This window comes from Vanellus vanellus, assembly GCF_965231255.1.
Source record: "Vanellus vanellus genome assembly, chromosome: 1".
In the NCBI taxonomy this organism is placed as follows: Eukaryota; Metazoa; Chordata; class Aves; order Charadriiformes; family Charadriidae; genus Vanellus; species Vanellus vanellus.
The window spans coordinates 202,614,597-202,671,119 of record NC_138905.1 but is presented as its reverse complement, the minus strand read 5'-3'; the positions used below and the strand labels follow the sequence as shown (position 1 = coordinate 202,671,119).

At 37.8% G+C, this 56,523-nt stretch overlaps 1 protein-coding gene across 6 annotated transcripts; it reads left to right on the top strand.

Moving 5' to 3' along the window:
• Positions 1 to 699: 699 nt before the first annotated feature.
• IFT88 (intraflagellar transport 88) lies at positions 700 to 55,431 on the top strand (the record flags this gene model as incomplete). Of its 6 annotated transcripts, XM_082486528.1 has the most annotated exons (26): positions 700 to 789; positions 1,819 to 1,881; positions 2,153 to 2,209; positions 3,896 to 3,949; positions 5,839 to 5,902; positions 5,979 to 6,048; positions 7,077 to 7,167; positions 11,147 to 11,251; positions 11,612 to 11,714; positions 12,373 to 12,487; positions 12,587 to 12,634; positions 12,737 to 12,818; positions 14,338 to 14,408; positions 14,824 to 14,910; positions 21,274 to 21,373; positions 24,485 to 24,571; positions 25,230 to 25,416; positions 25,985 to 26,093; positions 27,932 to 28,082; positions 29,229 to 29,344; positions 32,835 to 32,887; positions 37,354 to 37,419; positions 39,202 to 39,308; positions 44,669 to 44,729; positions 54,446 to 54,541; positions 55,207 to 55,431. In XM_082486528.1, 26 exons carry the CDS (start codon positions 700 to 702, stop codon positions 55,326 to 55,328), a joined length of 2,355 nt encoding a protein of 784 aa, XP_082342654.1. In that variant the 3' UTR covers positions 55,329 to 55,431. The 6 variants fall into 6 exon arrangements, with proteins under 6 accessions (XP_082342654.1, XP_082342655.1, XP_082342656.1 ...); XM_082486529.1 differs by lacking the exon at positions 2,153 to 2,209; XM_082486530.1 differs by lacking the exon at positions 54,446 to 54,541.
• Between the last annotated feature and the right edge of the window lie 1,092 nt (positions 55,432 to 56,523).

The following is a 56,523-nucleotide window of genomic DNA, read 5'->3' as shown; positions in this document are numbered from 1 at the left end:
TTGAGATTTTTATGGAAATAGGTAGCCAGGCAAAGAGAGCCCTCCGTAGTGCCCTCAGTGAGGGAAAGATCACAAGGTGAATGCAGCCATATTACTAAAGTATTTGTGAAGAAATACATTGGAACCCAGGCTCCTTTAATTCTGGGTTTTAAGACCAGCTTGAATTGAAATGGTGAAATTATATGAAGAATGATTTATATAAAGAAGAGCTGTGGCTGTGTTGATGTAAGGACACAAGTGAAGGAAGATTTGAAGCTAGAAGAGGTATCTTTCATTAGACTGACTATTATGGTTTGGCCTAATTAAAAAAAAAAAAGCGAACTTTAGAATATGAGAGAATTATCTTAAATCTCAATTATCTGAAAATGTAAAGATAGCATTCTAAAAGTAATACAGTTTCTTGTTGCAATCATTTAGTTTTAATGATAAATATCTTTTAAAACAATTTTCTGATGGTATAAATACCCAACAAAATCTAATTCTATGAAATGGTGCCATTTAATATTATTTATAGTTGTACCCTAGTTTTTATGACTAATCACACCTTATTTTTCATTTCAAAGCTAGCAATTAAAAACTAAAACTATATTTGAGCTCTTTTGAACTTGTAAACCTTATTGCTATTTGTATTTTACATTTTAAAAGATATGTATAAAACCACTGAGGTGATATTTGGCATGTTAAATGTTTCACAGAAAAATGATGCAAAATGTGCATCTGGCTCCTGAGGCTGATGAAGATGATCTTTATTCTGGCTACAATGATTATAATCCCACGTTTGACACAGAGGTAAAAATATTTGCTGTTTCTTATCTTCTCAGTACATAGGATTTTAACTTCTAAGTACAAGATAAGAACACGTGGGTACAGTAATGCACAAGTGTACTACTGCTTTGAAGATAAATTTTCTTTATTTAGCAAGAAATATATAAAGTTTTACCAGGATCTTTTTGAAAAGTTATTTTTTTGATAGTTTTCTATCCCAACAAAATGCCTGTGTGCATCTCATAGCAGATCTAATACACTTTAAAGGTTAGAATTTATGAAGTGTAAAATCCTAGTTGTTTGAAGGCCATATTCACATTCAGGTACATTCAATGTGGTGTTTCCCAGACAGTGTGCAGCAGCAAGTTTTCTGACGAAAGAGGCTACTTATTGGCCAATAGGTCACTGATCTCTTGCTGTGCTGCAGCTGAAGGAGGTAACAGTAGTGTGGAGTCCTGCAGTTTTCTGTACAATTGGTAGAGCTTCAGGGATGACTTACAATAACCCTGCAGATCACTTTTTGGTGACTGCTGCTGTAGTGGTATTGGAACAACAGGGTGGTCATTTGGTCCAAACCCACTGCCTTGTTCAAAGCAGGGCTAGTGTTGCAAGACTTGGCATCTTGTGTGAAATCCTAGTGCCAAATTCATGGGAGTTGCAGCATGACCACGGAGACATGAAATATCTTAATGTATTGGCATGACGGGCATTAATGTTAAAATTTAGAAATAGTGGTAGTAGTACGCTTTTGGACAGAAATAAAATTTCATGTTATGTTTTATGGCTAAAGCGCTGCTTCCTCACTGTGTTTTTATTTTTCAGAGAATAATGATTTTTTTTACATTTCCTAATCTAAAATACCAAAATAGATAGACCAAATAATATAATAATTTTTTATTGCCAGTAAAAGCTGTCACTCAGTTATCTTCGAGTATTTTTGGAAGAATAATTGGATTTTTACCTGTCTGCTTTCAGTAGTCCTAAGGTTCTGGAATTATGGCTTTGGGTGTTGTGGTTTCAAAAGGGTTGATATTTTTATTTTGTCTTTTCTAGGATTTAGAAAATGATGTAGCCTTTCAACAGGCAGCAAGAACAAGTCACAGTAGAAGACCCCCTGTAAGTACCTTTCAAAATACATTGCAATAGCGTAGACCTTCTCTAGAGACCTAGCTCTAATTTTTGCACTGATACAAGCTTATCTTGGGAATTTCTTACCTTGCTTTGTCTACTACTAACTAACATGAAGATACAGACTTTAGTTATCTATATGAAAAAATAAGTAAAAAATTCACCATAGAAACTATACAGAAAGACGAGTAATTAACACATATGGTTGTTAATAGGTGGGATTTTCTTTTTTGTTTTCTTTTGGTTTTTTCCTACCTAGGTGACAGCCAAAATTCCTGGTACATCAGCTTCAAGACCTTTAGCTACTGGATTTGGGGTAGGTTTTTGTTCTGTTGTATTCTTAATGAAAATAAGGTATTTACCAAAAAATGAATTTATCATTTAATCCCTTGCACAAAGTGAGCTCTCTTTATCCAAGTATTTCCTTCCAGTGAGCTACATGTATTTGTTAATGTTAATTCACAACTCCACGCTTGGTCAAGGCATGGTTACTGATTTTTTTTTTTTTTTTTTTTTCTCCCAAACCATACTGAAAATCAGCTTCTGTACTGCATAAGGCAGTAGATTCCAAGGTATTAACCTGATTTTCTTGCAGGAGGAAGTGGGTGGGTGGTTATTTGGGCTTGGGAAAGTTTTCTGAAAGTTAAGGTGAAATTAAGTCTTAAAAAATATAGGCTTTCAAACCACTTCGAGTTTAATCAGAAAAAGTTGGTTATATTCTTTGGTATACTTAGAATATAAAAGAGTTACAATAGGTTAACACTTTAACCTGGTTACCTGGTTTGCTATGGAAACAAGAGTTATGTATTAGTGGTTTATCCATTGTCCCGCTATCCCAATAAATTTTCAACCTGTTAGCCTGTCTCAGTCAAATTTGAAAAGACAGTGCTCTTAGATATAAAGTTCCTCTAAGTTTTATGACAAATAAAGAAGGGATGTCACATTGCTTTAGATCTCTTATGCAAGTTAGCTGGGTAACAATTTCAAGAACACCTAAATTCTATTATGTCATTGAAATGCAACCTTTACTCTGAACCTTCTGTTGCCTGCACTGGACTTTTGAGATTGCTTTTTCTTAGCATTTCTATTTCAGATGTTTGGTGTAGTACCACACTGTGATGGGAAAAGCTATCTTGTTAACGGAGTTCGCAAAAAGGCACTTCCTAAGGATAATAAAGACTGAGATGTTTATCTGCGATAGTAGAGCTAGAAGCCTCCAAAGCATTGTCCAGTCCACAGCACTACCTGTTTTAGTCTGCAGATTTGCTTCTCCTACGCTACAGTCCTTGTTAATACAGATTCAGTCTTACGAAAAATAATTATGCTGTGTGATAAATAGTGGCTAAAATAGTAGAACATAGGCCTCTGGGAATTAGGGGAATACTTTTTCATAGCCTGAAACGCTTTATTTTTGTCTGTTTGTATTGTATACTTGTAGAAACCTTTAGCACTTCAGTAGTAATTACTTCACATTTATTTACTTACATTTTTCACACTACTACAGAAGGATGATATGTGGCCTGTCAACTAATGAAAAAGATATCCATTGGCAGTTTCAAAGTATATCTGTATTTATTGTAAAATAAATCTTCATGGAAGTATGACTTAAAATCTGCCCTACATTAATCTCTTATCAGCTGTACTCAGAATCTTACGGAAATATTTAGTGTTACTTGTTCAGTTTAAAGGTAGTAATTTCAATAACTCAATAGTGGAAAGTACTGCTGCCTCAGATAAATTTCTATACATATTTTTTTTAAAGTCTGATACAGATATCCAAATACATAAAAAACAATACTGTGAATTTGCACTAACTGAAGTGTTCAACATCTTAAGTCTGCCAGGCACTATCAATATACTGTGTATGAATAACATAAATGGGAATTTTACTGTGAACTTAGATGAGAGATCAACCCTTAAAACTCAGTGTTGAGAAGACTGTACATAACCTTTACAGTTGCTTTGTGAATGCTAGTTTCAAACAATTTACTTATTTTTGTAGTCAAAGGCAACTTTAACTTCTTCTATGGGAAGACCAATGACAGGAGCTATACAGGTACAAGTTTCAATATTAACATATTTTATATTGATTTGGAACAATGAGGTTTTCTGATAAGTGTTTGGGTTTGATACAAGTATTTAAAAGTCCATTAAAATAATACAAATTTTTACACTGTTTTAATTTGTCCGTTTTTGAAAATACTACTGTCAGAAACCGTGAAGGTTGTGATGAGTATTTTATTTGAGAACAGGTTTGGAAGCAATACCAGTGTAGTGCTCTTTAACACTTATTAACATGCAATGAATAATTTTTCTTTGAAATGGAAGAGAGATAGATTCTGATTGTTGTGTTTTTCTTATGCACTTATACTCTAATAAGAATCTGCTGTAATTTACCAATGACTTTCCCACCGCTACCCTTAAGTATATCTATAGCCACTGTATTTTTTTATGTCAGCCCAGGTGGGAAACAAGAATTGTCAGGGAGCATTAAGACTAGTGCTACTCACTAAGGGAAGGTAAGACAGGAGCCTAGGGGGAAACCACATGGCCAGCAGTGCAGGGGCCTCACCAGCTAGGACGCAGTCCCTCAATACCTGAGCAAAGCAAGTAGGATCCACCTAGAACTGGTGGCCGTGTCCAACCAAAAGTCCAGGATGTAAGGCAATGTCATGGTGATATGGCAGGTCAAAGGTTAAGCCAAAAAGTCAATGCATAGGGTTCGGACCAGTGATCACTGGCCAGGTCTGCAGTGACAAGGCAAGGTGAAGATCAATCCAGGAGGTCAGTCCGCAGGTTGAAATCTGGATCAAGGGACTCTGTGGTCAGGCATATTTGTGGCTCATGTGGAAACCAGTAGTCCTCCAACAAAACTCAGGCAGGGGCTGAGGGGCCAGGGTTGAGCTTAAATAAAGCTCCTGGACCCATGGGTAGGGTGTGTGGCTGGAGGCCACAGGTGAGTCTCGTCAGGGCCATTAAGGTTTATTAGTGCACTCAGTGTCCTGATAGGGAAATTTAATAAGCTGGCATGGGATGGGGTCAGACATTCTTGTGTTGGGAGGTAATGTCTGGTAATAAGTAACAAATACAAAAAAATTGTAGTTTGTTTGTGCCTCTCTTGGTTTTGATAAAGGAAAGCATTCTGTTCCATAATCTCATAGGATTCTCTTTATTGTCAATAAAAAAGCAACTGAGTTCTGAAACAGTGTGACAGTAAGCTAGAATACATTACAGATCTCAAGACCAACAATTCTTAAGAATTTTCTAACAATAAAAGGTGTTTGGAAATTAAATATTCTGAACACTTAAATTTACATAAAGTAATAAGCGTTCCTTTGTGTCAGTTACAGTTTCCCAATAGTTTTTGGTTCTCTACTTTGTAGACAGTTATCACAGAATCATAGAATATTAGGTTGGAAAGGACCTCAAGGATCATCTGGTCCAACTTTTCTTGGAAAAATGCATGGTCCAGAGAAGATGGCCCAACACACTGTCCAGCTGAATCTTAAAAGTGTCCAATGTTGGGGAAACCGCCACTTCCTTGGGGTGATTATTCTAATGGCTGATTGTTTTCATTGTGAAAAATTTTTCTCCTGTGTCCAATCATAATCTCCCCAGGAGTAACTGGTATCCATTACCCCTTGTCTTTTCCATGTTACTCCTTGTAAAAGGACAGTGTCCATCTTCTTTGTAGCCACCCGTTAAATACTGGAACATGTTGATAAGGTCTCCCCTAAGCCTTCTTTTCTCATGGCTGAACAAGCCCATATTATATGGTGTATAATATTTGAGAAATAAAACCTTTTTTTAAAATACTCACTTTACTGAGGTGGTAACAACTGGGTTTTGTATTTAAAGATTTTGTAACATGTAACTGATGTCTGTACTGTCCCCAATCTGTTTTTTAGGAAGATTATCTTAATGTGTCTTTCTTTTTTATTTAAGGATGGTGTTGCTCGACCAATGACAGCGGTGCATGCTGCAGGTTACACTAAGGCAGCTATGAGAGGTACAGTTTGTAGAAATCACCAGTTGCCAGAGGGAGATATTATTTTACGCTTGTCAGTACTCTGTTAATTTTGCAGGTTCTTCATTTGATCCTCTTGGCCAAGCAAGAGGTCCTGCTCCACCTCTGGAAATGAAAAATTCAGACAGGTTTGTTCAGTTTTGTGTTAAATTATTTCAAAGTATTAACAGCAACCAAAGCAAAAAAACAACCATGGCTATAGTTTAAAAACATCCAGGCAGTTACAAAACCTTGAGGGGCCAAACTCTTAACTTTGTGGAATAATGCCACAAGCACTTACGTGTGTGGTTAGCTGACTCGACAGAGCAGTTGCACTGACTTTCAGGAATGTCTGATATCAGTGATTTCTGGTTCTGACTGTAGCTTAGCAGCCTGGACGTAGTTGTTGCTACACAAATGCAATGATACTTATATAGAATTGTGGAGGATTACGGAAGAGAGTGTGACAGGCAAGGAACGCCATGATTCATTCAGCGCTCTGGGAGTAACTTGGGGGAATTTTGGCTGCTGTTTCTCCCTGTCGACTCTGACCTTAGCATTTGAGCTACAAGTCAGGTTGTGAAAGTTTTGCAGGGTGGTATAAATGTTGGAGAGTCCACTGGGAACAAGTCTTTGAGCTTTTCAATACAAAAGTTGTATTCCTCAAATATAGTTATGTAGGAATAGGGAATCCTATGGAAATGGTTGGTTATTTAACTGAGGAAAAAAATCAAGATGAATAATAACTTTTTATTTAAATCTGCATTTGCAAGCTATACTTTGAAGGTATCTATGCAAATACAGGTTCAGTTAATTGCTCTTAATACAATATTTCATTTCACTAGGTGTTTGATTAGAAAGTTTTACCAGCCCATCTGTTTTTCTGTCATTACTTCTCCTGAACACATTGGGTCCATGAAATTTGCATGTCTGTCTTGTTCTCATAAGAAGGTTTATGTTTTCTTAGGTCTCTGTTCTCCCATTAAAAGTGTTGAATGTGGTATCTTGGGAGGATCTTCTCCTGGCATAGTTTCACGTTATATTTTCTTTGGTGGGAAAACCAGTTAGTTGTGACATGTGATACAACACTTGTTCTATTGAGAATATCCTGTGTAAAAGCTTAGTGTTTTCAGTTACATTACTAGTGTTAATCCTTTTATTGTTACTTTTATTTTAGTTCAGAAGAGAAGATTAGGCAGTTGGAAAAAAAAGTGAATGAACTGGTTGAAGAAAGCTGCATTGCCAACAGCTGTGGAGACTTGAAATTGGTAATTTTTCTGGATTTCACTTCACTTTTGCTATTACGTGAAGAACAATTTGTGTAGATAGGTGTTTCAAACTGACTTGGGTTCAAACATTTCAAATTATTAAAATCATCTTAATTCTAACTTTGCTATGACTCTTCTAATCCAGTGATACTTTGTATTGCCAAAAAAAAAAGGTAGGAGCTGTATTTCTTGTGTATATATTTAAGATTTCAATGTTGCAAAAAATGCCTTCCCCATATCTCCATTGGCCTCTTCAAATGCGTCTGATCATTAGTCATACTGGCACAGATTTGCCCAGTCTAACCTATGGACTCTAGGAGAGTGGATGACCCTTCTTCAATACCAGGCTTGTAATTGGCATCTTTCCAGCATTTGATCCTCAGATGTGTAAAGATCTTATCTGAGTGACATTCTGTTTCCTTGATGTTGCTTGGGCTTTTTTGATAATTTAATTTTCATCTAGGACTGGTGCTCAGCACCAGGGTCAGTCTCAAACCACCTCCGCAGTACCCTTCCGTGTCAGGATTGTTTGGTGCTATAGCATGTGGTAGACACTGTATTGCTTTTGTTGCACCATAAGGGGTCAGCATCAACATGAACTGTTTCATCTTCTTTCAGTCCTTCAGACAAGGGTACCTTCTAAGCTAAGCAAACCCTGAAGTGAGAACACCAGTATCCTTCATAGGACAGTGGTGATAAAACGCTATTGTGGGTTCCAGTGTGTCAAAATAGCCTCTAACTCTTCTTAGCACAAGGCTTACGTTTGATTCCATATGCTTTGGTGTGGCCAGCTCCAGCTCCTAAACTACAGGAGGCTGAGCAGGCTCAACTGTTAGAATTAATGAGATATGTTAGATTCTTAGGGATGTAGACTTCCTTTGTGCTCATCTGTTGCTCACTCAAGTTGGTGGCATTTGATCCATAAGGGGAAAAAGTTAACTAGAGCTATGAGAGTTGATGTTTCTTGCTCAGTCATCTGAGCTGCAACATTTTTTTAGTCTAGGAGTGTATTCTGAGGAGGTATTGTTTGAGTACAAGAATGGGTAAAGCATCTTTCCTGATCTGCTTAATACTGTCAAATACAGATCCTAGGCTAGATGGCTTTTGATTCAATCAAATTGTCATGTTTTGGGGACTTAAGATCTCCAAAATTCGTTACAAGGATTGCAAATGGTCTGTAATAGTTTGAGCCTTGCTACAAATTGGGAAAATGGCACTTTGTCCATTGTACAAAATGTCTATATTTGTGAATCAATCAATAGGTTTGTGAATTGTTAGCGTGGTTGCTTGGCACAGTTTTGGCCCAGGCTAGCACACATTTTTCTAAACAGTTCCTAAATATGGTTGAAAGTTACTATGGATAAGGAACTATTTTCAATAGGCAGTTTGAATGTGTTTGATCTGTTGTAGAGGGTACTATAGCAGTGTCATGCCAGTTAGTTGTAGCTAAATAACAGTCTCTAGCCCATTTGATTTACATCTAGTATAGATGTAACTAGTGAATTTAAGCTGTTTGGACAAGTTAGCACTTTTAATAAATGTTGTCTTTTTGTCTGACAGAAAGGAATATTTATCTATCCACACTGTGATTCAGACATATTCAAATATCTCTTTTGGTCTTAGGAGACATGGTGGGTACAGGATCATTTAATCTTACTTCAGCTGTCTTAATGTATGGGTAGTCTTAGCTGCAGTTTGGATCTGTTAAGAAGCACGCAGCCCATCTTTTGATAGATGATCTTTGTTCAGAAGTCTTGGTCTTTACATTGAGATCTAGTATTCATTCAGCTCTCTGGAGCTGCGCTGGACCTAGGGACCCTGAGGGCTTTCTTATCTTGAAGGGACTTTATATTTTCTGGTGCTCTCAACACACAGTGAAGGCCTCCTTAACTTTTGTGCAAGGTGATATTATGTGCTTATGTGATGCTTCTTATCAGACTACATAGGTAATCGTTAAAATTTTACAGACGTAATCCTTTATTTGCATGTTTCAGGCCTCCTGTAGGTAAGCTATTCCATGTCACAGTGTCAGGAGCTGCCCTTTGTTGAAAAATATCCAGCATTTCATTAAGAAGCATACTTGGTTTGAGGTTTTCTCCTCTCTTTAAGACAGCAGTCTACCTTTGGAACTAGTACAGAAAGAGTGTATTTTTCTTGTCAATGATTTATGTCTTGTGTGAATATTTTCAAATACAGAATAGGACATTTACCCTATTAGACTATGACTGGAAGATTTCAGTTGTCTTGAGCACTGTCTTTCAGGATGGGTAACATCCCATATTTTTTTGCCAACTGTAAAGAAACATTGTATTAATTGGTTTTGAGAAAAAAGCTGTCCCAGCTCTCTGATTGCATTCTTGTTTCTCTGGTTAAAAAGCCTGGTATATGCCTTTCTTCAGTGATTCTGATCAAACTAAGACAAGATTGAACGTTGGTCATCTTGATTGTGGTAGGTAGGTCAACCTAGACAGTTCTGATAACAGGATGATACTGTACTGTGTGAGGACTGCCTTTCTGCTTGTGCCTACTAGGACAATGATCTGGAATCCTGGTCTAGCTCAGTGATATTCCTTTCCAGTGATTTTGGGGTTATCTGTTGAGCTAATAGCCTGATAGCTCCTTTGGAGAGAGGGATTTCACTTAGCATATCTTTGCCTAGCAGCCCACGCTGTAGGGAGTTTACTTCCTTGGAGAATTAACAAGAAGGTTTCTAACAGTGAAACTCTTGAGTCCTAAAGCAGGGCTTAAATCTGGTGTTTAGACTGGATGGGTCCACCCTTCAAGCCAACGAGGATTCTCTTATGTCGCACTTCTGTAATAAAATATTTTTTTTTCTGCTGCTGATAGCTTCTTATCAGAGAGTATGAAAGAATTCTATCCATTTACTGTGTTCATTTAGGATAAGTATCCTTACAGACCTATCTTAATTTATTTATGATATAATGTCTGAATTTCTCCTTCACTACGAGATGAGCCAACCTGTTTTGCTAATTTTTCTTGAGCCTCTTGCACGTACGGCCAAGAATGTTCTGCCTTTCTTGATGTCAAAGGGTTGCTTCTTATGTAGATTATACCAGACCATTCTGAGGGTCCTCTAGGATGTTTGTGTTATTTTCTGGCAAGTCCAGCAGAATATGCATTCTCCTGCAGAAATCATCAAAGTTGCCAACTCATTATCTATAAAACAGCAAAGTTGGATTTGTCTTCTATCATAAAGACTAAGAATCAACCGATGTCATGAGGAGTACTTCCTTCACTGCTAGCTGCCAAATAGCTACCTTGAGTGCTAGCCATTACTTTTAACCATTGTGCCCTTGCAGAGGCATACAGGGCTGCAAATGGCACTTGTAGACCTGTAGCATTACTTGCATGAAGGGTCTGTGACACCAATCTGCAGACGGTTATCATTGGATAAAATAGTAATTTTGGAGTTACTCAAATTGTGAATGTACATATGAAATACCACTTGTAGATCGACAAAAAGGGAAGCAATTTACCAGCATACAGAATTAGTCAAGGTGTACGTACAGCATATATTTGTGTAACATGCATGTTTACTTCCTGCCTTTGCTTTCTTTCATTCCAACACTACCTTGCACTGGGATTCTGCAATAAGGAAACATGCCAAGCCTTAAATGCTCCGTCTTTTTTATTTATTTTTTTTTAAACATGTATGTGCACTTACTATGATTAGTACAAGTAGAATAATTTTCTAGGGTTGTAAGAGATCATGGCGCATATATGTGTGTGACTACTCTAAATTATACTGCTAAGCAGATTTAGACAACTGTATGTCTGCTTATTGCTAATTAACACCTTCCTGTGGGTTATATTGCTACTTTTCAGGCATGGGGTACAGTCTGTGCATTTGAAGAAAATGGACATGAATATATCCTTTTCATACTTGCTTTGAATGTATTTTTGCTGTCTTTGGTTAGTAAGATTCAAGGCATTGCTAAATTCTAGTATTTTATTTAAGGCTCTGGAGAAAGCAAAAGAGGCTGGGAGAAAGGAAAGAGTATTGGTGAGACAACGTGAACAAATTGCTACTCCAGAAAACATCAACTTAGACCTCACTTACTCAGTAAGTGCTTAGAAATCTTCAGTGAGTGAAAGGTGTTGGTAGCAAACCTCCTAAAGAGACATTTCAGTGTTTGCTGAGTGTGTGTGTGTTGTAATGCTCTAAAGCCCACTTAACATGACTTTTAATAGTAGTTATTTAAGTACAAAGATAAAAGAATTACCTAGAACAAGTAGATTTCAAACTTGTTTTCTCTATGTCAATGTACAAGAACAAAGGAACATTAAAGATGGGAAGCTTAAAACTGGTAAAAGTAATACTTCCAAGGTAAATTAATTTGAAGTTATCTATTATGAATTCAAGTTTATTACTGTTGAGAGAACAACACTATTTTCTTGTACCTATAACTCCATTTTTCTATAGGTTCTTTTCAATCTGGCCAGTCAGTATGCTGCTAATGAAATGTATGCTGAAGCACTGAATACCTATCAAGTTATAGTGAAGAATAAGATGTTCAGCAATGGAGGTAGGGTACATTCCAAAGTGGAATAAAACTGGTAGTCAGGCATTCAAAATAAGGGCTTCATCTGCATGGTGTTAACTCACAGAGATCTCAGCCCTCATGTCTGCCAGTCAGAGTGGATGATGGATACTAATAATCTCTGACTTAGTATAACTTAATGTGGTTTGGCTCTCCGACTCATAAAGTCTTTTCTGGCTAAGCTAAACATAAAGCCAAGTACATCATTTTCTCATGCAACACACACTATGTTGTCTGCTCTAATATTAATTTTTTTCTCTTTTGACTCAGCTTTCCCTTTCCAAAATCTTTTCATGTTTCACACCCCTTTGAGACTCCTACAGTGCGTTTTTTTCAGAGATGCTTATTTGCAGCTGTCTTCCTTGAGAGGACTATAAATAACCTCTACCTCATCCCTACATTCATAATCAACATCAGAATACATCCTACACCGATAGTTCCTTTCTAGGTTTCATTGCTACTTCATCTTCTGAGTGAAAATTCACTGCAGGCTGTTCTGTGCAGTGCTTCTTTAAAGGGCCACTAGTACGCTATAATGAAGAAAAATTTATTAAGAAGTTGTTCTACTCTGTCACTTTGAAACAATTTTAAAATGCTGTAAATATGCTTTAAAAGGCTGTAACTCATTGACTTCTTTTGATAGGTAGACTGAAGGTGAATATGGGAAATATATATTTAAAACAACGAAACTATTCCAAAGCTATCAAATTCTACCGTATGGCTCTAGACCAGATTCCTAGTGTCCACAAAGAGATGAGGTGAGTTCTTACTTGTAGGCATGGTTCTGAAATACAAGTTTTGGATACAGTATGATTTGATAGTTAAAAATATAACCTAATCCTAATTTCTTTCCTTAGGATTAAAATAATGCAAAATATCGGAGTTGCATTTATTAAAACTGGCCAGTACGTTGATGCCATTTCTTCATTTGAACATATAATGAGCACGTCCCCAAACCTGAAGGCAGGCTTCAACTTGATCCTGTGTTATTTTGCTATTGGAAACAGTGAGCAAATGAAAAAAGCCTTCCAAAAACTGATTGAAGTTCCCTTGGAAGTAGATTTTGATGACAAATACATTTCACCAAATGTAAGTTTGAACAAAATAAACTATGAACAAAATAAACTGTGTCTTTATATGATAAATCAGGAGAAAGGAGAAGCGACATTGAATGCCTGGACTGGATTATACTGAATATATAAATCAACATGTATTTATGTATCTAAAATAACTTTCTTTTAGCCAACATGAACTTAGTGTGGTAATACTGCTCAGAAGTGTAAAATAATGTTGAGAACATTCAAATCCTTTTTTGCTGAAAAGATAGGATGTACATAAAATCCACACCACGTGATTGTCTTCATATTGATTTTGTTGAAGTTCATCTGGGCTGACTTACATAGCTCACTTACTGCTTTGCCTCCTTTATATAAATTTTCATAAAACATTTATAAGCTGAAATAAAGGGAGTAAAGCAATGACTGAGTTAATGTAAGTTATCTCAAAGAGGTGCTAATAAAACTTGTAATACTGTAGTGTTATTTTGCAAAAGAAAATTTTAAAGTTTACACATACTTACTTTACTTTAGTAGACTTTGTTGGAAACTGGACTTCCTTTGTACCATGCAACCAGCATCTTATGATGTTAGAGACACGAAAAAGTAATTAATAGGTTTAGGGTCCCTCTTAGAAAGGTCCTCTATAGAAGGATCAAGGCAAGCCCTTTATATTCTCTCAGCAGTCTTTTTTCAGTGATGCAGAACTTCCATTTTCAGTCCAAAAAAATCAAAGATATAATTAGTCTTCAAACTGTTTGCAGCTTAAGAGTAGCTGTTGCTTCCTATTGTTCTAGCATAAGCAAATAAAATTTAATATATGAAGCATATATATTTATTTGTATTGATAAATATGTATATAATTTCTTATATATTTTTATATATAAATGATATAGATATTTCTCATATTAGAAATTATGTAACAGTAAGTGTCATTACACAGTCTTAAATTAATTCACATGTTTAAGGTCTTTAATTGGAAGAAAAGCTTTAGACTGTAGAAGTTCTTTCTAAGGATAGGCAAGCTATAGTTTTCACAGACATTCCAAGTTCTGTATTTTGTTATGAAGAGGTCAGAGAAAAGATCACAAAGTTTCCTTCTGGTCTTTATTTTGTATAAATCTGTGGTCTGTCCCCAGTAAATGAGGAAGGGGTGGCTACCCAGCGTAACAAGTCCTTGTCTGCTGAATACCACTGCAGTTCAGCAAATGCTTAAGCATGCTCTTACTTTTAAGCATGTGAGTATTCTCACTGTGATTTGCAGCCTTGCCAGTCTGATACATGTGACATTAATTATACCTATTAACCCTAATGTGAGCTATTACCACATACACGAGCAGAAAACCAGGATTGAAGTAGTTGTAATGCCCAATTTCAGATTTTGTGGTTAGACCGCTTTAAACTGAAGCTAGCTTTTTGAAATGTGAAAAGTAAATGACTGACATTATAGAGTATGCAATTTGTATCAATTTATGTTTACAGTCATATTGTCTATAAAATAATTAAAATGCACATATACTGTCATAATTTGCAGTTGTTTTGTCCCCCTGCAGGATGATCCACATACAAATCTACTAATTGAAGCTATTAAAAATGACAGCTTAAGACAAATAGAACGTGAGAGGTAATGGTGGAGTCTATTCTTTCTTGACTGTGGTGCAATGGATTTTAGCTCCTTGTAAAAGTGTCTTCATAATTCCTAGAAAAGAACATGCTTCGAAGAACCAGCTGGATCACTCAGTTTAGTGTGCAGCACTGAAGTAGAATATCTGCCCCAAATGCTATAGGTTACACTGCTTAAAACTTGCAGCATTGGGTTTTCCTAAAAATATGACTACAGTGTTCAGTGAAAGGAAGACAGAAAAAACTGAGAGCGTTATCAAGATACAGGGCAGTAGCAGGAGCAGGGGACTAGTTAAATTGACTTCTAAGATTGTCCAGAGTGTAGGAAGAAGTAAGAACAAAATTTGGTTATCTTTTTTCTATACATGTTTTTGAAAAGGTGACGTGTTTTGTGTTTGTTTTTTTTTTTTTCTTAGGAAATCCATGGCGGAGGACTACATCATGACAGCTGCAAAACTCATTGCACCAGTAATTGAGACGTCTTTTGCAGTGGGCTATGACTGGTAAGAGTCAAGCAGGACTTCTTTTAAGAATCATAGAATGGTTAGAGTTGGAAGGAACCTTAAAGATCATCTCGTTCCAACCCCCTTGCTATAAGGCTACTATAAGGCCTTTCAGTACCTAAAGGGCACTACAGGAAAGTTGGGAACGGACTCTGGAGTGTAGTGATACTCCAGTACCTGTCAATCTCTCATGCTGGTTATGAAAACAAATTCCCAAACAAACAGCCTGGAAAACATAGTTTGATGCTATTTTCAGTTTGCCTCCATAATGCTCTGGAGAAGAGCAAAACAGAGCATTAGTCTATTCAGTGTTAAAAACCAATTTCGTTGTATCATTGAAACTGAGCTGTTAATTATACATTTTGAACTGTTATTTATTAGCACAAAGAGCTTCTTAAAGTTCAATTGAATTTTCAAATTGAATTCAATTTGAAAATTGAAGAACTTTTAAAAGTCTCAATAGACAAATACTCTACAGAGGGCAATGATCACTACTCTGTACTGTACGTTTGAAGATAGCATAATGAAGATGTGGGCTGTCTAAGAAGTTTTCAATACTTCATAGAGTCATATAAAACACTGAAGTCTAAATATTATTAGAAAGGTTATTTGCATTTCCTTTATAAACTTAATATTTATCACAGAATCACAGAATCATCAGAGTTGGAAGGGACCTCTAGAGATCATCTAGTCCAACTCCCCTGCTAAAGCAGGAATTGCCTAGAGCACATTGCTCAGGACTGCATCCAGGCGGGTCTTGAAAATCTCCAGGGAAGGGGACTCCACAACCTCCCTGGGCAGCCTGTTCCAGTGCTCTGTCACCCTCACCGTAAAGAAGTGTTTCCGTCTATTTGAACGGAACTTCCTGTGTTCCAACTTGTGCCCATTGCCCCTCGTCCTGTCACTGGGAACCATTGAAAAGAGCCTGGCTCCATCCTCCTTCAACCCACCCTTTAGATACTTGTATGCCATAATAAGGTCTCCCCTCAGCCTTCTCTTCTCCAGGCTAAAGAGTCCCAGCTCTCTCAGCCTTTCCTCATAAGGCAGATGCTCCAAGCCCTTAATCATCTGAGTTGCTCTTCGCTGGACTCGCTCCAGCAGTTCCCTGTCCCTCTTGAACTGGGGAGCCCAAAACTGGACACAGTATTCCAGTTGTGGCCTCACCAGTGCAGAGTAGAGGGGGAGAATGACCTCCCTCGACCTACTGGCCACACTCTTCCCTATGTAGCCCAGGATTCCATTGGCCTTTTTGGCGACAAGGGCACATTGCTGGGCCATGGATAATTTACTGTCTACCACAACCCCCAGATCCTTCTCCTCCAAGCTGCTTCCCAGCAGGTCCACCCCTAACCTGTACTGGTGCCTAGCATTCTTCCTCCCCAGGTGCAGGACCTTGCACTTGGTTTTGTTGAAGCTCATTTGGTTCTTCTCTGCCCAGCTCTCCAGTCTGTCCAGGTCACGCTGGATGGCAGCACGGCCCTCTGGGGTGTCAGCCACCCCACCCAGTTTGGTATCATCAGCAAACTTGCTGAGGATACACTCTGTCCCCTCATCCAGGTCATTAATGAATATATTGAACAAAATTGGACCAAGTATTGACCCCTGGGGGACACCACTGGTTACAGGCCTCCAACTAGACTCTGTGCCGCTGATCACAACCCTCTGAGTTCTGTCCCGCAGCCAACTCTCAAGCCACCTCACTGTCACCTCATCTAGCCCATACTTCCTCAGCTTCCTAATGAGGATGTCATGGGAGACAGTGTCAAAAGCCTTGCTAAAGTCAAGGTAGATGACATCCACAACTTTCCCCTCATCCAGCCAACCAGTTATAACATCATAGAAAGCTATCAGATTGGTCAAGCATGATTTACCCTTGGTAAATCCATGTTGACCACTTCCAATAACTTCCTGTTCCTCGACGTGTTTGGAGATGACATCCAGAATGAGTCGCTCCAATACCTTCCCAGGGACAGAGGTTAGACTAACCGGTCTGTAGTTCCCTGGGTCCTCCTTCTTGCCTTTTTTGAAGATTGGAGTGATGTCGGCCTTCCTCCAGTCCTCAGGCACCTCTCCTGTTCTCCATGACCGTTCAAAGACGATGGAGAGTGGTCTAGCAATAACATCCGCCAGCTCTCTCAGCACTCGCGGATGCATGCCATCAGGGCCCATGGACTTGTGAATGTCCAGCTTGGCCAAGTGGTCTCTGACCCGGTCCTCCTCAACTGAGGGAAAATCTTCCACTCCCCAGACCTTCCCCTTTGCCTTCAGAGTGTGGGATTCATGAGGGACAGCTTTAGCAGTGAAGACCGAAGAAAAGAAGGCATTCAGTAACTCTGCCTTCTCTGCGTCCTCCACCACTAGGGCACCTGTCTCATTCACCAGTGGGCCTACATTTTCCCCAGTCTTCCTTTTTCTATTGATATATTCAAAGAACCTTTTCTTATTGTCTTTAACTGCCGTGGCCAAGCTGAGTTCTGACTGAGCTTTGGCCCTTCTCATTTTCCCCCTACATAGCTTTGTTATATCTTGGTAGTCCTCGTAAGTTGCCAACCCCCTTTTCCAGAGAATGTAAACTTTCCTTTTTTTTCTGAGGTCCAGCCAAAGTTCTCTATTTAGCCAGGCTGGTCGTCTTCCCCGTCTGCTCGTTTTTCGAGACAAGGGGATGGCCTTCTCCTGCGCTTTTAAGAGCACCTGCTTGAAGTAGGCCCAGCCTTCCTGGGCACCTTTGCTCTTCAAAACTGCCTCCCAAGGGACACTCTCAACCATGCTCCTAAACAGGCTAAAGTCTGCCCTTCGGAAATCCAAGGTGGCAGTTCTGCTGGCTCCCCGCCTTACGTGATCAAGAATTGAAAATTCTATCATTTCGTGATCACTCTGCCCAAGGCGACCTCCAACCTTTACATCCCCCACAAGACCTTCTCTGTTAACAAACAGTAGGTCCAGTAGTGCACTTCCCCTAGTTGGTTCCTTCACCAGCTGTGTTAGGAAGTTGTCTTCCACACACTCCAGGAACCTCCATGACTGTTCCCTCTCTGCTGCATTGTATTTCCAGCAGACGTCTGGGAAGTTGAAGTCCCCCACAAGAACAAGGGCAGATGATCGTGAGACCTCTGTCAGCTGCTTATAGAATACTTCATCGGCTTCTACATCCTGATTAGGAGGTCTATACCAAACTCCCATCACGATGTCTGCCTTATTGGCCTTCCCCTTAATTCTTATCCATACACACTCAGTGTTGTCATCCACACTGTTAAGTTCCAGACATTCAAAACTGGCCCTAACATAGAGGGCCACCCCACCACCTCTCCTTCCTCGCCTATCCTTTTTGAAGAGTTGGTAGCCATCAATTACAGCACTCCACTTGTGTATGTCCTCCCACCACGTTTCTGTGATGGCAACTATATCATAGTTTCCTTGCTGTACAATGGCCTCCAGCTCCTCCTGTTTATTTCCCATGCTGCGTGCATTAGTATAGATGCACTTCAGCTGGGCTAATTGCCCTGCCACTTTCTTGGGGGGACAAGCCCTAATTCTCACCTGATCGTACTCAGACACTACTGTAGCTACCAAATTATCACTACCCCTCATGTCTTGGCTGTCACACAATTCACCATCCCCCACCATCACTGGAACAGGCTGCAAGACCTTGCTAACACTTTTACCCAGAAGCACTGGTATGCTTCTCCCAGGCACCACTTTTGTAATCCTGGTCTCATCCCCATCCCCCTTCAAACCTAGTTTAAAGCCCTATAGATGAGCCCTGCTAGCTCTTGTCCCAGGATCTTTCTTCCCCTTCGGGTTAGGCTTCCCCCACCTGTTGCCAGCATGCCTGGTTTCCTGTAGATGAGCCCATGATCAAAAAAGCCAAAGTTCTGCCGGATACACCAGTCTCGGAGCCAGGAGTTAATTTCCTGACTCCTCCTATTTATCCCCTGGTCAACCCCTGCAAATGGTGGGATAGAGGAGAACACTATTTGTGCTCCCGATCCCTTAACCAGCCGTCCCAGGGCCCTAAAGTCATTCTTCATTGCCCTTAGACTTCTGGTACCTACCTCATCACCACCTACCTGAAATATCAGTAGTGGGTAGTAATCTGATGTCTTAACCAGGGAAGGGAGTTTTCTCCTTATGTCCTTAATTCTGGCCCCAGGGAGGCAGCTGACTTCCCTGTGGGATGGGTCCGGTCTACAGATAGGGCCCTCTGTTCTCCTCAGAAGGGAGTCACCTACCACAATTTATAAATGTTAACTTAATCTACTGTTTCTTAAACACTTATACAAGTTATACAGTGATAGACTGCTGATACAGTTTACCATTTTGACTTTTGTATCAACTTTATTTTTCAATTTACAGCTTGGCTTTTGTTTTCTATGGTATTTTCTACAGCAGAATACTCTTTTCTCTAAAACAAAATAAAATAGACACACTTCCTGTAAGGACAGTATAAAAATTATTAGTATAACATTTCAATATGTATTTTTAACTAGTATTTGGTTTTCTATTATAAGGACTTACTTTGATAATTTTAGTATTTTTAATAACGTTATTGGCAAATAATGTGTATGCATATGAATGTTGTGTATTTGCAGCCACAACATTACTAACAGATATGTTCAGTGTCTGGGAAGTAAAGGAAGTTTGGGAAAAGAGAACTCTCATTTACCTATTTGTTTGGGTTTGTTTGGTTTTTTTGGCCAGTTAGGATTATTTTCAAATTTTGCGGGTCCTATAATTATAATTTACTTATAAAGCTAATTATACTAACGTGAGATAATGTCTCACGCAGACATGTGTAGTGTGCTAGAGTCCACAAGGTGGTGTTTGATGGTTTAATAACCATTATAATCTTATCATTTTCCTACTTTTGCCATTCTAAGTTCTCAGAACTTAAACAGTATGTCTTGTGAAAATTAGCTTGCTGCTTTATAACTTGTTAGCATGAGTAGGTCACATTTGTTTGCTCTGTATCTTGGTTTTTGTTCAAGAAAACTGGAAAAGGTTGTCAGATATTCAGTTTCCTTAGTGCTCTCCACAAAATACTTGTCATGAAGTAAAACACTTTCATATCTTTTCTGACTAATTAAACAACTTCTGGTGAGATGTGTGGGATTGTTTTGTGTATATCAGGACAGATTTACCCTCTGTTCTTCTAGGCTGAGGTATTCAAGCCTAACGAAGAAGTTTAATTAGCAGTTTGAGCTTGGTTTTCCAAATACAACGCTTTGTTATGAGTCCTCTGAGTATTAAATGTGCTTTTAATCACGTTAATTTTATTTAAAGAAATAAAGTGGGCACAAATAATTAATAAAGTGGGCACTTCGTACTTAAGATGTGATATAATCTTGGGACTATTCTGTCATATTCCATAAGGAACAGTTGGATAGTTAGATCTCATTGCATTTTGTGATTAAAAGATAGTAACAGTTGAAAACTGTTTTTTGTCTTTCCTTTTATTACAGTTTTCTTTGCAGAAATTGCTATTTTTTCTATATAATTTTTTCTCCAACATCAAAAAGCAATTGTATACTTTGTGTAGAGACTGATGGTATGCTAACCCAACTATAATAGCCTGGCAGTTTGTTAAATTAAACTTTTGTTGGCAAATTAGCCAACTATTAGAAGAAAAGAAAAAGGCTTTCCACCACGTAAAAACCAAAAAAAGTGGAAGGGAATAAAGAAGCATCCCACAAAGTTGTTCATTTAGTGTGCTTAATTCCAGTTTGAGAGAATAGTATATGCATACAATAAATAAAAGTCTTGCTTCAAACGATTAGATAATTTTGAAATACACAGCATGAAACCCTAAAAGATAGTGTCTGTGAATGAACACCTGAACTGTCTGCTGTGTTCTGTTCTGACCTCATTTTGCAGAAGACCCTAAGCCGAAAGTAACTGGGGGATGATCAGAAAGAGGTTTATTATTATGACTCCATTATTATTGTTATATAGCTCAGGATTACAGCCTGCAGTCTCTGGCTTTGTGCACTAAGCTGGTTTGTGGGTTTGGTAATGTATGCAACAAGAGATCAGATTTGAAAAATTAGCTAATAAAATGTACCCACAGAAAACAGTTTGAAAAATGAACTTAGTCAATATCTGACATCAGTTATCACTCAGTGATGGGAAATAACATGATGTTTAGGCAGCTGACTAAAAAAAGTGAGCAGAGATAGTATTATTAAGTTAGGTTATGGGAATAAAATGTTTTTTGAAATATTTTTCATCACAGTGTTCTTTGCCTCTACAAAGAAAGAATAGCTAAGAACAACTCATTTTGGAAAGTGAATTAGCTGCAAAAATACATAACTTAAAGTGGCATTTGCACAGATTTTGTTCATTTTTATGGCTGGCTTTCTGTTGCAGGTGTGTTGAAGTAGTAAAAGCTTCCCACTATGTAGAGTTAGCCAATGACTTGGAGATAAATAAAGCAACTACTTACTTGAGACAGCAGGATTTTAACCAGGTAGAGTAACTTTTCACTTTACTACTTTTGAATACTGTATTGGCAAAGGTATCTTTCTTAGCCACAGAATATTTTTCAGCAAGGCAAAGAATGATTTATGCAAACATAATAATTATATTGATGCTGCTCAGTAAAATAACTTTATAAAAACACTGACAACCTGAATACCTCTGTCATCTTCTAAGGTCCTTCACCTTCCTATAGCTTGGGGGGATGCACACAGGGCCACATGCTTAACTTTACCCCACTTTTTCTTCTCATGTTTAAGCTCTTCTGGTTTCCTGAGCAGCTCTTGCTTCTCCTGTCTGTCCTGTCCTCTTCTCCTTCCCTGTAGAATACAGCAAGAGATTTATCCTTTATTATACTGCATGTCTGACTGATAGCTTTTCTGAGATTGGGGAGCAGTTTGAGAGTTTGAAAAATTTGGGGCTAATCTAGTAGCTTTATTCATGATAGGTTTTGAAGGGTGAGAATGTTACAGGTAGATAAACAGTCATTTGAACTCAATAATTTACGATTATGATGGTAATTTTTTGCAATTTCCAGTTAGTATTCTGTATAGGTTGGAAAAAAAAATCAATTCTCAGGGGTAAAATGAGATACAGAGATTGTTGGTTATGTTTCTGTGGAGTACTCCAATGGAGGGAGAGGGAAGGGTGTTGGAAGGTTGGAGTAAGTCAAGGAGATGCTCTTTTTGTTTTGATTATGTGATAGAAGACCTTTAACCTTCACTGGAACTACTTAACAGTAGAGTAGGACTGCAAGATGGTGATTGCAGGGAGTTGGGTTTTGGTTTGGTTTTTTTTTTTCTAATAAAACTGCAGCTGCCACTTATATTCATCCTGTCTGTTGTTCATATACTTACTAACTCACCACCTGCTCAACACACCTTTGGCTGAAGAACAAGAATGGAAACTTTTTGAAATATTCAGTTTCAAGGCTGAAAGTTTTATTGTGTTTCAAAAAAAGAACTAAAATAGATTTCTGCTGTAACTATAATGGGCTTAACTATGTGCTCTTCGTAACGAATATGTTATTTTAAAACAGTCCTAGCAAAAAAAGTAAAATAAATCCAGGGTGGAAATTACCATAATATGTCTAGACTGCATTTTATTTTGAAGGGGTTTTGTGTATTACATATTTTGAATGTTTTTCTAATTTCAAAGAATGACTTTGAATTTAAAAACAAAATTCTGCAGGTTAGCCATGCAACTCCTTAACATCTCTGGTAGACCCTGCTTGTGTCATGCAAGCTGCTTTGAAGTAAGCAATAATTTAGATACATTGGAAACATGTCACAAAGAATAATTTGGACAATCTGTGTTTTGATTGTTGAATCTAAGTAATCATTGTTGGGATTAAAAAGTTAAAAGTTATTTAGAAATATATAAATTCAGATGATGTTACAGTGGGAGCATTTCTACTTCGCAAGGACAAAAGGAGTATTGCTATGGATTCATGTCCTAGGGCTCATAATTGTTGAAATGATTCAAGAGACCTGCAACAAAATTTACCAGTAAAGTGAACAGAGTTCAGAGTCATGTGAACTTTTCGTTATACATGAAAAAGAGTACGTCCACTCTAATCTTTATTGTCAAAGGTGCCGTTTAGTGGTAAAAGCAGAGATAAGGAAATCAGCTAGAATGGAAAATGACTTTTCAGAAAGTGACTTTGAACTATATAGCTCTAAGTTCACTAAAAATCAATTCCATTGTAAGAAATGCACAGCTTTTACTTGAAGAAGCAAGTCTCTGCTTAAGAGTAGAGTACCTCAGATATAGTAGTGCTACATCTGAGACCATTCCCTTTTTGGAGAAAGTCACAAACATATAAGTTTAAAATTATCATAGTTGAAGTCTCACATTTCAGAGACCACAAAACCTAAATCCTAACTTTTGAAATGCTTTTCTTGATTGAAATTGTTGTATTTCTTTAGAGAATTTTCTGTTATTAGGAGAATATTATGATGTTTAGTAGTTCATAGTTCTTGGGTGGAATGTAATTGATTAAATCAATGAACTACATCTAGCTGTATATACTTGGTCATTTTACATATCATTAGTATAGTTGTGTCTTTTTTGTAAAGTAATTGTAAAAACAGTATGTATGACAGTAAATTAAAACTTGTGTCCTTTATGTTTGTTTTGGCATTCTGCATACACTCTCGTGCATTCACTTTGATGTGTAAAGAGCAGCTTATAGGTTTCAGGTAAAGGAAGAAGGAAACGTTTGAATTGCTGATGTTGATGTCTAAATTGAGGTTGCCACATCTGTGTTGTAACAGATGACAGAACTGGTCTCACTGTGATATTCTAACAGTTTGTGTAGTTAATATAAATATTTTGTGTAAACAAGCCAGATTTTCTTAATAATTTAGTCTGCAGTTACAAATGTTATCACATAGTCAATCAAACAAAAAAGCTACCTTTTATTTCAGTTTCCCTGATAGTTTATTAGCTATAAAATTGTTTACTTTTTGTCCATAAACTTATTTATTTTGAAGTTTATGAAATTTAGTTTTTATGTAAAAGCTTAAAAAAAAAAAAAGCTTCTGGCCTCAGTCTTCATGTTTGAGTACTTCCTAAACTTAGGCAGGTGTCATTGTCTTATTACACAAAACAACTGCAAGTTGAAATCCAATCCTACACTGTCTTGTGTGGTGTTTTTTTATATAGTGTGTACCTTTTTAATAAGAGTTTTAATGTCAATCCTTTTGTGTTCTCTTAAAGAACTGGAAAAAACAGTATGAGAATTTTAATTAGTTGACTAGATTAAAAGCAAATAATATAAACTTGTGTTTTGTATGTATAGAATTGTCAGATATCTGTGTAATTCAAGGTAGCCATATCTAATCTAAATTTGAAGAAGTAATAAATAGCCAATACTATTGAAATTTTGTGACCAAGATTAATATTATGGATAATATAGATCTACTTCTGTGTGTACATGCTTACAAGCATGGGTTACAAGCTCTAGTAATTCTCATGTATAGCAGTATATGAGCTGATAATTTTAGCTATTTGTTACTGTGAAGTTTATCAATGCTTTCTGAAAGAATTTTGATATAAATTTGCTTCAGTGGGAAGTAAGTTGTTTCCGAATTACTTCTAGGCACTGGAGACTTTGAAAATGTTTGAAAAAAAGGATAGCAGAGTAAAGAGTGCAGCTGCAACAAACCTTTCATTCCTTTATTATTTGGTAAGTTTTTGCTTCAGCCGAACTAGGTAAGAACTACAGTTTATGTAGCAACTTTTGTATTTCTGTAGCAATTTTTGTGTCTGTCTAAATACTCTCTATGAACAACAAGAAACTACTTTAGAAGAGTTATTCTGGAACACCCGTTCTTGGCTGTAGTTGAAGTTTGGAGCACATCCTTTGTATCTGTCCTGTTGCTGGGAGAAAGACTGAGATTGAGCCAGGGACCACAGAAGTATCACTGCAGTGTGATTTGTGCAGAAGCTCAGCAGCTGCATTTAAAACTCAGGTCCTGAAGACCCTGGCTGAACTTCAGGAACATGTGCAGTATGTAGCTTAGACAGGTGGGTTCGTGTGTGAAGTTTGTAAGGTATGAAGATTTATTTTTGTTTTTTAAAGAAATATGTCTTTGTTGCAACAAAGAAAACTTCCAGACTGAAAGGGGCAGAGTGGAAAAACACGTCTCAAGTGTTAAGTCCTCTGAAACTTGAAAGAAATGGTCTGCCATATGCAAATACATAAGGAATATTTTAGGACTAAAGAATGTATTATTTTTTTATTCTCAGTCTTTTGGAATTCCACCATATTAACTGTAAGAAGCCACAGCTGCAAGAAAATTGACTAACAAATGACTAATACAATGTTTGTTTTGTTCCTATAGGAGAATGAATTGGCACAAGCAACTAACTATGCAGATTTAGCTGTAAATTCTGATAGGTACAACCCAGCAGCTCTAACTAACAAAGGAAATACCGTTTTTGCAAACGGAGACTATGAAAAAGCAGCTGAGTTTTATAAGGAAGCTCTCAGGAATGATTCCTCATGCACTGAAGCACTTTATAATCTCGGTAAGCCAAATGTGCTTTTGTGATTTAGCTCTTGTGTAAAGGTAACACTACTGTTTCTGAGAATCTGGCTTACAAAGTTTTCTTGTATAGAAATATATACTAATTATTATTACTTTAATCAGTAATTTATGTTATAGCAAGGTATTAATTTGTACTTCCTATCTGTTCTGCCAAAAAAGACCAACTAGTAATTGCAGATGACTAAGTCACTTTTGAAGATAAAAATTTCTACTATCTACTAAAAATATACCAGTTCTAGCATTGTTCAACTGTCAAAGTAATTTCCCTCTAAAGGCTCTCCCTTTCGCTCATTCATCTTGTTCAAAGAGTGAGATTACATCTTCTCTTGCTCGTTGATTAGGTTTGTGTTCCCTGTGTTTATCGGTTTGGTAAGTCATATTAGCTGCTATTAAGCATGGCTCTCGGGAATAGAGTTCGTCAATGTCAAGGCAGTTATACTGCCTCTGGGTACTGTGTTCCTATTTAATTTTTCTTGGTTGTTCTGTCAGTTAATATGCTGAAGTCATCTTTTTCTCATTGCACTAATACTGTAACCTTTCTTTTTTAGGTTTAACCTACAAGAAGTTAAACAGAATAGATGAAGCTTTGGATTGTTTTCTGAAACTCCATGCAATCCTTCGAAATAGCGCCCAAGTCCTTCACCAGATAGCAAGCATGTATCTTTTTCTGGATTGTAGTAAGGGATAGTGGTTTAGTAAACTCATTTAATCTGAAATATGTGTTTCAGTCATGACACAAAGAAATTTACTGTAGTGTCCATTATAATTAGGATGATCATGCTTAGATTCATTCTCTGATATTTGTGAAAACGAGAACAGAACTTACAACCTGCTTGGACATTTCCAGTAAAGCAAGTGAAGAAATACATTAAGACTGTTCACATTGCAGGGAATACATTTACACTCAGTATTACAGTGTGTCCTGAAATATTTAAAATGAAATTATGAAAATAATGTGGCAGATGTAAACATAATTGAGTAAAACCTTTAAGAAAAAAATACAGTTAATGAAAGCGAAGTTCTGCTCTGAAAGCTGTTTTCAGATTAGGTAGTGTTTGTGTAAGAAAATAATGGTCTCCCAGCACTGCAAAAGCTCAACAGATTGAAAAGCTGAGGAGGGGAGGGGTTGGCTTTGCACATCACCAGTGGTATTCTACACTATGAATTTCTTTAACAATGCTTCTGAGGATGTGCAAACTGTAATAAAATCCTCCCCAAGGCAGAACATATTCCAGTTGCTGTACTACGCTTACAAGAATAGTGAAAGTAATAAAAATATATTTTAGTCAGTAAAATAAGTAACCTCCAAAAATAAAAAAGGACTGTGATCTCTGTTGCATGCGTAACCCCTTTACAACAGCATAAATGGCCCCACAACTCCCAGTTCCTGTCTGGGGGAGAATTTCTCTGCTCCACTGCTAAGCAAAACTGTTTTGCACCAACACTCACAAGTTTTTTCCATGAAGGGTAAGGTGCAACAGAAACTGAAAAAAAAACGTTGGGCAGTAGCTCCAGCTCATGTTTCTGCAGAGTTCTGAGCTGTTGTGTCGCTCAGGGGTGACTGAGGAGAGAAGAGCACACTGCAGGCCTAATTACAGCTAAAGCTGCCTCTGTTCTCTGGACCAGAATAATACATTGGCTATGCTGTACTTTTCAGACGTACAGCAGAAAATCTCTCTGCAGGCAAAAGTCCATTCTTGAGAACAGCAATTTTACCTAATCACAGTATCACAGTATCACAGTATGCTAGGGATTGGAAGGGACCTCAAAAGATCATCTAGTCCAATCCCCCTGTCGGAGCAGGAACACCTAGATGAGGTTGCACAGGAAGGCGTCCAGGCGAGTTTTCAATGTCTCCAGAGAAGGAGACTCCACAACCTCCCTGGGCAGCCTGTTCCAGTGCTCTGTCACCCTCACTGAGAAGAAGTTTCTTCTCAAATTTAAGTGGAACCTCTTGTGTTCCAGCTTGAATCCATTACCCCTTGTCCTATCATTGGTTGCTACTGAGAAGAGCCTGGCTCCATCCTCATGACATTCCCCCTTTATATATTTATAAACGCTAATAAGATCACCCCTCAGTCTCCTCTTCTCCAAACTAAAGAGACCCAGCTCCCTCAGTCTTGATGTATTACGAAAAAATATCCAAGTTGTAAAGGCTACAAATAAATCACCTGGATCTCACACTTCATACCTATAAATGATGAAGTCAAAGTAAAATTAGCGACACAGAGAAAGGAGAATCAAACCCACTGTTCTCTTGAGCCCAAAGTGTTTTTAAGGTGAAAGAGCAGCCAAAGCTTCTAAATATTTATCTTTCTTCAGCATAACAAAATCCTGGTAAGAATGAAATTATGAAAGTAATGTGTGGAAAAAAAAAAAAAAAAAAAAAAAGACTGGCAGATCTGTTAGCATATAGATTTCATAATGTAAAGTAGTAGGAGTTCTGAGTAAATCAAAATATCATCGGCATCAGTCCTTGACTGAAGAAAACTCAGATATGAGATCATGGAAGATCCCAATCAAGCCATAGAGTGGCTTCTGCAGTTGATCAGTGTAGTACCAACTGATCCACATGTACTTTCAAAGCTAGGGAAATTATATGATAATGAAGGTGATAAATCCCAAGCTTTTCATTATTACTATGAGGTACTTGCTCTTTATTGCTTTTCCAATGCACTTTCTTATAATTAAAGAACATCTTGTCATAGGTTCCTATATCAAATTAACAATTGATTCATTTAAACTTTTTTAAATGTCATAAAAAAAAAAGATATTTTGGGGGGAGAGAGAGTTGACAAAACCTAATTTTTGTAGTCAGATCCTAAGGAAACACATAGCCTGTGTTTCCACATGGTATTTGCCCTCAGACTTTCATTTTTCGTATGGTCGCTGTTTATGTTGACCCCTAACAATTTTAATTTAAAATATAGTCTGAGACTAAGTAAAAAATATATATAGAAATGTAATTTTAAAGGGGTGTAAGATGACTGTGTTGGTTGGAAGCTATATCTGTATAATGGATATGGAGAGAGATATATATAATGTGCTTGTGTTTATGTATGTAAGTTTATATATATATTTTAAAGGTACACCTACACATTATGCATATACAGTTGCCTGAAGATAGGCATCCTCTTTCATTTCAACCCAACTTATAGTACTGGCTGTAGTTTTTAGAGGTTCTTCTGGTTTACAAACAATAAGTCAGGAAGTTGTTTTGCTGCAATCTTAAGAGTTTTTTTTAACCTGTGTAATGAGGATGACTGAAGTCTGTGTTGCAATCTAAATTCTAGTGGAGTTGTTCTTGATGATGATTTTGCTTCCTATTTCAGTGGGCATTTCTAAAAAGCCAAAAATGTTATTTACGTACACACGTATTTCATAGAAAAGAATGCTTTTAGGTGAGTTTTCCAGCAGACTGATTTGAGTATGGAATTGTACACACATTAGTTAACATTGTTTAATGTTTTAGGTAACTTACATGTAGACATGAGCTAAGTAAACCTTTTTGCTGTTGCAAACTATTTGAAATAATATCTCAAACAAGGCTAGATGGAAAATGTGACAGACTCATCTCAGGTAACTTCTAAAAAGCATTCCGTAATTATAAAACTTGGCAGGCTGGTTCCCCCCCCCCACAGGATTACTTAGTATAGCACACTACTTCCATTCATATATTACACAATTTTGGCATCTGGAGAATTAAACACTTGAGTAAGATATTCCAGAAGTAACATAAAGATGTTGTTTATCACTAAAATTGTGTTTCTTTCACCTTTCCTATTTTGTCAGTCATACCGGTATTTCCCTTCAAACATTGAGGTCATTGAATGGCTTGGAGCCTACTACATTGACACCCAGTTTTGTGAAAAAGCCATTGAGTACTTTGAAAGAGCAGCACTTATCCTGTAAGTAATTATTATTATAAGCCTACTCAAATATTTTGTGATTAGACATCCATACCATATACCTAGAGATAAATTAGTTGGGTAACTTTAATGCTACAAGCAAACACCACAGTTAAGAATATTTGGGATATTATTTAATTTTGTCAACTTTTTCTTCATTTACAATTTGGTTTTCCTCTTACAGTGCAATTTCAATGTTAAGTAAGTTCCTCCATTGGGCCTAAAGAAGTATTAGGTACTAGGATCTCTTTTCTCTATCCTCTGCTAATATACACACCTATGAAGTGGGGAGCAGCTCTCCCTAAGTCACCAAGACCTCCTTCTGTATGACTTTATGTGAAATATGATCTTTCTGTTATTTTATCATGTGCTGATGATTTTATGGTTTAGATAAATGCATATTTTAGCAGTTCTTGTTGCAGTTCTACTTTTCACATAACTTCCACTCCCATAATTAGGCTATTATAAATAAGGTGTAGAAGTAAGCAAAAATGTGCAGTGAAGTATTACCAACGATTAGTGAAAATAAGTTGACAGATCAAATTGATCCTGATAGAGATATGTGAAATATATTGAGTTTAGTTCAGCAACTTAATTGCTGAAATTGTCCTTTAGCAGAATATGCTGCACTTAAGAAAGTATATAAGCCATGTGTTTTATTTTAGATCAGAAAGGGAGGTTAATAAACAAAAATGTGGTCAAATTTAAATCCGTAATCCAGAGTTCAAACAGCACTCTAAAAAGACATGTATCTGGTCTTTTTATGTGGAAACAAATATCTGTCTATATGTTCATGAAGAATTTTGTGTTGATAGACCAACTAAAATTAATGCAAATAAAATTCACTCCAACAAGTGTGAATGTCTCTATTTTCTGCTTTGGGAAACCTATAAGAAAATCAGGCTAAGCAGAACTTAGTTATTGCTTGTCGTGTGATGATCTAAAATTTGATGTTGTTTTTGTTCTGTGAATCTGAATGTATGCATGAACAAGACAGCATGTGAAGTAAAATTTACACAATATTCATAGAATCATAGAATGGTTTAGGTTGGAAAGGACCTTGAAGATCATAGAGTTCCAACCCTCCTGCCATAGGGAGGGACAGCTCCCAGTAGACCAGGTTGCCCAAGGCCACGTCCAGCCTGGCCTTGAACACCTCCAGGGATGGGGCCTCAACAACCTCTCTGGGCAACCTGGTCCAGTGCCTTACCACCCTCAGAGTGAAAAACTCCTTCCTAATGTTTAATCTGAACCTGCCCTCTTCCAGTTTAAAGCCATTCCCCCTCGTCCTATTGCTACATGCCCTAGTAAAAAGTCTTTCCCCAGCTCTCCTGTAGGCCCCCTGTAGGTACTGGAAGGCTGCAAAAAGATCTCCCCGGAGCCATCTCTTCTCCAGGCTGAACAGCCCCAACTCTTTCAGCCTCTCGTCATAGGAGAGGTGCTCCAGCCCTCGGATCATCCTCGTGGCTCTCTTCTGGACACGCTCCAGCAGGTCCATGTCCTTCTTCTGTTGGGGACTCCAGAGCTGGATGCAGTACTCCAGGTGGGGTCTCACGAGAGTGGAGTAGAGAGGCAGAATCACCTCCTTTGACCTGCTGGCCACACTTCTTTTGATGCAGCCCAGGAATGTTTTTGATGCAGCCCAGAATATTGTTCAAGGAAAGATTATGCTGCAAATAGGTTGTAGGAAGTTGAGTAAAAAATACTAATTCTGATTTTGAAAGGGCTGTAATTAGAATATACATTGATTATAGAAGAGAAAATCCAAGGTTTAAATAACAATTAAAAATCGAAACAAAAATAAATAGAAAAACAGTCTTCACCTAAATTATAAAGAAATAAAGATGTGGATTAGATGAAAATACACAGGGGACAGTTCACAGAAATCAGTTCACAGGTTTACTCCTATTCTTTTCAGTATAAATACTGTCCACCTTAAAAAATTGTATTTTGGTCAAGCTGTGAGATCACATTATGCTGGTGTTCATGGCCTTCTTAGAAACTTTGGAAAGAAACAGCTGAAACTAAAAAGAATTATTTCATAATCTCGTTTTGGCGCAAATATAAATATTTTATGCTTCAAGTTACACTCAGTCCATGCATGAAACATGAAGTTTGTGGATTGTAAAGTACTTACGAATAATTGGCATGTGAAATTCTTCATTATTATTTGTAATTGTAATCTGTCTATAATACAGAGAAATTCTTTATCTGTGGGATGAGGTTGTTAATTGTAGATAACAGAACATAGAGGTTTTAGTATTTATTTGGTATTAAAAATAAAGTCTAGATATGCTAATTGATAAATATGAATGTTTAGCTACAAATTGTAAAAAAAGTTGCATTTTAAAATTATAAGTTCATTTTAACCGTAAACAACACTTTTTAGTTTCACATTGTTTAGTTTATTCAGTGTTTTAATCACAATAATTATGTTTTAAATTGCATTCTGAGATAACATGTTAGACAATTGAGAAACAGTTTTTCATTATATTGCATTTTACTAGCATGCACAAATTTATCATTAATAAAAGGAATTGTGCAGCTACTGCTGGCTGCTGACAATTTATTCTCTCTAGAATTTTCATACTGAAATGTGTAACAAAATTTATTATGGTGTCTGCTTGGCTGCCTTTATTGTTTGCAGGAGACATATTCAGCTGAAACTAAAAAAGGTGAAGCAGCTGTCTTTCATAAGCTTGTTTGGCATGTACCAGGCAAACAGATTAGAGTTAAAATGGCCTGTGCTGTGACTGGAGGGAAAAAATTGAAGAGAATAAGTACAAAACTGTTCTGAAAATGTTAGCATACTGTGCCTTTGGGATATGCTACTGTTGAATTGTAAGCCACATGTGAAAAGTGCTTTCGCTTATAGACCATCCTTACACTGATGACACGAAAATTTCCTAATATTCACATTATCTTGATAAGAACAAGGAAGGAGTCTAACAGTTTTGTTGTACATGCTCAAACATCTCAAAAATTTTCTCTGACCTCATCTATCACCATTATGTGCTAGAAAGAGAAGGACAGGTAGCAGCTAGGACACTGAGGTGATAACACAGAGGAGAAGCCAGAGTTTGAAGATGTAAGTGGGGAGTGTGCTTTCTGGTATGTATCCCTTGGGTGTGCTTGGGACCCTACTGGTGGGACTTCCTCAGAATACAGTTTAGCATTTTGTTCTCCCCCATTGTGTGAGTTCTGTACCTCAGACGAAGATTAGTGGTTCACATGTCAGGTCTACTAATTGTGTCTAGTGCACAGAATCAGGATCAGGAGAAGGACACAAATGAGTGACATGAAGGCCCGCACACAATGGCATGATGCAGGGGTAGACTGTGTGTGAAGTGAACAGGCTAAATCCTTCCGAGGAAGGCAGTATGCTAGGAGAATAATTTTAAGAGTAGTAGGTCTTAATCAATGCTACACAGATTACTTTGTTTATTTGTTGTTTGGGCAGTGTGCATAAATTTATTTTATTTATATGCAGACCGACACAAGTGAAGTGGCAGCTGATGGTTGCAAGTTGCTACAGGAGAAGTGGTAAGTTCTGTGATTTCTTCATAATTGGTTGGACATTTGTAAGATTTTTTTTTTTTTAATTAGTTGGGGTTGTTCAGCCTGGAGAGTATAGAAAGGAGGCTTACAAGAATCACAGAATGGTTTAGGTTGGAAGCGACCTTAAAGATCACCTGGTTCCAATACCCCTGCCATGGGCAGGGACACCTTCCACTAGACCAGGTTGCTCAAAGCCTCATCCAACTGGGCCTTGAACACTTCCAGGGATGGGGCAGTCAGAGTTTTCCTGGGCAATTTTTTCCAGTGCGTCACCACCCTCATAGTAATTTTTTTTTTCCCAATATCTATTGTAAATCTACCCTGTTCCAGTTTGAAGCCATTATCCCTCGTCCTATCACAGCATGCCCTTGTAAAAAGTCCCTCTCCAGCTTTCTTGTAGGCCCCCTACAAATACTGGAAAGCTGCTATGAGGTCTCCCTGGAGCCTTCTCTTCTCCTGGCTGAACAACCCCAACTCTCTCAGCCTGTCTTCAAAGCAGAGGTGCTCCAGCCTTCTGATCATCTTCGTGGCCCTCCTCTGGACCCACTCCAACAAGTCCCTGTCCTTCTTACATTGAAGGCTCCAGAGCTGGATGCAGTACTCCAGGTGGGGGTCTCATGAGAGCAGAGTAGAGGGGCAGAGTCATCTCCCTCAACCTGCTGGCCACACTTCTTTTGATGCAGCCCAGGATGCAATTGGCTTTCTGGGCTGTGAGCGCATATTGCCAGCTCATGTTGATCTTCTCATCCACCAACACCCCCAAGTCCTTCTCCTCAGGGCTGTTCTCAATCCATTCTCTGCCCAGCCTGTATTTGTGCATGGGATTGTCCTGACCCACATGCAGGACCTTGCACTTGGCCTTGTTTGAACTTCATGATGTTCCCAGAGGCCCACCTCTCAAACTTGTCCAGGTCGCTCTGGATGGCATCCCTTCCCTCCAGCGTGTTGACCGCTCCACACAGCTTGGTGTCATCGGCAAGCTTGCTGAGGGTGCACTCAATCCCAAAATCCATGTTGACAACAAAGATGTTAAACAGTACTGGTCCCAGTACCAATCCCTGAGGAACATCACTCATCACTGGTCTCCACTTGGACATCAAGCCATTGACTGCAACTCTTTGAGTGCAACCATCCAGCCAATTCCATATCCACTGAGTGGTCCATCCATCAAATCCATGTCTCTCCAATTTTGTGAACAGGATGTCATGTGGGACAGTGCCAAATGCTTTACATAAGTCCAGGTAGATGATGTTAGTTGCTCTCCCCTTATCCACAAATGCTGTAATGCTGTTGTAGAAGGCCACAAAATTTGTCAGGCACGATTTGCCTTTAGTGAAGCCATGTTGGCTGTTACTAATCACCTCCTTATTTTCCATGTGCCTTAGCAGATCTTCCAGGAGGATCTGCTCCATGATCTTGCCGGACACAGAGGTGAGACTGACTGGCCTTCCTTTTTTCCCCTTTTTAAAAATGGGGGTTCTGTTTCTTCTTTTCCAGTCAGTGGGAACTTTACCAGACTGCCACAACTTCTCAAATACGATGTATAGTGGCATAGCAACTTCATCCACCAGTTCCCTCAAGACCCGTGAATGAATCTCATCAGGTCCCATGGACTTGTGCACCTCCAAGTTCCTCAGCTGGTCTTGAACCTGGTCTTCTACCATGGCTGGTTCCTCATTCTCCCAGTCCCTACCTCTGCCTTCTGCAACTTGAGCGGTGTGGCTAAAGCCTTTAACAGTGAAGACTGAGGCAAAAAAAGTCATTGATTACCTCAGCCTTTTCCATGTCCTGGGTGACCAGGTCTCCCATTTCCTTCCAGAGATGGCCCACATTTTCCCTAGTCTTCCTTTTTCATTGATATGCCTATTGAAAGCTTTCTTGTTGCCCCTGACACCCCTAGCCAGATTTAACTCTATCTGGGCTTTAGGTTTTCTATCCTGATCCCTGGCTGCTCAGGCAATTTCTCTATTCCTCCCAGGCTACTTGTCCTTCCTTCCACCCTCTGTAGACTCCCTGTTTTAGTTTGACTTTGTCCCGTTCATCCATGCAGGCCTCCTGGTGTTTTTGCCTTGCTTCCTCTTTGTCGGGATACATCACTCCTGAGCTTAGAGGAGGTGTTCCTTGAATATTAGCCAGCTTTCTTGGGCTGCTCTTCCTTCAAGGTCTTTATCCTACTGTACTCCAGCAAACAGATCCCTGAAGAGGCCAAAGTCTGCTCTCTTGAAGTCCAGGGTAGCAAGCTTACTGTGCGCCCCCTCACCACCCTAAGGATATCAAACTCCATCATTTCTTGATCACTGTAGCCAAGGCTTCCCGTGAGCATGACATTCCCCACCAGCCCCTCCTCGGTGAGAACAAGGTCCAGCTAGGCGACTCTCCTCATTGGCTCCTCTATCACTTAGGAAGGAAGTTATTGTTGATGCATTCCAGGATGTGTTGTCCTTCCAACAGATAACGGGGTGGTTGAAGTCCCCCGTGAGGACCAGGGCTTGTGAATGTAAGGCTGCTCCTATCTGTCTATAGAGGACCTCATCCGCTCAGTATTCCTGGTCAGGTGGCCTGTAGCAGACCCCCACTGTAACATCACCTGTCCCTGCCCTTCCTTTTGTCTTGATGCATAAGCTCTTGGTTGGCTCCTCATCCATCCCCAGACAGAGTTCCATGTACTCCAGCTGGTCCTTGACATAGAGGGCAACACCCCCTCCTCATCTCCCCTGCCTGTCCTTCCTGAAGAGCCTTTATCTGTCCATGTCAACACTCCAGTCTTAAGAACCATCCCACCTTCATTCCAGTTAGATCATAGTGTTGCAGGCGTGCTAACGTCTCTAACTCCTTGTTTGTTCCCCAAGAAAGATAGAGACTTTTTACCAAGGCCTGTAGTGATAGCACAAGGGGCAATTGTTTTAAACTGAAAGAGGGTGGACTTAGATTGGACATAAAGAAAGACATTTTTACAATGAGGGGGGTGAGACACTGGAACAGGTTGCCCAGAGAAGTTGTGGATGCCTCATTATTGTAAGCATTCAACGTCAACGACTTGGAGCAACCTGAACTAGTGAAAGATGTCCCTGCCCATGGCTGGGGTGTTGGACTAGATGGTCTTCAAAAGTCCCTTCCATCCCAAACCATTCTATAATTTGTTTTATTTTGATTTTTCTTTCTTTTGATGTTTTCTACCTGATGTGAATGCTGGTTCTAAAGTTTGTTTGAAAATTCACTTGCACAGAAAATTCATAACAAAATAATATGTATATGTAATAAAACATGACTTTTCTTTTAAGTCCAGGAAGAGTGCCTGCGCTGACTTATGCATGAAACTCCCCTTGTGTTTACTATTACTTTAATAGTAAATGAGTAAAATTAAGAAGATACTACAGCGTAAATCATCTGATAGAATTTTTATTGATGTAATTATACTACCATCTGATCTAACATAAGTAGTTAGATTTGAATGTTGTTTGATTCCCGTTCCTTTTCAACAGCAGGTATAATTTTTCAGTATTAAAGTAGTATTTTCATTACACAAACAAAAGACAGTCTTCATGTGCTGCATTTTCTTCTTACTGGGAATATAATACACCAATAAGCAAAATGGAAAGAGACTAATCTTTCTGGGTTTTTTAATCACCTAAAATGCATTCAAGGCACTTGATGATGTAAATAATACTCTTCTTTCTTGCTGTCCTATTTTGTCAGTCTCCTTTATTTTCTTTGGAACTTTGCAGAACAGACTTTCATAATAAATACGTGCATTTTCTCACTCTGCTCAGTTATTTAATACAACAGTGAGAAAAGGAACAGGACCTGGTCAGTGAATTAAGAACAGTCAGCACCACCCAAAACTAGACAAGTGAACTGTTTTCCCAGCAAAGAAACACAATGGTTTTGTGTTGGCAAAATTGGCAAAATTCTCAGCTTATTGTGTTAACATGTAGCAGATCTCTACCTTGCACTATGAAAATAAAAATAGTGATATCTCAACAAACTTTTTTGTCAGATATTTTATGGCTATGAGAGTTTAGATTCACAAGGTCTGTCAGTCCTTTGCATAATAATCAAGATTAGCCATAATTGAAGGATATTTATTTTGCCTACCAGGTCTGGGCAAAGGAGAGACACACAATTAGTATTCTTAGGGAAGGAAGGACAGGCAAAGCTCAGCTGTTACACACTTCTATTTGACCATTCCATGCATTTGCAGCCTCAGATAAGCACTGGTATGCTTAATTCTGCTGTTTACAGAGCACTTTGGACTGTTTTCAGATGCTCTTCATTTTTACTAGCAGTAACTAAAGAATGTTAAGTTATGGTTTTATCAAATTTGGTCTTACAGTATTAAATCATGTACTCAAACTAAAAAGATGAAGTGATGTTAAACTGTATCAGTTTCTCATCAGATATTCTTTTTTATGTTTGGGTATGTGGATAGATGATGTTTATTTTGTTTGCAGGTAACTACCAGAAAGCGCTAGAGAAATACAAAGTCATTCACAGAAAGTTCCCAGAGAATGTTGAATGTAAGTTGTTTCACTGAGTGGTACAACTATCAAAGGAAACTTTGTTACATTGAATATGTGTGTTAGTAATTGTATGATGTAAGTATTTTTCATATGAAAATATTTTCATGAACTAACATTTTTACTCATGCTAATGCTGTGTGTTTTCTGTGACAACACCAAAGCGTGACTTAAGAACTATTAGGGTAATGCTGAAGAAGAGAGATGAAAATAAACTTTAACTGTAGCGGATTGGTTGAGTTCTCTCATACATATTTTCTAAATTTTACAATTATGTTACTTATTTAATCTTTCTTATGATAAAATATATGTACTTTTATTCCTAGTCCCAGCTAGTTGAAACTCCTGCTGCAAGTTTCTAGATATGAGAAAATCTTCTTGTTAAGTTTTACCAAAGCCAGGCCTTCCAAAAGAATGTAGAGGGTGAGATTTTGTTGTTGGGTTTGTAAGTATAGCAGGTTAGCCAGTCTCTAGAAAATCCATTTCAAACAAAACTACAGGAAGCATAACTTTGAAGAGTAAGACATTTTGCAGAATCAGTCACACTACTCTACATGAAAAAGCCCTGTGGAAAATAGGGTATGTCACTGGTTGTGAGAACATCCTCTTGCATCCCACACTGTGCCTCAAAATATGAGGTTGTTGCCAACAAGTCTATGCTTTTAAATGCTGTGTGGGAAGGATATTAACTGTATTTTTAAAATAAAATTGTATCGTTCTGCTTTTGCAAACATACTGCTTTTTTTAAAAAGGAATCATACAGCTGTATTATACAAGAGAAATTTAATACTATGACTCCTCAAAGTTATAAGCAAAATGTCATGTTCGTATTGGTCACACATATTTCAGAGGGGTGGAGCATTTAGTAAACCTTTTAGAATAATAATATTTTTTGGAATTTAGTTTCTACAAATTACAAAACAGAGGCAGGAGTTAGACGAGACAACTTAACCAACAGTTTTTTGTTGCTGAAACAATGGTTTTTCACTCTTCCCTCCCTGGCCAGGTGCTCCCAGCCATCTTCCTTATGCTTGTTCTGATGCTTATCTGATCCCTCAGTGAAAAAGTTCAGCTTCCTAACCAGCAGAAAACTAACTTAGCACAAAAGTAAATAGCATATTCGTGAAAGCATTCAGGAGGATAATGGATCATGTTATGCTTGTTTCTGCTTCAGAGGCAGTTCCTTCAAAGGGATGTTGACAAATACATAGGAATAGCAATGATGTATTCAGAGTTTGGTAGTGCCTCAGGGGATTTTTTTTAGGGATTCCATTAGTTCCATCATACAGTTATAGTCAATCTTTGTGGCTGGTTTGTTGTTTGTTTGGGTTTTTTTTTTAATTCTATAAATACTAATCTTTAAAAAAAATCAACTGCAGCAACAGAAAAAACAGACCATTCTGATTCACTTGGCAAATGTAAAATTGTTTTCATCAAAATGCTATTGATAGTGGATCCTTGGTCATAACTTAGTATCGTTGTTGTGCTTTCCAGTTTCCAAAGCATTTTGCAAATGCCAGGAGTTCTGAGCCAGATGAGTTAGTGTGTCTTGTGCCTTCCACATATATAAATGGTATTTGTACTGTTCATGGATGTAGACATTGCATCACAGAAAATGTTAAATTATTTGCAGAATACCACAACTTGCGTAGTGATACCAGACTAGAGTCACCTTGTATCCCCAGCTGTTTGCATTCTGTATATCCAGTTCTGTTAGGGTGCGCTTGTAGTTTGACCTGCTTGTAAGCCTTTTTTTTAAACAATGTTTTGCTTTTCAATTAGGCCTCCGATTTTTAGTTCGTCTCTGCACAGATATGGGGCTGAAAGAAGTCCAGGAATACATGACAAAGCTCAAGAAAGTGGAAAAATTAAAAGAAATAAGAGAGCAGGTAAGATAGTTTCTTTCTGTGATTATACAGTATCACCACACATATAGATGAAGCTAAAGTACCGTTTATGATACTTCAAGATAAAATGTGTATTAACTTCCTGCTTTAGAGAGGCTTGTATTTTACATTTTTGGGGGTTTTTAGTTTTAAATTACTGATCAGCCTTATATTTGTCTGAGTTTTTTTGAGCGCCGGATTTTCTGTGATTTTAAATACTAGTGAAAGATGGATTATGTGGATGTGATGGGAATGCTGGAGCCACCCGTATAATTCAACATCTCTGGAATGTTGTCTTTCCTATTTATTTGCCAGACTGTATAAAGTGTATTTATGAGCCAAGTAATAATGCAACTACAGGGAGAGAAGGAGAGCCTAAGAATTTACCCATGTAGTAGGACTCCTTTTTGCTATATAGAAAGTTGCAACATTGGCAGATTACATAGGTAGAACTAAATTATTCATGTTCATGCCAATTTTTAAGCTGAAAAAAATTCTGTGGAAAAGCTACAGGCTGTGAAAGGTATGAGATCATAACTTGTGTTCTGTTCAGTGGAGTGAGCGTGTGTGTGTGTGCACACGCCTGCATTGTTTTCTTGCTATTCCTGTGATAAAGTAAGACTTAGAAATCAGCTTCTTGTTTGGAAAACATTATCTGTGCTGTTGAGCTGCAAAGTGTTCAAGCTTGCTCTTCCTAGCCCATGAATTGCCTCTAAGCTACATGGTCACATTAGGACACAGTAAGTCTTAGCTAATTTACTCTGCTGCTAGTAACACTTATGTCTCCCTCTTGATGTCAGATAATGTGTAAATGCATCCATAGTTACTTCACTTTTACTTAAATTCCAGAGAGTCTGAGTATGCACATGTACACTAGGACATTTTTAAAATGAAACTCACAAAGGGAAACACTTATGAAAGGATTCCAGATTTATGCCACAAGCTTACTTTAGGGAGGCTAGCTGAAGTATATTGTTTTGGATTTTCAGTAAATGTAAAATTTAAAGCATTTGGAAAAATGGACAAAAGAAAGCAGTCCACAAATGTAGTGTGGCTAATATTCCTCTATGTCTTTCCCATAATGGTATGAGTAAGCAAATCAGATGACCAGATATAATATTCCTATTCTGCAAAACTCATAATTAAGAGATATCTCTAAAGTGTGTTAAAGGGACTTTGCTTAGTTTCTAGGGAATATCAGTTCAATGTCAGTGATATACATGGTTCTTTGCAATAATTTCCAATACTTCATTGCTTTATTCAGGGAAGTTTGGAGATTAAACCAGTTAAAACTGCATTATTTTATATTTGGTAATAGAGAGGTCCTTGGAGATGGAGATTGCATATATATATTCCTTGCATATAATTCCAGCATTTTTTACACTGAAGATGTTAATTAGGTACCATAGATCTGCAAATGTGGAGGATTCCAAGGAAAACAATTTTTTTTCCTTTAAGAAAGTTAATACTTGAGTATGTAAAAAAAAAAAAAAATATATATATATAAAAAAATTGTCACAGCTCTTCTTCCTGCTTATTTCATGTTGGAAGCATGAGCTTTCCTGAACACATTTCTGCACTTCCTGGTGGGGAAAAAGCTACCAATAAAATATTTAAAAGATCACAGAATCGTAGAATAGTTTGGATTGGAAGGGACCTTTACAGGTCATCTAGTCCAACCTCCCCTGCAATGAGCAGGGACATCTTCAACTCGATCGGGTTGCTCAGAGCCCTGTCCAACCTGATCTTGAATGTTTCCAGAGATGGGGCATTGACCACCTCTCTGGGCAACCTATGCCAGTGTTTTACCATCCTCAGCGTAAAAAATTTCTTCCTTACATCTAGTCTGAATGTACCCTCTCTTAGTTTAAAAGCATTACCACTTGTCCTATAGCAACAGGCCCTGCTAAAATGTTTGTCCCCATCTTTCCTGTAGACCCCCTTTAAGTGAAAGGCTGCAATAAGTTCTCCCTTCTCCAGGCTGAACAACTCCAGCTGTCTCAGCCTGTCTTCATAGGAGGGGTGTTCCCTCCCTCTGATCATTTTTATGTCCCTCCTCTGGACACAATCCAACAGGTCCATGTCTGTCTTGTACTGGGGACCCCAGACCTGGACACAGTACTCCAGGTGGGGTATCGTTAGAGCAGAGCAGAGGGAAGAATAAGGTATCTATGATGGCACTTGTAGTTAGTCAAAGCTTTAAGGTAGATCTGTCTAATCATTTTCCTGTAGCATGTAGCCCAGAAAAGAAAACAGGATTTTAAATTTTAATAGTTCTTATTCTATTATAATGTAAACTAACCCAATTTTCTTTTAAACAGAGAAAATAAAAACACCAAACAAACCCAAACAAAAGAACAACACACCACCCCCTCAAAACCACCACCACCAATAGAAATAAAACAGTTTTCTAGTCAGCTCTGTCAGCTTCATCCCTGCAGGCAGGTCCATCCTTCCAGCCTGCTCGAATAAGCTCAGTGAGTTTCTGAATGGCAGCAAAATTCAGCCCCCGCAGTTCCTAGTACATTCTCTTCAGAACCTCTGAAGCCTGATCAGTTGCTTTGTGCTCCTTCTTGCAGCTCCTTGTCTGGAGGTACATGCTCCCGTCTCCCTCTTCTGTCTCTCATCTGCCACACTCTGAAATCTCCTAAATTCAGTGTCTCCTCAAGGAAAGGAACAACTTTTTCTGCCCCCCAAGGAACCCACTGACCCAGTTTTCTTAAAAATTAACACCATTGTAGATGTAAAGCAACAAAGACACTAAGAAAAAAAAAAAAAGATGTTACAGAACGCACTGCAGTTTAATATGCTGCTATCCTGTATTAGAAGTTGAGTGTATTTCTGTGAGAGAATCTCAACATCAATGCTGTCTTGCAAACAATAGCCCTGCAATTCCTTTCTGCTATTGGTATTACATCTAGGTTCCCATCCCGTGGTTTGGGGTTTGGGGAATTTTTTTGTTTGCTTGGCTGGTTTGTGTTTGTGTGTGTGGTATTTTAGTCTTATGTCTACCATCTGGCTTTGGAAATTACTAGGTATTTTTGTCCTAAGAAATTCCTTCTGTCATCCATGAGCGTATAGTCATAAACTGTACTTTCAAGTTCTAAAATTATCAAATTTTAATATTTCACCACCTCAGTTTCCAATAGCAACACTGGTTTCAGTTAGCAATACCAGATATAGTTAAATTCCTGCTCCCAATTTCAGACTAACCTGTGCTTTCTCGATTGCACCCAATAAAGAGAAAATAGATAAACGCTAGTGTAATATACCTGTGTTTCAAAGTCTGCACACAAACTTTGTCTTCCTATAGAAATTTATCAAAATTTGCTATTCTGGCATTGTTTTTCCAGAATAAGTATATCCACATGGAGTTTATACCAAAATAAATATTCTGGAGTACTTATTTCACTCGGCTCTCAAATGTGGACAAGTTGTTAAATACTTCCAGCCAAGAATCTGGGAACATCTGTGGGGTTCATTCCCTGTAGAAACTTTTCTCCCTGTTTCTCACAGCATTGGTTTTTTACTGTAACCTTCATATCTTGGGTTTTCTTTCTTTTTTTCTTTTTTTTTTTTTTTTTTTTTTTACTGTGTTACTCTTTCATATTTCAGTTTAAAAAAGACAGGTAATAGTGTAAAAGTTCAACTTTTTTGGCGCTGATGCATGCACCCATTAGTATTTATTTCTGTTAAGTGAACTTAATGACTGAAAATGAGGGACTGATTGGGTGTGGTGTGAAGCAGTGATGATAGGTGCAAACACTGAGGGAGACTTACTGCCTTTACCTTCAGGCATCTGCATCTGGACTAATAATCCTAAATTTCTTTTCCAGTCATGGAAGAGAAATAGGCATTTTTAGGGTGGAAATCATTGGACCTATTTTAAATGTCTGCTTTTAGTATGGGATGACTTATAAACTACTCACATGGAACTTTATGGGAATTAGTCATATGCTTAAGCTATAGTACTTCTGTAAAGTCCTGGGATGTAAATGCCATGAGGGCACTATCACATAGGGACCCCTTCCCTCTGGCACATAGAAGTTGAGCCTCCACAGGCAGACTTGTTGTCTGTCATTCAACATTTGGAGAGTCTTAACATGCATTCTGAAGAAATGATATATGCTACTTCACTGGACTATGAATAGGATATTTAATCCAGAATTCAGAGAACATATTTTAGACTTGAGGATTTCCCAAGATAAATAAAAAAGTATGAGAAATTCTGGTCCCAGACTGGATCACTCCAAGACTATTCCTGGTTTCACACTAGGCTCACTGCTTTCCTGTCTGACTCCTGTGAGTTTTGATTTAAGGGTTCTTCCGTTTTCTATTGGCATCAGTTTTGAAAGTTCTTTCACTTCTTCTGTGTCATTCCAACTTTGCCAGATTCCGTGATGTTTTTCTGGTGAAAAATAAGTGCAGAAGCTATAGTAATTGACCTGAATACATAGTTAGGTAACATGAGCTGTGATTTAATCAGATCCTGAATTCATATTTGAAATAAGATGCAGAGATTACTTTATTAACACCTGAGTACTTTAAACACCAAGCATTTGTACCTACCCATCAAAAAGTCCCTTGCTGAGATGTATTTCCTTGTAATTGACAAGATGTTTGCATGAGGAATTTGATGTTTTGCCAGGAGAAGCTAAATCTGCCATGCCATACAAAGGTATTGCTTTGATAAACTGTTAAAGTTTTCAAATAACACTAAAAAAAAACACAGCTGGAAGATGTTTATGGTACCTTCTTCAGTGCAAGAGAGCAGACTTTTAAACACAGCTTTTAAAGTATTTACCTTCACCTTTATCTTGCATTTGACACTCAACAGCAAATTAAATTTTGCTGTAAAGTACAGTGCTGTGCCAAGTATTAAAAATTTAAGATCTATGGGGTGAATAGTTCTTTTTATAGATTTCCCTACTTTCCCCCCTTGAATCTTTACAATAATAAAACGCTTGTGGGATTTACAAGGCATTAATAGGCAGAGGCTACTTTGAACTTGTGTAAGGAGGGTTATGTTGCCTGTTTTTTCAGCTGTACTTTACAAAAGTACATCTGAACTATTTTTGTGCACATTCCATGTATAAATGTTATCTGAAGAAAAATGATTTATTGAGATATTTTGTTTGAATTTCATAGAACTCGTTTTATGTAAACATTGGATTTAACACTGATTTTAAGGACAATTTTGTGTGTTGAAAAAACAAGGTTTATTAGTTACAGTATAGTAAGACTAGTTTAATATTATTCTACTGTTTTATTAATAACCTGAGTTTTCAATAATTATCTGTAATGTAAATTACTAAATGGGGGTTTTGTTCTGTTCTTTTCAAACCCTTTTCACCGTTCTCCAGCGCATTAAATCTGGCAGAGATGGCAGTGCACGTAACCGCAGAGAAGGAAATGCTGGTGGTGGTAAGTACGTAACATCTCTGCTTAAATATCAGATTTGTCAGGATCCTAAAAAAAAATAGTTTTTCTTAAACCTCCTTACATTCTGAAATGCACACAAATATGTAATATGCAAGTACTACAAAAACTTTGTTTCATACTTTTCGATTATCTCGTTGCTGTATGAAACCTCAACTGGTACAGTAGCATGGATTTGGTCTAGGATTTGTGCTTCATATACAGATCTCAGTGTATTCCTAAAGCTAAATTTCTACTTCTTTTCAGTACTGTGGACCTGAACGTTTTTATCCCATTAACTTTGGAGTATTTACTATAAGGAATCATTTATTATAACAAAACAGAACATGTAAGCTATGAAAAACAGGAATTCATTGTGTCTTTATTTAACATAGAGAAAAGGGCATTTTGTGCCCACCATCTAGACTGTTAGGTTGGGTGTTCGTTACAAGTTCAAGAAACTATTTTGTGCAACCAACTCTGTAATAAGGAGAAGACATCTGTACTATCTTTGAGCTTCTTCCCCTTTTCCCAGTATAGCAGAGTTGAGTCTTCCATAGAGGAAAGCTTGCTCTCTGACTGTGAATTCTCTCTGCTCTCATAGATTTACAATGCTGACTTTCATAAATGTAAAACTCTAGCAATGTAAGTCTGGAAACTAGCCTGCTTTGTCTTTTCTACACAAGGTAGTGTGCATATTGCAGAGCTAATGATTTTTCCCTCCCATTATTAAATCCATGAAATGTCAGTAATGTTAAACCTAACTGTTCCCCACTGCTGCTCTAAGGAAACTAGCAGACTTCAGGCTAATTCAGCCACCTAGAAAAAAAATCCATTTTGACCCAAATAGGAAATGGTTTCTTTGTATTCTGCATTTGGTTTATCTTAGTATCAGTGGGTCTCATAAAAAGATATCCCCTATAAATTCTTGCCTCTTTTCCATTCCTTTTACAGAGAAATAATTTATGGAATATTTTTTCTTATTTATAGCTTTATTTCTCCACCTACATAGCAGACGCTTTACTATATTTATCCAATTCTGTAGGGTCATGAAAAGACATGGAAATTACTAGTGTAATCTTAAACTGACCTTAGAATGCTGTTACATTCATGAACACTGCTCTCCTGGGCTCTCTAAGGGTTAAGAATGAGCATTGGATGCTTGAGAGAGATCTCATTCGTTTTTCAGCTCAGTAATTTCACTAAAGAAACTTTTAAATCATTTCTTGATATGTAGAAAAAACGCCATTCACCTAGGATTGAATTTTACCTGTTCTGGGCCTCAGGCCAAAGTAATTCATGGGGTGAAGTTCCTTATTTTGTTAGCAGAGAGGGATGGAAACATTTCTGGACTCTCCTTTGTTACATCAGCCCCATGGTCAGGCAGCCAGCTAGAAGTACCAGTAAACCAGCAGCATGAGACGGCATCAGTCCCTGTTTTCTGTTGTAAAGTGGAGATCTGCTTTGGCTTATAATAAACAGAACTGAAGAGCAGCATTGGTAGCAGGCAAGGGTATTTACAGCTGTGCAAAACATTGCATCAGGCATACAGGCAAATGGAATAAAGGGGGCCTACAGGAGAGCTGGGGAAGGACTTTTTACTAGGGCATGGAGTGATAGGACGAGGGGGAATGGCTTTAAACTGGAAGAGGGCAGGTTCAGATTAAACATTAGGAAGAAGTTTTTCACTCTGAGGGTGGTAAGGCACTGGAACAGGTTGCCCAGAGAGGTTGTTGAAGCCCCGTCCCTGGAGGTGTTCAAGGCCAGGCTGGACGTGGCCTTGGGCAACCTGGTCTACTGGGAGGTGTCCCTTCCTATGGCAGGAGGGTTGGAACTCTATGATCTTCAAGGTCCTTTCCAACCTAAACCATTCCATGATTCTATAAAGGGTCTCTTTTCTTACAGCTATATTTTGTAGTTATCCCTACCCTCATAAATGAAAAAAGGGCATGTTATCGGGAGAGAGTAGTCAGTAATTTAGCGAAAGAGGATATAAATAATGACCAAGCTGGAAAGATGCTAAGAAAACATTAATCTCCTGAACTACCATTTTGTCAATACTTCTTTTAAAGACAGAAATATCTATGTAAAGTTGTCTTTTTCTAAAAAATTTTGAAATAAAAAAAATTCATTCCCCTTCACAGCTGAACACATGAGAACTTTGACTGCAAGCTCTAGTAATTCCAAGGCATTGCTCTTTCCCCCCATGACCGGAGTAATGGGAGAAGAGCAAATGCAGACATTTAGGATGCTAACATAAAGAGGATGAGAGGGTAAGCAGGGTCAGAATTTACCTAGAATTTGCCCTATCAATAATTCTTAGATTTTATGCTCAAGATTTTATGTCAAATTCATGAAAGAATGAAAAAAAACCAAAATGCCAGAGTTTGGGAACAAGTCTGTAAAAGAGCATGTTTGAGAAGTCTGTTATACATATTCAGTGCCAAAGATCGAACCTTTCTGGAAATGACTCAGCAAACAAGCAGAGTACAAAGAAGGTCCTGTATTGAGTCTGGAGTTAACTTTCTGCTGGGATTCCTAATTAAAAGTTGTGGTGAGATGTACTACTTACACGTATTTTTAGAAGGAGTCAAAGGCATTACACATTTTTTAACTAGTAATGTTGACTCTGGGGAACCTTATCAGTGAAGAAGCTGCAAGCTCACAGCACCACATGTTAAGGACTATGTTGTAGTTTGTTTGCTTTTTACTGAGGATGACTGAGAGAAACCTGAAGACCCAAACATTATTTTGTCCAATGTTAGGCATTATTCATCTGGGTTATGAGCCTGTATTTCGCAGTGTAAGAAACTTTTGTACATGGCCTGTGTGAAGACACATATGGAATGTAAACATGGGTTACTTTACTTCAGAATCTTAGTACACTTTTGATAAATTAATGGCTTCAAAATAAATAAATAAAAAAGAAACATTTGTATACATTTTAAGATTAATCTTTTCCAGTGGTGTTGCCAAGACCAAAAGGGATCATTTTCCTACACTGTATGAGGGATTTGCTATCATTACTGAACCCAGTGAAGCATGGAATCCTCCTTAGTTTAGTACTTAGTAGCTAAATGAAGTGTGTGTTCATTCCAAATATTTTAGGTGGCATTCCCAACAGATATTTTTTTCCCAAAATATTTTGTCTCTATATAGTTATTTGTATTAGGAGTATTAATAATTCAAGCTTTATTGTTTTAGGAAATATGATCTAAAATTGCTTTTAAAGAGGAAGCTAAGAGGAAAGATAACTAAGTTGGCAGGGTTTGTACTTAATAGGACACCTACTACTCTGCCAATACAAGTTAAAACAGAAGATGCGTGAGATGCACCAAAGCATAATTTGAAGACTATGATTAGTATATGCATGAATGGTAGACAGAATGGAAAGAGAGATCAACAAAACTGACATCTATATCAGTGTCAGTTAGTCCACTCTTGTCTTGTGAGAAGGATAAGCATTAAATCTAAAATGCCTGCCCAAAATTGAACACATTTGTTCACTCTGATTTATAAAAAGTGAAATTTTCTTCTCTCCACGACTATCAGATTTACGATTTTCAGTCTTTGATTCATTTGGAAGCAGATGACATTGGTACACTCCCTTTAAATTCTTCTTTTTCAGTTAAAAAAAAGGAGGGGAAAAAAAAAAAAAAACAAACAAACAAAACCCAAACCCCCCTAAAAACTTGTAGGGAGCTAACGGTGCATCTGAGTTCTCAAAGATTTCCTTTTTGATAAGCTTTTCTTCTTTTCATAGCAGCTTTTTTGTGTTCTGCAGAGATGTGATACTAACATCCAGAATTTGGAAGTTAGGAGATTGTCCTTTTTACTACCCTAAAAGATTTTCACTGTTCAATAGCATAAGGCCTTTCATAGATAAGGAAAAGTATGACCTTAAGGAATACATTACCATAGCAGTATTTACTTGGTCTCTTCATTTGCTCTCCTCTCTGAATGGGGAATTTTGTACTGGATGAGAGGGGACTTTTGTACTGACCGAGAGGAGCCATGCAGTCTCGGACAGGAGCCCAAAGAAGCAGTGTTGAATTCAGAAGATGAAAGGCTGAGCATTTTGCATTCTCCTTGTTACCTGAGCCTGTCCGGATGGATTTGGGACGTAAATGGTGCAAGACTAAATTAGGTATCTTATTCCCTTTTTCATTTCAGCTGTGATGATGTCAGTGGCAAAAGGGGTTTGTCCATCCCAAACATCCTGTATTCAAACACCCTTTACCAGCACATAGGGATATCCTCATGTAATATGCAAACACAGTATAGATGTTAGGGCAATAAGGATCCCAAATAATCTTCACTGTGATTGAGGCAGGGGATTCTCCTGTTGTCCTGCATCCAGGACTTCATGGTCACTTCTGTTTTCTAGGTTTTGTGTGCCTGTTGACGCCACATTAATTACAAAATGTTGTGGGATGGTTCCATTGGTGTGTGTACAAAAAAGATCCAAACCCTTTCTTTTTATAAGCAGGGAAAATTCTTGAGCGAAGAGAACATCTTAATCGGTTTTCTGCATATGAACTCGCCTAAGGAGTTAGCTTAACTGACATACCTGAAACAGTTTTCATTCAACAGAATTCCAAATCAAAGTGAACTCTAGTACAGTTAAAAATTTCATCTGCTTCCCATGACGTTTCTCAGTTTTAATGTAATATTCTGCCTGCTACACTGAACTCACTGTTCTCTGGTCAAACCAAACCAAAGCCCTCTCTTCTCCAAAGATGGTGTCTTCATCCCAAATATGAAAGATGCACAGAGCTGCATTTCAACATATTCTGGATTTAGTGAAGCATCTGCAGTCTTTAAAAGCATTCACCCACTATGCACTTTGTTACGTAAACATTTTATAGAGGAGGTAAATTACCAAACCACCCTACGCTTTGGTATCTTTTGCCTGATGAGTAAAATGGTACTAAAAACTAATTTATGTCCTTTGTGTCCGTTGTGAATTTCTGATGCAGTAGTCTAACCACTGTAATTGCCACTAGTGAGAGTCCTTTAAAAAATAAATATAAAAGAATGGATTTTATGTGTTGAAGTGATATACACACAGGTATCTTGCTAAGTGGGAAGTACAGAAATACAAAGATTTAGAATTTTTTGCTAGATATCACTGCTTAAAATAGGATTAATTTTGCAGAATGTTGCTTTATTCATTATTCTGCTATTTAAAATTAACCATTTAAAAAAAAAATAAGTTTTATAATTCTTTTTTTAAATTGTATGTGGAAGAATTAGTTCAAATTAGTTTTTGTATGGAAGTTGAAGGAATATGAATGAACAGAATATATTATACTTATAATACAATAACTTAATTAAATATCCTAAATATAATGTAATGGGCATGACTTTTAAACAGATGAGAGGAAGGAATGCACTGTAACAGATATCAGCATGTAGCATATAGCATTTATGTCTTTATATACATAGCTCCCAGTTAATGCTATGGCATACAGATTGAGGGGAAGATAATGTCAGCATGATAAGCCAAGTCCCAGGTATAATCATTTTACAGAGTAAATATATTTATAAATCAGATTTTGAAAATATATTGACCAGCTCTGCTTAATCAGTTCCTGTTGCTTTTTTGAACTGAAATTTGGAGCCACGTTCCTGCAGTCAGTTTATGTGTATGTGTCCACATCATCAACCCAGAGTAAGTACCCTGGGACTGGCTTTCAAGTGAGCTACAGTAATAACATATCTTTTAAATAAAAGTACAATAAGTAAATAAATAATGAGCATGTATTAATTGCAGTGAAGGTTTTCTTGGATACAGAGAGCAGTTTAGTTCAGCACTGGTCTTCCATTATTCAAAAGCTTTATTTAATTAGGAGTGTGTGTTTGTACAGTTACGCAGATAGAATTCATCTGCAGTTTGAGAAATGTCTACCTGTAGTCCTTTAATAGCAAGTGCAGTCACACAGATGTTAACACTCAAAGCTGCGCTATTAGTAGAGAAAAACTCTACAAAAAATCCTTTCATCCAGAGTTTTTATTATTAACCTTTGTCCCGATGTTACCTTTGTTTTTTTCAGTGTATTACTTTAGAGAAAGTTAGTTTCATTCCCATAATCCAAAGGCTGGAATGTGTGTAAAATCTTTGGCCAAATTATATATGTGTACTAAATAAAAACGTATAGATGACTTATCTGCAAATAGAACTACAAAAAGTAATTTCAAGATGAGATTTAAACTTCTGGCAGATCATGTTTTATGGTCAGCAGAATTTTTCATAACTGCCATTTTGGCAGCCAAATCCTGTATCCCATGGCAATGTGTCAAGAAAAGCCTTACCCCCAATGGCTCAACAACTAGGATATTCATCTCTCTTGAACGATGGAGCTGTGGGTTTGAACTCCCTCAGGGGAAGGAAAGCATTGAAGCCAGATCTTGCTCCCTGAGCTGCTGTCTGACATCTCTGTGTAAGGTAGATGGTGTCAACCACCTCTTATTCTTTCCCAGGTGTACTTTAAAATGAAAGATGCTCCTCTTCCACATTTTTAGGTATGCTCAGAGCATAGTGCAGTCCACGGAGACTTGGTGCAGTTTTGCGTATTACCTTAGTTTAAACTAACTGTGGGCTGCTACCAGAAGAGACGTTAACCTTCACTCTTGCTGTAGATATAACAGTCATATAGAGGTAAGGTGAGCTGTGTTACTTTGCTGATCCACTTGAGAAAAAGTTTTCATTAGGTTAGTTTTAAATATATCAGTAACCTGCTCCAGTACAGCCTGCTACCACTTGACAGCATGCGGAGGGGGATGTGATGCAGGGCAGAAAGGGCAGGGTGCTCCTTTCTGTGGCAAGGAGGGGGCTAGATTGGTAGGTTCACAGTAAATGAAAGGTGGAACTCCTTACTTCAGGTTGTTATGGATGCAAAAATTTCCCCAGGGGCTCAAGGGAAGACTGAACAAGTTCTTGGAGAAACAATCAAACAATCCATTATTAAATATAAAGAGCTACTCCCTCCCCCCAAACACATGCTTGACTTACAAATTGTTGGAGGCTAGGAAATTATTCTTGGAGGCCTATTGTATATGCCTGCTCTACTTATGATGCTCTTCCCTAAGCATCTTATTGTTCTTTTGTATGGACAATAAGCCAGTTCATTTTTAATCTAGTAAGGCATCCTTATGTTCTTACTGCTCAAGTGTTAAGAGGACTCTGGGCCCATAGACACTTACTCTTCATAGTTTTTTCCAGAGTGCGTTTAGTCAAGGTGGGATGTACTGATCAAAGAACTTGCTGCTTCTGGAAAGAATAGTCCAGCCTCCCTCAGCACTTCTTTTCTTTCCCGCTCCTGGTCATATGTTCTTGCTGCTTTCCTTGCACTACTTCTAGCATTAATCTAACCCTTTGGTGAGTTGTGTCAGTTCATTAAATGCAGTATTGCATGTGTTTGGGCAACTGAATCAGGTCTGAACCCTAAAAAGCTACATTTGTGTGAACAGCTACGCTGTAATAGCACTTGCAATTACATTTACTGTATTGACTCATAAACGGAAAGGGGAGTTTCGATTGCATGCTGAACATCCTGAAGGCATCTTGCTGCTCAGGATGGCCATTTTGGGCAACTCAGTCATAGCAATAAGCGCTTAAGGAACTTCAGAGCTATGCAGGAGGGGGCAGTTGGTGAGGTTTAGATACTTCAAGGGTTGGACACCTAGAGTTGGACCACTAGATGCGGAGAGAAAAGGGGGGAAACCTAGCTTCAGATTTTGGACTTACTGCTTCATTCCCTTCTTGGATGTAGCCCTAATAAAACTTAAGGGTTCTAGGATGTCCAAGAAAGCTTCTGTTTTCAGTTGTTTGTTTTAGGGCAGTAAGAGGTACAGGTAACTTGTGGATATTATGTTTGTCCCAGCCATTCTTCAATCCTTTTTTTTTTTTCTTCTTTTAGTTAATACAAAATCTTTTACCTTCTTCTGGTAGTATCACTATAACTCATGTGTTTTCCTCCTTCACAGTTGAAAACTTTTGATAAGCCATCTTCTTCCTCTTTTATTTTTATTACACCCAGTTTTTCCTTTCTGGAACCAACCAGTTAAACCTATGGAGTTTCTTTGACTGGTTCAGTCTTTGCCTAGTGTAGTTTCTGCTGTATCGCTCCTCTCTTTGCATCCCCTTACTGCTTCTTCCAGCTTTATTCATTATTTTGTAAATTACTCGTTTTCCATTGCACAAGACTGTGCCTACTCTGATCCTACTTTCTCTCCCTGTTAAACATTTTCTATTCTCCTCTAAACTGTCCTCAAAATGTTTTTATCCACACCATCTTTGAAACTCAACACTCACCTCCTTGTTACACAGGCCTGTCCAAAGCCCACTGAAAGCAAGAACCAGCCCTTTTGTAATTTCACAGACCCTTGGTTGAGCCCCCCCAATCAAACCCATCAATTCCTTTCAGTTTCTTCAAATCCTTCATTGAGCATTCACTTCTTCCATGAAACCTGTCAGTGAGAATTGATCCAAGGGAGGTCGATGTACATTAAAATAGATTTTCCTTGCTTTGAAGTTTCAGCTGTAATCTGTGTCTTCTAAACATATTAACTGTTTGACATGTGACTGTATGTATTAGATCTTTCTAGCAGAGACGCTGTCTTCCAATTCAGGGCTCAGTAAACCGAAGTAGTATTTATAGAGAAATAAGGGTTTGTCATCTTTGTGGAAGTTTTTTGTTTTTAATAGTAACAATATTTATAAAAAAAATGTTTATAGTAAACAAGACAATGGAAATGCGTTGCCAAGTCCAGAATTTGTAATTAATGTTTGCTGAATTAAACCAGTTTTTCCTCCTTACAGATGGAGGACTTTTAATAACAGCATTGTTTTTTGTTGTAAACGAGCATGTTTCTGTTTGGCTGCATGGCATGTCCTGCCTTCTAAATAAACCAAGCCAAACATTAAATGTTTTCTCCTAAGAAGAAAAAATTGCATTAAATCTTGTTGTAGCAGACAAGATTGAAATCTTGCCATGAATGTGAAAAAGAGATTCAGAGGTGAACAGAATATTTAAAATGTCTGGAATACTGCTGTGGCAAGAGAATGTTAATCTGATGATGTCTGGGCACGAGGCAGCCTTTGGAGCTGACACATTCCTTGGGGCCCTGCTGCAAACTGAGCTGCCAGCACAGTGTTTACAGCAAGAGACAGGGCCAGGATGGTCTTTATACATGAACTGTGCCTGCCTGCCATGCAGACAGCATATGCCAATTATACTCTTCTAATTAAAAGCAGAGTTAGTGTTGTATTTAACCTTGACAGTATGGAACAGGTGGATCATACTAATATATTAGTAAGCACACAGACGTATGAAATGTCCATATACATTGTGACAGTGTTTATATTTATCATGCTTATTTTAACTCCAAAATGTGACTGTAATTTATAAGCTACTGAAATGTCAGCATTTGAAGCAGAAATATTTTAATGTGTTTACTCCAAAGTAAATAAGGCTGCATATATATTTTTTTTCTAAATTAAGACACACATGTGTGGACACAGTGTCCATTGTGTTTTAATGACCACTATTACAAATGAGTACTGTATCCATCATGAAAAGATGGTTTCATCCAAATCTTGTTTGACAGATAGTAGCTGAATTTATGTTGTTCTTGTATCATAATTTCACAACATAACAGCATGTTATTTGTCTTTAACTTGTTGTTTGTTTTGGTTTGTTTTTTTTTTTTTTCCCCAGATAGCAGCGGTACCAAAGGGGAAAGACTGAGTGCCAAACTAAAAGGTTTGCCCGGAACAAGTGAACCCTATGAAAGTAGTGGCAGTAAAGAAATAGGCAAGTGGGCATCTTACACCTTCTTACTTTCCTGGCCCTCAAGAGCTTATAAAATCTGACAATTAGGAAAACATTTTCCTCATGAAATAAATGTCAAGAATGGCTTTAGTATCATTGTTCAGAGCTCACTACAAAGTAATTGTAAATTAAGAAATGTGGCCCATGTAAATATTTATTGCTTTCAATATGTCTGTTGCATCCTTTAGTCAGTGCTTGTGGTTCTGCAGTCGTAAGTTCTTCGCTAAGATTGAATTTTCAAGGGGGTTTAAAAACACAAATCCGTGTGGAATGTGGTACTTCCTAAACTCCCCTTCCTTAACTAAATCATCAGTCTTGCTGTTCCATGCACTTTTCTGAAGTCTTTTCTCTCTTAATGACTGTAATAAAATAAAGAGAAATTTATTTTCAAAAAAGAAGGGGGGGAAAAGAAAAGGTTAGGTTCTATCACTAGCACTCAGGTCCTTTGCTCTTGTGCCATGCCTCGCTTCCTGAACCCGGTATCTTGTTCTCCTTCAGTCTTCATACTCTCTTTCTGGTCTGCATTTCAAAGACACCTTACAGAAGTGTAATGCTAAAACCCACTCTTGTGTTTGATTGTGTATGTTTGAAACAAAGCTAACATTACTTGCAGGTAACTGTTTCAAATGTATTTATTTAAACCCTAGATGCCTCCTACATAGATCCACTTGGCCCACAAGCAGAAAGACCAAAAACTGCAGCAAGAAAAAGAACTGAGGAAGATGACTTTGCTGATGAAGAACTAGGAGAGGATTTGCTTCCAGAATAGCATATGATCCACTCATAACTTTTACTCCTTTGTAAGTTTTAGCAGAAAAACTTTCACCCATGATGATTTTGTAGTGGATTTTGGTAAAATATTTGTGAAATACTTTGGATATATGGTATCTGATATTAAAAACATGGATTTGAAGTTGTAGCGTCTTTTATAATTTAATTCTAAAAAATAATGCTGAGGTTATTTTACTCATGCATAAAAACTACACACGTATTCAAACTCATTGCAAACTGTATCAAATGCATAAAGCTTTTGCTTTCAGATACGTCTGATGATAATGTGAAACACAGCAGCCTCTAAAATTTCACCTTTCAATGTAAAATACCTCAAAACAATGTTATACGGTTGAAAGTCCCATATCCTTCATCCAAAGCCAAAATTTATTTAAGGCCTGTGAATTGGCTTTCTGAAAATGCTGGCTATGACCTTGGTCATCTTTAAGTCTCAAATTCAGCAAAGCACTTAATAATGATACTGAAAAAAGTGTCTTGATTTTAGTCTATGCTTAGCTGAACTAGGGCCATTTTGCAGTCTCTTGGCAACCTTCTAGCTATTTTTGCAATTACAAAGATGAAGGTTTTATTTATGTATTTTGAATGGTCAGAGTGAGCAGGGTTTCAGTCTAGTTTGTTCAGAATTGCTAATTAGATTTCAGCTTTTGAATCTTACATTGAGGATTGTGGCACTGACTACACAGAGGTAGCTTTCTACACCCTAGGTTGAGTATGTGCAAAGACGTTAGTTACAGAAATCGTCGTTTTGCTTATGAATGGAACAAGTTTGATCTGAAGTCATTGAGACATGTTAAATAGGAACATGGGGTTCCTGATTTATATCACTTTTTGGAGATAAAAATATTAGTCAGGTGTTCAGACTTTCATAATAAATACTTGCAAAACTAGTACACTGGGGTGGCAGGGACTTGTTTTCAAAACATCAGTGTGAGTTTGGTTTAATAGTTAGACTTTGGTTATTACACTTTGAAATGCAGGGATTCAGTCTTCTAAAATTTCCAATGCTCATTCTTAGTGTTGGTGCTTAAACTGTTTCCCAACTAGTGACCCTGGCAAGTTCTCTTCATATCATCATGAAATGGTCTTTTCAGGTTTTAAAAATATCTGCCTGGTCCCCTAAGCTGTCTTTGCAAGTGGCCAGAAACATTTCTGTAATGCCACAGTTGTAGGAA